This window comes from Dermacentor variabilis, unplaced genomic scaffold, assembly GCF_050947875.1.
Source record: "Dermacentor variabilis isolate Ectoservices unplaced genomic scaffold, ASM5094787v1 scaffold_16, whole genome shotgun sequence".
In the NCBI taxonomy this organism is placed as follows: domain Eukaryota; kingdom Metazoa; phylum Arthropoda; class Arachnida; order Ixodida; family Ixodidae; genus Dermacentor; species Dermacentor variabilis.
The window spans coordinates 10,617,807-10,689,895 of record NW_027460324.1 but is presented as its reverse complement, the minus strand read 5'-3'; the positions used below and the strand labels follow the sequence as shown (position 1 = coordinate 10,689,895).

Here is a 72,089-nt window from a genome sequence, read left to right as displayed (position 1 = left end):
AAAGGTATGTACAAAACAATCATGCAGCCCTACACCGTCCATTCTGCATGCTCGAGAGATGAGCGGCCTAACAGAATCCATTGCTCCCAATGCAAATATCGTCGACTGTTTGAAAAAAAAAACAGAAATAATAGCAAGCAACATGAAAGAAAACACTAGACTCATCATTGGGGTAGCGGCTATCGCAGAATGCAACTGCGTTAGCAAGCCATCCCTATAGCATTGACTGTTAAAGAATTTGCGTATCTGGAGTCTGTATGCGGGAAGTCGCCTTAGGCCTTGGTGCGCTCGTTTATTTCTGATGACCATGTTGACTTGCGCGATAGTAACTGATTATGATCAATTGGGCAAGAGTACATATACACACACTGTGTCCACTATTGTACTAGTCATTTCCGCAGAGACATTAGAAATTGACTGACTAGAGTTAGGATTGGTTGAAAATTGGAATTACCGGCCGCTTGCAGATGCCCTTGGCTTTGCCTGAAAAGAAAGAAACAACAACCAATTAAGGCTGTTCAGTCTTTACCACCATCATCACTACTGTTACTCAGATAAACAATAAATGATCTCTAATTCACAACAGTCATTACAAGTGCTCTTTTCAAAACAAATCTTTCACAGACTCAGCCATGTTGGTATATATTCATTTGTAGCCGTATAGCATAAAAAGCTTCAGATGAAAAGGACCCAGATCAATTGATGGTTTTCTTGGAACAAGCAAAGATTTCACGTGCGCATTCGGAGATTACATTTCGCACATTTAGGTAGAGCTGCCATGGCCGCATACTGCGGAGCATAGCTTTCAACTTTCACTGCTCCATTAAACAATCTTGCAGATTTTACTTTTTCCCAAAACAATGAAGCACTTTTGAAACAAGCTCAAACCATGCATGTTGTTTACTTCCGACGCAGCACAAGCAAGCCAAAGATGCTGTCCAGCTGACAGGCTAGTAGAATAGCAACAATACAAAGAAAGCATGCTTGCACCACAACTGTGTCACAACGACTGTCAGCCTCTTTCAGATATCGTTTGTTGTGTCACGAAAGAAGTATCAATGTCTAATATTCTTTTCACTCAAGCAGTCAAAATTGAAAATTAACGGTCGTGAATGCATCAACATACCCTCCCCATCTTCTTGATAGTTATAATATTGCATGGTGTTCACCGAAAAATTTGACATTTTGTTAGTGCGTGCTTTTCGAAGCAACTGGTAGCATTTTCGTGACGTAAAGAAACCTGCAACTATTCCTGGACCCCATACATGGCTGCTGCAGGCAGTACTGTTTATTCTGTCCGTTTCTTGACTTGCAATTTCATAACCAAACAAATAATGCAACATGTTTTTCCAGATTGCGTTGCTTCATGTGAATGTGCTTAATTCGGGAAATTTGTAAAATGAATCAAGCCTCTCCTAAAAAATTTTAAAGTAGAGTAATTCATTAAAGGGGTTGGGACACCAAATTTTGAGGCTATAAAAAGCATGTTGTAGGCTGCTTCCGTATGCAAGGACTCCCAGAACGACATATTGGACGCTGCAAACATTCTAAAATAATTTTAATTCAGCTCCAAAAACTCATTAAAAACTCCTTCTCGTAGTCGAGACCCATCGCTAGCGCGGCAGTTACTACGTCACAGAGGAGGAACGAAAATATTGACGTCATAGCACACTAGCACAAAAACGTGACGTATGATGAGTAGCGATGAAATGCCGATTACGGAGCATGCTGAGCCGAGCGAGCGAGCATAGCCTCCACTATGACCGAGCTACAGGCATATAGAAATCCTTTCTTAATGCAAAGAAAGAGTAAGGCGTGCAGGCACGGACACAAGAGGAGAGAAGTGGACAACACGAACGCCGCACGGCGGCCCGCGAACGGAAAACTGCGTGCGGCGCGTTGCCGAGCGGACAGGCCTACGTTTGAGCCGGTTAGGGACGATTTACGCTCAAACCGCCCATCGCCGCACGCCGCACCGCATGCATGCGGTTCGTGAAAAACGGGCGGTCGTCGCGATCGGTCACAAAATTGCATTTACGCTGAAACCGCATGATGCGGCGCAGTTCGCATGCGCCCTCTGGTTGTCCAAATAGGTAACAAGCAACTGGCAACATGCATCAGCGAGTTGGCAGCCTCGTGTGCTGGCGACCAGCAATATTTCGCATCGTGCCAAGATATTGTTATTACGTTTGCTGTGTTATTAGTTATTTTTTTATTAGTTAGCTCGAGCGGTTCGAATGCGCCTGCATCCGCACTTCGGTTTGGGGACGCGACGTCTGTTGAAAGCTGGCAAACATTCGGCAGTGCGCAGAGCAACACTGTTCGAAGTCGGCAACTATCGCCAACAGCAGACGACACTGTCATATTTTTGTCGATGCAGGTTGAAGCTTTCGCGTCATGGTGAAAACGCGACTCTTGCACTGTCATATTCTGTGCTGCATGTGTGGCATTGACGTGGTGACCCACGTTTGGAACACTGTGCAGTCGTCTTACCTGTGCCGCTTTTTTTATTATTTATTTATTGCTACCGCGTAATGTTACGACAACATACGTCACTATGTGCTCGGTTGTGTACGGCGCGATGGCGCACTTTTTGTAGCTGTGCTAGGGAAAGCTTGTGTTGTGGAGAAGCGACGCACCATCGCTCCTCGGCTGGACGAAGCACCAGCGCGGAGAAACCGAGTCGCGGAGATCCCGAGTCGAGTTCTGAGAATCCTCCGTCGCCCTCAGCGTCTCGCGGCTACCGGACAGGGACCGAGAGTTTGCCCCCTCGAACACATGCAGCTCTCGCCTGCGTCTTTTGTAGAAAATAAACGCAGTCTGTTTTCTGCCACCAACCGATGCGCACTCCTTTCACGGATGGGGCCAGACCGCGTACGTAACACTGGCGATGAGGCAGGAGTTGCGAAGCGGATCTATAAGTTTTCAAAGTTAAGGCCATGGCTACAGGACGAATGCACGGCGCTGTCGAGCCTTTCTCGGCCAAATCATGGGAATCGTGGATCTAGCGCCTCGACTTTTACTTCGTGGGGAGCGACGTCAGCGAAGAAGTGGGCACTTCTCCTCACGCTTTGTGGAGCCGTCACTTTCGAACACCGTATGCGCGCTGATATACGCCGAAGATCCCGGCAGAAGTCAACTTAAATGATTTAGTGACACTTCTTAGGCGGTACTTCGACACCAGGACATCCGAGCTTTAGAGCCGGTACGTGTTTCAAAGACCCGACCAACGGCCAGACGAGTCGATCAGAAGCTAAGCTGCGGCCCTCGGAACGTTGACAGCCGACTGCAAATTCGGAGCGCTGCCTTCGTCTACAAAATATCGACGACGTCACCTGACACCCAAACGACCGCTTCAGCGGCGAACCCAACTATGCCGCCCCAGGATGTGATGCTGCGGGACAAGTTCGTCCGCGGCGTCTGCTGGGACGAACGTCTTCCGCAGACACTGTTCGCAGAAAAAGCCTGACATTTCAATGCGCTGTGGACTTAGCCTTGTCAGCGGAAAGTGCGTCAAGGCATCAGCGAGATATCAAGGGAGTGGCAAAATCGGAGGAAATTAACGGGACGTCGCAAATCAAGCCAGGAGGCAAGCATACGTCAGCGTGAAATTGCTATCGATGCGACGGCTTGCACGACCCTGAAACATGCAAATTCAAGACAGCCGAGTGCCGTTTCTGCTCCAAGGAAGGTCACATCGAGTATGCCTGCATCTCAAAGACAAAGAAAAACACGGAACCACGCTCCGACAATTAACAGCTATGGGCACACAGTGTCAAACCACCACCTGTCAGCAAATCCTGCTGCAAGCTGCACACAGATAGTGTGCGTACACACTGCCCCAAGTTGCTCGTGGACTTGATAGTGGAGGGAAAGCCAGTCCAGTTTGAGGTGGACACAGGTACAGCATGCTCCCTGATAAGCGAAGACACGGACTACAGAAGGTGGAAGAAAAACACTCCGTGGCTTTCATGCGAGCCGCTCGATTTGTGCACATGGTCAGGTAAACACTTACACGTCCTGGGCTCCACACAAGTTCATGTGATGTGGAGATCAAAGGACTATCTGCTGTCGTTGTTGGTTATGACGGGCACTGGGTGCAGCCTCCGAGGCAGAGATTGGTTTTTGGCACTTCAAATTCAGGTGAAGGGGATCAACCACGTTGGAGAGCCAGCACTAGAAATTACAGAGGTCGTGGGGTGACATCCAGATGTCTTCAAGGAAGACATTGGAAGCTATACAGGTCCTTTAGTTCACCTGGAACTCGAAGACGGTGCGACAGCAATGTTTTGCAAGGCTCGTCCGATTTCAGTGGCGCTGCAGGCGCTTATGGAACACAAGCTTGACCATCTACAGTGTCAAGGCATCCTAAAACCAACGCAGCATACCAAATGGGCAACCCCATTGGTACTTGTTGAGAAGGCCGACGGTACATTCAATGTCTGTGGTGACTACAGGAGTACTGTTAAAACTGTTACTGTTAATGCAGCAGCAAAGAAGGCATCTTACCCGCTACCAACTATAGATGAAGTGTTTGCAAACCTGCATGGTGGGACCCTCTTCTCAATGTTGGATCTTTATCAAGCATATCAACAACTGAAAGTTGATGAAAAAACAGCAGCACTGCTCACAGTGAACACCACAAAACGACTATTGAGGGTGGAATGCCTCCCATACCTGGAATTCCAGGGGTGAGTGTTCCCCTTGACGACATCATTGTCAACAGGAATAGTGCAAATGAGCACGCACAGTGTCTGAATCAGGTTCTGTCGAGACTGAGAAAGGCTTACGCCTCAAGGAAGGAAAGTGCAGGTTCGGAATTACGTCAGTTTAGTTTCTGAGACATCGAATTGATTTGCAGTGGTGTTTGCAACACCGAGAAAAAGTTTGAGGCTATACTTGAAGCACCCAAACCATCTGACAAGACATCCCTAAGGGCTTTTCTGGGCCTTATTTTATCTGACGACTGCGTTTTGGCGAACAGAGCAATGGTCGTGGTGGAATTGTATAGGCTCCTAGAGAAAAACACGCACTGGAAGTGGAAGAGCAAGCATCAAGCCAATTTCGAGGCACTTAAGGAGATGATTCGTGCATCTACAGTGCTCGCTCACTACGACGGGACGAATCCCCTTCTTTTGTCTGTGGACGCATCGCCGTACGGCATTGATGCCGTCCTCGCTCGGGAACATGCTATTTGCCGAGAGGCGCCCATTGCATTCAGTTCATGAACACTGGGAAGTGCGGAAAAGAGCTACTTCCAGCTCAACAAAGAAAGTGCAGCAGTAATCTACAGCATCAGTCATTTTCATAAGTACATAGCTGGCCGGCATGTGACCATAACAGATCACCAGGCATTGATTGTAATCGTGAGTGAAACAAAGCAAGTACCCCGGGTCTTTTCATGAAGGATTACGCAATGGTGCAATGTACGAATACAAGTTGCTGTACAGGCCTGGCCTACTGCACCAAAATGCGGACACTCTAAGCTGACTTCCACTACCGGCACAAGATAAACCTTATCCCCATAAGAGACGTGCTCATGTTGGCTACCATTCCCAGCTTCGAGCTTTCACCGCATCAACTAGCACGAATGACTCGAGAAGACTCAGTTCTGTCCCAAGTGCTGGAGGCTGTTTCAAATGGTGAAGTTCATAAACTGCCAAAAGAACAGTTTTCATCGTGCCGGAAACTGAAGACTGAGCTTTCAGCGCAGGAAGGGTGCCTTGTTATAGGCTTCCGGATGGAAACTCCAACAAAGGCAAGAAACTACTTTCTTAAACTCGCACCTGCAAACCACCATATAATTGTGGTCATGAAGGCATGTGCATGAAGGTACTTTTGTTGGGCAGGCATTGACTTTTGTTGGGCAGGCAGGCATAACAGGCCATCCTTCGTTTCAGTAGAAGTTGAGAGCTTCCTAAAGAAGAATGGGGTGGTCCATGTAACAAGCACACCGTACCATCCTACAACAAATGGCCATGCAGAAAGGATGGCTTTTGAAACAAAACGAGCATTAGCCAAAAACAAGGACGAAACATTCGCGTGTAGGCTGGCCCACTTTTTCTAAAGCAACACACCACAATCTACACATCAACAGGTGAAATGTCAGCTGCACTTGTGTTTGGGCGTGAGCTGGATACAGCTCTCACGTGCATTCAGCCCCAAGCAAAAGCGAACAAAATCCATACCAACTGCAACAGGGACACAAAGTCGAGAGTACTTGCTGTAGGACAAGCAGTTTTCTTTTGAAACTTCGGATGGAATCTGATCTGGACAGAGGGAACGGTTTTGGAAAAGCTAGGCCACAGATTGTGGCTCATTAAAGGCCCCAACAGGTTAGTGCGATGACAATGTGACCATATCAAGCCTGGTATTTTGACACACCCCACAGAAGATTCGGCGACACAGGATAAGGGCTGTACGCTAACCGCGAGCGGTGTCCCGCTCCCATTTATGCTTGGGATAAAAGCAGATAACTCCACGTCGTCAGAGGCCACTCTCTCAGGAATGCTGGAGCCTTCGCAATCATCGGTGACCAAACCAGAGATTGGCACTGCCCCCGAGACCGTGCCAAACACAACTGCAGAGTCATGCCCGCAGCGGGAACGACACCCTCCGGATCACTACGGCGACTCCATCTGAGAAGGGAGGCAAGTGTTTTGTACAAGCGATGCACCACCACTCCTCGGCTGGATAAGGCACCAGTGCAGACGAAACAGGTAGCCACCCCGCCCTGAGTCGAGTTCCAAGAATTCTCCATCACCCTCAGCGCCTCGGCCACTAGACAGGGACCGAGAGTTTTCCCCTCGAACACATGCGGCTCTCTTCTGCATCCGTTGTAGAAAATAAACTCGGTCTGTTTTCTGCCACCAACCAATGCGAATTCCTTTCACGGATGGGGCCAGACCCTGTACGTGACAGCTTGGAAGAACACGCATACACGAACACACAGGTGTATCTAAGCCAATGAGCAAGGGATCTGTCACAGCAACAGCGTAGCATGCTGAAGCGCCGCAGCATTATCTATTAACATACTCCTATACAGATGTTCTATTATCACGGAATACAGCTGTGTTGATTGACAAGTCACTTCATCACCGAGCACGCATGTGAATCATCAACAGTGGCTTGTTGATTTAGTTGCACTTTGCTGCTGAGGTCTCTTTAGTAGCTGTCAAGTTAATAGTGAGCCTACAATTGCTTCCATGATGTAATATGGCATTGCACTTCTGAACAATGATGTTACACCGAACGAACGCACAGGGACGCACAGAGCTAGCATTTGTTAAATCTATGTTACATCATTATTTCAAAGTGCACTGCAATGTTAAGTCATGACTAAACAACTAGCCATCAGTACGTCTTGAGCAATTGATTACAATTATGACATACATAAAAGTGATATGTACATATCACAGTTACTTCTTCAGGCAGAGATGCTTGTCAGATATGTTTTCAAGAGAAGAATGTTTGCATGAAAACAAATATTAATTCATATTGCTGAAAAGACACCACATATAGGCGTGAATTCACCTAATGTTTACATTTCTTGTTGGTGCTAAAAATGTCCCTCCCAATAGAAGTAGTCTTATGTCATTCATGCCTTAAGAAATGACAGAGCTTTACAGCGCGCTCAAGGCAGCAATGCCCATGCATAAAGGCCTGGGTGGCCAATCTGCTGCCCCTTCACTATTTATCCACACTTCTATCAGCATTTAAACAATGTACAGCCTGTGGTCAAAGTGAATACAGGCATGCTTGCTCTCTCAGCAATGGCGACAATCAAGGATGATTGCCTTGAGACCGTTTGCTGCTGTCAACATCATTTATGCATGCATTCTCTTTTTATTCTTTTCCCTAGACAAAAAAGAAGCTTGCACAGTCAGTGAGCTATAGCAAAGTAATGTTACTTGATTGCGTTGGGCTTGGCCCAAACGTCATTCATGTAGTGACAACCTAGCTAGCTGATGCACAGCCACATTAAAAAGAAAGAGAAGTGCATAGGCTAACAAACAGGTGCACAGTACGTGTACTTCATCTCAAAGCAAAGCAAGATTATCAAGCGACTATATAGAGATCTAGATTAAGGGTACGCAAGCATTGAGGCCCCCTAGTACTTCGAGCCTCAACGATTGCATCCTCCTGATCTAAAACTCTCTAATAAGCATTGCAGTGAGTGCAAGGATCTTGCATGCAAAATGGTTGACATAGTAAGTCATCTTATATTTGCCTTTCTGAATCAGTAACAGCTTAAACAGGTACATGACAATGAAATGAAATGCTGGCTCATATGGTGCACAAGACACAAGTAGGGGAGAACATTTGCCACGCCTGCTGTAACACCGATTCCAACATGCAGTAGCTTGTGGGCAATGAATGCATGTTCATTGTGGCAGGGCAACTTGCACCTAACCCTAATGAAAGAACAGAATGTCTGCATTGTAGACATTAGTTAATTAGCAGCATGTGCGGGGCAGTACAAGAAAGTAAGGGAATGTTTGTTGCCATTTTTTATTTTCATAACCAACAGACACTTTCTTGGGTGGAGCTTTATTATGAATTCATATTATGTTCTGTGTAAATCTGTAATGTGGGCATGTTCTCTTATGCAATCACTTCATAAGTAGTCAAATCAATGCAGATAGCCCCATAAACACTGTGAAACGGAACGCAGAAATTTACATTTAAGAAGCCATAGTAACTCACACTCTGTGCCGAACATAAAATAGAAAATATGCGTAGTGGCAAATTGGGTGCACATTCTCATCTGCCATACAAATTCATATATTACAAGTAATCTTTTACTCGTTCTCTTATTGCTTACAGTTGCACGAACCTTACTGCAGCATCCTCTGTGGAGTAAAATAATCTTGCCAGTCACAGCTACTTGTTCACTCTATTAACATATATTAGCCCCCAGGCTCTCCTGTATCCCTTCATGCATGCTACAATACCATGGCTGTGCTCAATCACCTCTTTCCATTCCACTGAAATGAAGATGGCATATATTTGTTACCAAAATATGCTGTAAAGCATAACTGTTCATCATTCTTTAAGCCTCTGAGAAGCAAGGATGGATGTTCAGCCTTGCTGTTGTGGGATTTCATAGGTTCTAACCCACCGTCGTATTTCTAAACAAACAATGATGAAATTATATAATCAAGCCATACCATCAGTACAACTGAGGTATTGCTTCCCCAGGGAGTCTCACTGCTACCCCAATTTCGTAAATACTTAGACATGTTGACAACCTAGACATGTTGAGTTTAACTTCACAGCCTGTGTTTTAACACGACAAATAAACCAGATTAACCCAACAGCCCTTATATCATTCTCTTAATCACTTGAAATACTAACTAGCACAAGGCATTATAGTCATATTATATTCTGTTTGTATGTTTGGTGAATTGCACAAATAATTTTTGTCGCCCCTACAGCCTAGCTGATGCTGCCTTTCTTTATAACAATTAAGCAACACCCTTACTTGGTGCATTGCGGTGAGAACTATAACTAGCTTCACAGTAGCACTGCATATGTACCCTCACACCACACCGTAGACATGCTTCTATAGGTGCTATAGGCTGGCCACAATCAGCATAATTTTGAAATCTAGGTGAACAGGGTGTGAATTCATGTGTATCAAATAAATGTCTGTTCCATTGAGAGGCTGTGTATTTGTGTGCAACATAGTTAATTCACTATACTTATGGTAGAAGAACAGAATACACAGAACAACAAAATCAAGTTCTCTCTGAAAAGCTGCTTTTTGCCACTATTATATGCAGCAGAGTAAGACTTCAAAAAGCGCAAATATGGCTGAGAACCACAGAAAGCTGAGTTAGTTGGTAAGGATTCATTAGGCAAAAAAGAGGTGAGGTGTGCAGACAGGAAACAAGAGTAGAGAAGTCCACTTCTCTTGTGTCCTACTCTACTCTCGTGTCCTGCCTGCATGCCTCATCTCTTTTTTGCATCACAAATACGGCTTGGGGGCCTCTTCATGCATTGTGAGGTGGGCGAATGTTAATTTTTTTCAAACAGAAATTAAACAAAAATAGTAAGTGTTAAATATTGAATAGTGACACGACGACGTGAGTACTTGTAGTAGCAATATTTATTTCCGTATATTTAGGTACTACATCTTAACCAACTAGTGCGAAATAGATGTAACTATTGGGGACAAAGGATAAGGTTTAAATGCAAGGCTACTAATGTTATATAAAAAAATACTTGAATAGTGTATCAACAACTTTAGAGCCTCGTTGCAAAGAAGCTTTCCAAGAAGTAATGGCTGCTGTATGAAGAGCTTCCAAAAATGCAAAATAAATTGTTTCCAAAAAAACATGATAGTTGTAGAAAAAACAAACATAATGAAGGGCCAATGTTTTGCGGACACATGTAAAAGGACTTGTTGCAAGGAAAACAGCAGAGACTTTTCACATAAAAGATAAATCTGCTATATCGAGATGGGTGCTTGGCTTTAGGCAAAAAAAGCCTATGGAAAAGTTTTGTGCCAATATGGCTAAAAGATACATTCGTTACCGTGCTTGCCTTCGGAAGGCTGCATAGGCTTGTTCACATGCAAGTACTTGTCACATATTCGTTGTTAAAAAACTTCCAATTTATATATTGACACAAAAGCCTGCTCTGATCACGGAAAAAGAATAGAACTGTCATATAGTATACATAACATTTAGAACATCAGGGTACTATTTTTCACATTACACAAATACTCGTGAAAGACAAAATTGCAAGAAACAGCATAACACTGGCATAATCCGTAACTGATTATGTCAGTGAGTTTCCCATTTCATGTGGCAAAGTTGCATAGGGCAGATGGGATGTGACATCTTTGATTCGGAGATGCGTTATTGTATCTGAGTACAAGTTTTATACAATTGATCATTCTGGGAGTAAAGAAATAACAGGCATTGATTACCAGTATGTCATCATGTCACTTCTATCTGAAAAGTGACTATCATTTCAAGTGAAAGTTGCATTGAGCACCATGTTTATGTGCCCCTATATGTGTATCCCATGAACTGTTGCTTTAAGTTATGGCCAGTGTCATGTCATTCCTGTATGTAAATGTGGGTTTGCACTATACAACTATAAAATGTTTGATCAGCATCCTAGTACATTTTCCTTGAATTTGCACCACAGGCTTTCTGTCGCAACACCCTCTTCGCACCCATGATAAATGCTGCAGTCAGTAAAATAGAGCTTTAGATTATTTCCTAAACTGCTTTCATTCCAGCAAGTAGACGCCGAGCAGACGCTGCGCCGCAACTGAACATTTATGAGGGCGTTCATACTTGCTGTTTATTAAGGTGGCTGCAAGGTAAATGGAGGGAAGTGTACAGGTGAAGCGAAGCTCTGCTGTCGCATGCACGTAAACAAAGCTTCTGGTTATGGCTTCAAAACATTTTTTTCATCAATCCTCCAACAATGGAGCATGTACTGACAGGATGGAAAGCAGACACCAAGCAGACGGTGCAGTGCAATGAAGACGCCTTGAGGGGCATTGAGCCTTCCTATTAACTAAGGAGCCCTGCAGCTTCCCCAGTGCGGCAAGGAACTACTGAGATGGAGTGCAGCTCACAGAACACATTGTTAGCGTGAAAGGTTGGTGTCGTGTTCCAGGGCTTCCGTGAACGAAGAGGCAGACTGAACTTGAAACATGTTTTATTGCATGGCAGCAACTTAACGTGGCAGAATGACAGCCAAGGAATATAAGGACAAAAAGTACACCGCAGCTTGGCGGCCAATGATTACATACACATAGTGAGCGAGGTTGATGTGATCGCAATATGGCCCGCATGACAGAAAGGGAAGCGCTATCACACATGTACACGTGTACAGATATGCGAGAGTTGGGCAGTGGCAGAGAGGGTGTTTTGCTGTGTCGCCACATGTGCAAAAAATTGCATAAGGAGCATTTGCATAGCTTACATTACAGCACATGACACCTAGCACAAAATGAATAATTGCAATACGTGGAGCAGTGCTATAACTTCTAAGCTGTTCCCTAGCCTCCCCTCTTCATAAAGCGTAAAATGTTCAGAGACAGCTCTGGAAACAAACATGTACAAAGCAAGGAATCTGCTTTGATACACCTATATTGAGAGGCATAAGAGCATAAACGATCAGTGATGCTTCTGCAATGTTTATTACTGCAGAGCACATGCAATTGACAGAAAATACGAAATTTGAGTGCAGCTCTACATGTGTTGTCATTTCGTTGGCAAGGACAATCGGTCTCGTGTCGCATGTTGCAAACGGAGCGAAGTATGGCGCCACTGCCTTGCCAATCTGGAGATCGCGTGAGCCAGCGCATGGGTGACGCATGGGCATGGTTCACAGAAGCCACCGCCAACAAACCTCCCAGACATTGCGTGCTACTCCGGCACCATCTCATAGCTACCGTCACTGCATTTCGCTTTTATTTCCACACTTTTGCTATACACTCCTCTCCTTTCTGCCTCATGGTTATGCTGCACCTTCCTATCCACTTTCCTCCTCATGCCTCTTCTCACTTGCCGATTTTTTAATCTCCCACTGCATGCTGCCTTCGCTCTCATCTTTTGATGAACTCGTTCGCTCAGTTTAACCGAGCGAACGAGTGGTCCTCACAGCACGACAAAAGCTAAAGGAAATGTGCTCAAAAGTAAATGGAATGACCAGCGAAAGGAATACCCTGAATGCATGCACTATAAACCACATTAAAGGATTGACTGAATGCACGATAGACATGGTCTACAAGATACCTTTGACACGTGGGGCTGATTACATGGGCCAAACAGGCAGGTGCGTAAACCATTGACTGTGCGACCACCTATACAACTACAGTCTGATAGAAGCACCCAGAGACCTTGCCATACACTGCGCTTCATGTCGTATCTTCCACAGGATGGGGATCTTGCTCAAATGTAGTAACCAAAGAAAAAGAAGTCATGGAAGCCTACAACATCACGATGACCCCATGTGCCATATATATCAGTCAGCAAAGAGATTAGCTTAATGACTCACAATAGATGGCATGGTTAGACTAAAAAGAACATCCTTGAATATGCGAGTAGGCTATATGAAGGTCTCATTTTCCGAAAAATAAAACAGTTGTTAGTTTGCACTTGGGTGTCATGCATTGTTTTTCTCTCTTAAGTCCTGTCCCTTCGTCACTTTGTGCGACAGTGTTATGTCGAACCAACTAGCCCACTGGGAATTTTTATAATTGTATGTAATATGCTCTAAGTGCTCATTTATGCCAGTCTTGTTTGCAATGCACATGTGAAAGACAGCGCAAAAAAGATGCAATATTAGAGGTGAGCAAATAAGGATTTTTGGGACAGAATAGTATAGTGCCAGAAGCAAATTGAATTGAACACTTTTCTAAAAATGAATAGCCATTATCGTAATTAACATAAACTGATGTTTATATCCCTGTATTTTTGAAGTTAGCAAATTTCTGTAATAGTATAGTACCTTACTAAGTATTGTATTTGAAAAACACAAACTGAGCATACGAGCAAACAAGTACTTTATTCGCATGCACAGGGCTCTTCAGAGGATGCAAATGATCACTGTAGAGCCTGCAAAGTGTGGCTGCCTGAGTAACCTAGCCTGCTCCTCTACGCAAGTTCTCATGTTTTATGGCTATAGCACGCCTGTCGTGGTGAAAATTTACCATACTTTTCTGCAATTTAGTGTTTATGTGGGTGCAGGTGGCATTTTGAAATACCCGAAACGTATCAAAAAATAGTCACATTTACAAAAGGTGACCACCGAATCGAATAGGGCACTATTCGATGCATAATTACAAAGTTGCAAATATTCACACATCCTTATGCAATACAACAGCTTAATATAATGGTTTCGACACTTACATACACACTACATGCTCCAGCAGCCAACAGAATATCATATATTGACAAAAGGGTGTTTAACTGGGCTACTTGGTTATTCTTCGAGGGTTGTAGCAGCAGAATTTAAGAAACACGGGCATAGAAGGAACGACTAGACGAGTACGCAGCTGCACTGTCAACTGATTTCTTGATCGAAATTCCCACTATTTATTTCATCGCCATATCTCTTCTCTTATACATCTGAGGCTGTCTCAAAAAGGTGACTTCCTTTCTTGTCAATTCCACTGACGGTGTGCTTACACATTACGCTCCTGTTTTACTTATCTCGAATGCCTCAAGGATCTCCCGAGTTAGCCTATCGTCGTTCCTTTTCAGGACTTGTACTTCATGAAATTACGAGTTACGACAAGAAAAGTTTGCCAAAGCCTGGTGCCTACTGTCAGCGGCGTGTGTTCGTGTAGTGTCTCTGCGTTTCTCGTTGGACGGGGTGAAGCCATGGAGCAAGACCATTCTCAGGAGAAATGAGAAAAGCGTGCGAAGCATGAAACAAACGTACGAGCGTCTCAACAGAAAATATTTGCAAAAGAAGCCTCCAACGCAAAGATTTCTCGCCATCAACTTAGCGTGAACGATCATTGTCAGCAGTGAGATAGCCGAGCGTCTAACGGTGGTGTTCGAGCATTGTGTAGCACCGTCGATTAATTGCTTTCCACCAGTGCTCCCCACACGCGCAAGCTGTAGAATGTGTGCTGTGGCACAGTCACGCATAAGTTGCGTTGCCAGCGCTCGATATGGTTTCCCACAACATAGCTTCACGCTGCTTTTCGATTCTCGTGATATGTTGCAATTAAAGATTCCCAAGACAGTGTTAAGAGAGCGGTTAAAAAAAAACATACAAGAATGTAGGTAAAGCAGCTTGTGAACCCACTCCTATAATACCTCTACCTGCGTCTGTTTGTAAATGTGTGTTTTCTTGCATTTGTCGATATTTTTTAATTCCCCACATTTCTTTCTATTCGAGTTTTTCTTAGTTTTGACATTTGTGTGTGAACACGTGCCTGCTACCATGCGTGTTTGCGCTTACTCTTATTTCTGTCTTTTTATTTTATATTAGCATTTGTTTTTGCTAGTATTCTTTTAGCAAAGTCTTTACACATTTTCATTAACCAATCTCATTCAAAGCACTAACTCCTGTGCACTGCAGGGCTGGCCTCTTCCATCTTATTAAAACCTGTCTCGCTGGTCTACCTCGTCTTTTCAATCTGCCTACTCGCTGTGTTTTCTGTCCTTGCTTCTTGTGTTGTTGCTGCGATGTGATTAACCAACTTGCTCAAAACAAATTTTGGTCGCCTATGAAAACAGAAAGGTTTAGAGATACATTTTCTTAAAAGCGTCATGTGGGTTGCACAGTACTTTGCCTCTTACCTCTGTTCATGCTTATGCATCAGTGCATGTGGCAGCTCACCAAAAGTGCACATGAAAGGCTGGATATTGCAAAACAACACCTTGCTATGCTGTTGCATTTTTCATGCATTCAGTCTTAGTAAACAGACGGTTTCACTGCCCATCACATATGATGGTAAAAATATTCAACATGAATAACATAGTGCAGTGGGTATCATTTCCTGTCTGATGCTTTCGTCGTTGCAAAGACATTTTTTAGTGAATGGAGCCCGGCGAAGCAGTGCACTGAGAGCTTTTGCAACGTTCACCATTTATTACTTCACGAATGTCATTGTCTGAACCTGGCCATCGATCGCTATGCCGATGGCTTGTGAATTAAATAATTTCCTCAATAAAACACATTCAACTTCACTCAGCATTTTTTAGTACAAACAGTGTTAGCAGAGCTATTTAGGGTGAATAATTGTGCTTACATTGGTGTTGCTTGCGCGGTCAGATAAACAAACATAACAAAGGCTGCGGCATGACTGTGATTTGATGTGCAGATTGCAAATGGTGCCTTTGAAGCGTGCCCTCGACTACTGCTATTAATAGCTACCCGACTGAGTATTTTGGGCCTAACTAAGCTAATGATGTTTGATAATTGTTCTCTTATTCGCATTAGTTGCCTGGGTCAGGTAGCCAAAATAAACAATGCCACCACATTAATGTGTGTTTGCATGCAAGCTGCCAACAGTAGCTGTCCTTTTTGCATTGATTGCTGCCATTTCACTGACAGTGGCGACAGCTTGACTGTGCTGTGACGTGCAGACTGCTAATGGTGCCTTTCAAGCGTGCCCTTGACTACTGCTATGAATAGTTACCCAAATGAGTATTTTGGTCCTCACTAAGCTAATGATGTTTGATAATTGTTTTCTTGCCCATATTACTTGCCTGAGCCATATAACCAAAATAAAGAATGCGACCACATAAATGTGCTTTTGCATGCAAACTGCTAAAGTGACGGTCAATTTCCCGTTGACTGCTGCTGTTTCACCTACAATGTCTACGACATGGTTGCGCTTTGAAGTGCAGATGCTAAAGGTGCCTTTCAATTCCCGGTCAAAAAATCCGTCAGGGCTATCTTGATGGACTTGTAGAATTCTTGAAGGTCCGTCAGGAATTTCTACAGGCACTCTCCCAGTACCAATAGGATTCTTAAAGGTCAGTCAGGAATTCCTACAGGCACTCTCCCAGTACCAATAGGATTCTTAAAGGTCAGTCAGGAATTCCTACAGGCACTCTCCCAGTACCAATAGGATTCTTAAAGGTCAGTCAGGAATTCCTACAGGCACTCTCCCAATACAAATAGGATTCTTAACGGTCAGTCAAGGATTCCTACAGGCACTCTCCCAATACCAATAGCATTCTTAAAGTTCAGTCAGGAATTCTTTCGGGCACTCTCCCAATACCAATAAGATTCTTATAGGTCAGTCAAGAGTGTCTATATGCACCCTCCCAATACAAACAGGGCTCTTAAAAGTCATGTAAGACTCTTACAGGCAACCTTCCAGTGCCAATAAGAGTCTTGTCATTTATTGGAGATACTTTACATGTAGCTTTCGTAGACCAATAGGGCGCGTAAAGGTTAGATAGATTTCTACGGGCATCATGGCCGTCCGAAACGAAAGCGTCCGCCCAGCCGATTAACTGAGTTGAACGTGTAAATCCTCGTGAAAAAGCTGCAGTAACCAAAAGCGATCAGTCTTTGTTTGGTGCTTCTAATTTTATTTACTCTTTGTGTTGTCGAGATCGGCAGATGCGTGAGGCAACTCGCAACCGAGTGGCTTTCCGCAGTTCACTAGGCGAAGGATTTCTTCACCTCATGTTAATTACAGCTACAATAACATCAGTTGCGCTACCTTAAGAGTGTCGAGGAGAGCAGAAACTAATTGCCGCTATTAGCACAGTTACCGCGTGAGTATATTATGTATATATAGTATATATAAGCGACATTACAAACTTGGGCCAGTTAGAGAGAGAGAGAGAAAATATTTATTTATCATGAGTTTGGGCGACTTCCTCGCAGGGTGGGCCAGTTAGAAGCAGAATGAAGGCTGCGCTACAAACTGAATTTTTTCGGTGACTTGTCATCAACTCATAAGCTCAGCGGGTGATTAAGATCTCGTACTCTATTTTTGTGGCTGCCGAGCAATACACCATGCATCTATGCGTTGTGACTTCGCTTCTCGCTTAATTGTTTTCTCCGTGTGCGCGTCTTTCCGAACCGTCCGCTCTGACAACGTCACTGCGCAATATATACAGTGTAATAAGGCCGCGGCGGCGCGTGCCTAGCTTTGGCAGCTAAACAAACACGTTTTCAGTTAAAGATCAAAACATCCCCGCGACGGCAAGGAGCGGTATATCGGCAAGGCATCATTTAGTGAAGAAACTGTCCAGAACTGGCGTAAACGGCTGTCGACGTCTTACAGCGAATCGAGTGTATGAACGCACCATCTGAATGCAGCGCTGCGACAGCTGCGGCGCGCAGTTCACAAGCAGAATCGTGGTCGAAACGCGACCTCCCTGAGCGCGAGCGATTGTGCAGTTTTGTGATGTATACCTCATGCACCAAACATACGTCCGCTAGGAAAACGAAGAGCTTTCCCGATGTATACGCACTGCCGTATGTTGCATACGGCCCAATTCGATTACAAACGGGAAATCAAATGTCTGCATGTACTAAACTGGGCTATATACGCTATCGCCGATCATTACTATAGCGTATGCGATAGCTCTGCATGCATTCACGCTAAATGCTGCATGAACAGACTTCCATTGCACGCCTTTCATTCTGAAGCGAGTTAACAAAATTTTTATCAGCATAGCAATTAATTTAACAGCTGACAAATTTTCATTAGGATATACAGAAATTCTATACGGTTCTCATATTGTTGCTGTGGGTGCACCGAGCTATCTTCAGGCAGAGGGCTCAATGTTTCTGCAGACATTGTGTGTTTAGTCTAGCTTTGAGTCAGTGCATCAATTGATTATTGGTAGACATGGAGCACACCCATGCAATGCAACTGTCACACAATGTGTAAACTGCAAGGTTAACATATAACACACAACCAGCCGGTGAAAATATGCTCTATAGCCCCGAAGATGCATATGTGAGCCTGAAGAATATGCCATATGCCACATACACTGGCAAATGCTGTAACAGGTAGCCGACTTATTTTTTCCATGATAAAGGCTGTCATCTATGCATGCAGTCCACAATTATATCTTCTGGTAAATTTTAGCAACCTGTACAGGCTGCTAGCCTGGTGACCATGTCAATGCCACCAAAAAAGTGCACCTAAACAATTAATGCATAATGTTAAATGTGTTCTGTATTTAAGCAAAGGCTGTGACAAACTCTTTTTGCTGGTAGTTGTAGCAGTGTTGTATATCAGAAATTGTATATATAGATCATCAGTAAGGTGAACAAGATTTCAGCATTTTAGTATTGTGTAATAAAATTGGTTGAAGTCAGTGCTTACCTACATCTACATTTACCCTGTGTACTCATCAATTTCATGCTGCCTGATACCACGGCACTTTACCAACTTGCCTGCAGGATTTCAGCAATTGATGCTTCTTAAATAAATTTGACATAGATGTTACAAGTGCTGCTTCAATGTCAATCAGTGCTTAATGTAGCAACAGCTTTGCCACACAGTACTTTAGGAAGGTGATAAATGCATGAAAAACAGGTTTCATGTTTGAATTCAGCAGCAGATATAAGCAGGATTGCTATTAGGCAGGCATGCCTCAAACACTAGATGGCTTCAGCTCCGTTGCTGCAGCATGTGCAATGTATTGCACGAGCTTTCCCTTTGGCTTCATGCTTTTCATTTTAACTAATAGTGTACAAAAAGCAATATTTTATCATTGTATTGGATACAAATATTCAAGGAAAGCCACCTTCAAGTATCAAACAGGCCCAATGTATAAACAAAACTTAAAAGTTTCATGGGGTCTGTGCAGAAATAAATGCCAGATGCCAGATGCATATATAGATATTAGTGTGTAGTTCTCGTTGAGAGTTAAGTGCAATATAAAGCAGCATTCATCATTTTGAAGGAATCCAAATGTGGCAAGATCTCCCAAATAATGAATTGGTGTCTAGATCGAGACAGTGAAATTATAGGCAGCCTAAAGCAAGACATGCTCACTCAAGGACTGTTAACTATTACGCATAAGTGACCCCCTCCATGTGTTTATCCAGAAACTCTTGTCTCTATACAACTGTGGTTCTGCTAAATTAGAAACATACCATTGCACACCTCATTTGCATCAAGCCTCACTTTGCATCAGTCTTTCCCCTTGTTAACTGCAACAACTTTTGTTGTACCTGATAGTCTTTGAACAAAAATGTTTCACAAACACTTGCTTGTGGCAGCTTATTCAACTGCCCCTCTTTTTTGTTTAGATTCAGCTTTCATTTCTGTGTTCACTTCAAGCTGGTTTTGTTTCTTCAAGGAAAACATAATTTTTCTTTTTTTTTCATCTCACATCACACGTTTGATGAAGGATGCTTCACCAATTGTCATACCGATTCTTTTAGACTACTTGCTGCAAGTTTAGCACATTTATCCTCACATCCCCGTTCATCCTTGTTCTGCTAGCACAGTCTGTAGTCATTCGTGTTGAACCAGCTCATAAAACATATGGTCTCACTTGAAAATATGTTGATCTTACATGAAGCTTATCCCAATAGTCCGCTAATTCACAATGGTCTACAACAAATATCCTATACCTGTACAGTTTGTTAAACATTCTACATGAAATATCTTACAGGAAGTACACTGCACTCATAGTGGATTCTTTGCATATATGTTCATTCTCGTCATCAGCCTATTTTGGTATCCACTGCAGGAAGAAGGCCTCTCCCTGCTATATCCACATACCCGTCTTGGGCTAGACAATTCTAACTTGCACCTGCAAGTTAGAATCAGCTCAAATCAAATATTCAATCTATATTGGGTGGCATCCCCGAAAAGGTTGCAAGGCCTTGAAGGTGCGTGGTGCCACCCAAGAGACTGAACTTATAAATCCGATCACGGAAAGTAAGATCTAGTGTGTCGTTGCATTTAATCCACGGGGTGCCACAAACACCACTGACAACACTAATGTGGCTTACCCATCTAATAGAGGACACCACTATAGTGGTGCCAGGCATTTGTACCAGTACCAGTATAAACAGTACCAGGCACTTCGTTCGTTGCCCGTCCAGCCGAAGGTCGTACCGTTCCTCTCGTCTCGACAGGTCTACAACTATCCTACAGGCTTGCAGAGAGCTAAAAGAAAATATCAAGGGTTGACTTGGGCATGTTGGTAGTACATGTTCATAATAAAAACACCACAAGAGACAGAGACAAATGAAGAAAGACACAGCACTGTGTTTGTCTTTCCTCATTTGTCCGTGTCTCGCATGCTTCATTTTAAAAAAGACAATATGTTCAGAAAATTTCACTTTTTATTGGTGAATAAAAATTATGCACAGATGTACATCAACAAAGCATGGGCTAAACAATTGCCATGAGGTGACAAGATACATTGACAAAACAGTTGCTTAGAGGTGACAAAGCAATTTTCTTAAAAACGTCTAAAAAATGAGCAACATAGCCTATTTAAAATCCACATCAGTTAGACCAAGCACTATGCAAACAAACACCGCAGATAATGCAACATGTAAGCTAGCTCTCAGTGGTAGTGTCATAAATGGGGATGCAAGAGTACTTGCAAGGGTACCCCCCACCCCCGCCTATGTAATACCCTCTCCTGGAGGGCCTTTAGGGGCAACGTGAATAAACAAACTTGCATAACTGTGCAACATTATCATAACTGTGCGACCCAACAGTGAAGCCTACAAGAAAATGCACCAATGTGTAGGTATATGTCACTTATACTTTGTCAGATAATGTGCATGTAGTGATATCATTGTTAAATTTTCTCACCATGCTTGTCTCTAAGTAAGCACTTTTTTTTTACATCAAAATCACAAGTATCACTCCTGGTTCTCAAGTGCCTGTGCCTATACCTATGAATGCCTCAATGTACAAAAGTTGCTGCTGAGCATGTTGAGGGGCATTCATTTTATTAGGTACTTCACGAAAGCAAATAAACACACAAGCTTGGGTTTGGACCGTAGCGGTGCACCAATCGGCTATAGCTCTACTGAGGAAGGAGAATGCCACATGCAGATTTGCACATGAATAGAACACATTAGCACGTTCTGCCTAGGCAGCAGAGCTTACCAACCACTCTCACAAACTATTGGTGCCATGGCTGGTCAATTCAATGAACAGTTGCACCTGACTGCTACCTCTCCCCAACCACCTTCACGGAATGGCGACTTCAGGCAACCGAGCCAACCATGCAAGCACAAGCACAGCCACTTAGAGCGAGTGTGACGGCAGCCTTTCTGTACCAGCCGACTTCCCACAGCTCCACGGCCTCCTGGAGTTCTGCATCGCTTAACGAGCCCTCTGGTTTAGCCAGCCGGACAGCCATTTCACTAACAATGTGACTGACTTACTGCTGCATTACCACCATGCATTAGGGGAGCTTTCAGAGGGCCGAATTGTGGAACTGTGAATGGCACCTCCTGTGCCAAACATCTGTAAGAACCTGCGGCACAGCGTAATCGGCTACTGTACTTCGTCTTCCTCCCAGCACGCTGTCATGACCACTTTCACCCCATGACCAGTGGCCTGATTGCATATCTTCACAATGCTTACCCATGTTCACCCATGCTGATTGTTATCACATGCCAGTCCAGACCTTCAACCTCTCTTCATCCCATGAGTTGTCACACCAGCTCAGATAAGTCCGCACACCTGCTGTTCCCACAAAAGGAAACTGAGCCAACCACAAATCCTGTCCGCTTCTTTACAACTCCCACTTCTTCCTTACACACTGCCACGGGCTCTCATCCCAACCTGTTGTATCTGGTGACCTCTCACAACCATTTCCGACGCTTTACCACTCACTCTACCAGGCACACTTTCTCTACATGAGAGTCCAAGGACCACTTCGAACAACCACCACCACCGCCCCAACTTTGTTGTCATAGGAATTCTCCTAGCAAGCAGGAGCAAGTAGACCGTCTTCTGAAGAGCAGTGCTCTTGATCCCCACAGATGCCTGAACTGCAAAAGTTTCACAGATGTAGCCTTGACATGTATTCATTCAGCTTGAATGTCAATTCTACCTCAGCATGAGTAAGGCACCACGCCACCATGCTGCAGCTGCAAGTCCTACACAACTGCAGCTTTTTCTGGTATCACTGCTGCCGCCAAATTCGTGTACTCTATATTCATGTCCCCAGCAGCAAGTAAACCTGCTCTTAATAAATTAAGCAATGACAGCTATCGGAATCCCTCATGAGACATTGATACTGCAGATACACCGAGATTACCACACCAAGACACCACTCCCGACGGCTTCTCGCACCAGCCACCTCCACCTGTCCTTTGCATTGTTCCTGCAGCTAAGCTTGTGAAATAGCATGAATCAGCTGCGACTGATCGTGCAGACACCAGCTTTTGCTGTACTACGCCAGTGCCATGAGAGCACCAATGGATGACACGGTCCTCAACATCAGCCCTTGCTGGACCCTTGCCCTCAGCATACACCTGCCTGGTGCACCTCGGCCCCGATTCCAAGATCCGTCACACTGGAAAAACAGATGTATATTCAACATAACACTGTCAGTGGGCAAGACTGCACGTTTCATGTACAGCCACAGGCTTGGTCTTCCCATGGCTATGTCTTCCTGCAGGCTCGCAGCTGACAACCTTCAGATAGGCAACTACGACTGGCATGTACGTACTTCTTGAATCTATGCAACCCACCGCCCATCCCCAGCACTACTCTCAGCCTTGACCTCTAAAGAACCGTATGTACCATTCACCCCAACATGAACTCGACCAGGACAGCCCAATTGGCCCTATGAACTGCCACCATGTGTACGCACTCTCTTATTCGAGCGTTTCTTTTGCATATATTATTCAATCGCACTGCATGCTAGGGGAAGTACCTTAGCAGAAATGCGCCAATCAGCTACATTATCGCCAAGGACGAAGAAAGCTGTAAACAAATTTGTGCATGTATAAAATGCTAGCACAACTGGCCTGTGCAGCTGCACTTGCGAAATGCTCTCAGCTTCAAGGCTATTTGGCTTCAACGAACCATGACCGTGGCATCTCCCTCTCCTCAAATGCCTCCACATGCTTTTCAACTCTGTCTTGATTAGCAGCCTATGGCATTATTCTACATGTTGTAAGAGGAGGGAATGGCTGCACTCTTTGCGTGCATCATAAGTGATTCATAATCCCATACAACCAGTAATGGCCTTCATGGCATTCCCACAACCAGTTTTCTCATCTGCCATGGTCCCATTTGTTACATGTGGTGGCATAAAAGCCGGCTCTGCTTGCCATTCTAGACGGCTGACAATGAAAGGCATGGCACACTTGATGAAATTGCTACCGAGCAGCCATTAGTAAACCTTATGGAGGTGCATGCGCTCGCCCGCCTTACCTAAAAGTTTGCATAGTAATAGAGGCACACAGCTCCTACACCTTGCTGCATCTACGTCAAGAGTGCTGGAACATGAGCTGCTACATTTGCCACCCCAATTAGGTCCTCTTGTCGAAATGCTTACTTCAAGTTTCTTTTATCCGACCATTCCAAGTTCCAAGGTGATTTCAGTAACAGGCACTGACGAGGACACAGACAAGAAGCAACAAAGGCTTGATGAGGTCTGCACACCCTATTACATGGCAAGCATGATGTATGGTGCTCACAGGTTGAAACACAACACTGCAAGAGGGTGGCCGCCGGTATATGCAATGTCGCGTGGGAGCAGGGTGATGCAGTGTGGTATACCGCGAGGGTGAGAACGTTTTGTGCATAGGCTTACTGCTTCCAGCTGCCAATGAATGAGACTGCGGTTCCCCGCAGCGCCCCATTGATGCTGCATGCCTGGCGCGCTAGAGTGTGCCGCCAATGTCGTCACACTGTCTGCTCGCATGCTCTTGTTACACATGCCCTTCCAATATGGCAGATATTCTGTGCACGTAAGGCACATTTACGTTCATCTTAATAAAATGAATGTCTGCATGAAGGAATAGCAAATGTTATTCTTTCTTTTTTTTTCTAGAAGGTTACATTCTGCAATAAAGTTTGCTATTCCTTCGTGCAGACGTTCGTTCTATTCAGATGAACTTAAATGTGCCTTACGTGGACAACACATGTGCCACATAGGAAGGGCATGTATAAAAAGAGTGCGTGAGCAAATAATGTCGTGAAACCATCGGCACGCAAGCACGCTCCAGCGCACCAGGCTTGCCGCGCCCCTCCGGCGCTGCAGAGAACCGCAGTCCCATTAATAGGCAGCCAGAAGCAGTAAGCATACGCTCAAAACAATCTCTCTCGCAAAGTACCACAATGCAACACCTTGCTTCTACGAGCAGTGCTGCATGTACTGGTGGCCACGCTCTCACAGTGTCGTGTTTCAATCCGTGAGCACAGTACATATCTAGGTAATGCAATGCATGAAAAGAGCCTTTTTTTATACAGGTGCAAAAAAAGAAATACAACTTGTGGAATATCGGTTAATAAATTAGATGAACAATTACATATTGATCGATTCTCGTTTTATAAAAGGACCACTAGAAGTAAATGATACAATAAACAAGAAACAGCAATAGAAAACTAGCTATTCTGCAAAAGCTCAGGACACACCATGCAATGCCACATAGAAACGAAGTAGCAATACAGCAGTGCAAGGCACTGGGAAAAAAAACAGCATTACAACAGTTTGTACAAAGCATACCATGACAGACACACTTCACTAACAACAGCTTTCACATGTCATTACTCGCACACAATAACAGTGAAAAATACATAATAAAATAAACAGTCCAATGGTTTGCGCAAAGTGTTCTACTATAGACACTTTGCAAACAATATCAGCAGACAGGACTATTGAACAGTTTTTAAGCATGTTGATGACCAGATGCAAAATACAAATAAATAAAAATGCCACATTAGTGATCGAGAAAGGGGGAAAAATTAATTATACCCTCACACTACTTCAGCTTGCGGCCAGACCAACAAGCCCCAATTCAATGTTATCAATAAGGTAGAAAAACTCAATTTTATGGCCAGAGCACACGCACGTAACAAAGCAGCTCCCTTCTCAGCAGCAGTCTACAAGACTTGGCACAGAACCATTGCAGTTAGATTCCTACAAGAACATGGATGTGCAGATGCCAAAAGGAGGACATGCCTGCCTCTAGAGTCACCAACATCAATAGTATACTGGGCACAGTTTTCAAGCAATCCACGACTGTATGGTGAAATAGAAAAGATTCCTGAGAACTAGAAAGGGTGGCTAAACTTTGGCTATGCTAAAGAACAATTGAGCACTGCACATAGCGCTAGCCAATAGCCATGACAGCCTACCTGCTTGCCACTGCCAGGCAAAATAAACAAACTGTAATTCACCCACAATGACAGAAAACAGAACCCCTGACAAATAAGTGGTCAACATGCATGCAGCATCAGCAGAGAACATTCCTAACAAAAGCTGAAAACACTTTTGCAGCTTTTAGTCTGTGGTGCTCTCCCGATTTTTGCTATATGGGAAAAATAAAGGCAAATTTCAAATGTCGCGATGTTAAACTTTCCACCATGTCCAAAAGAAATATAGGCTTCGATTATACCACTCAGCAATCAAAGCTCAGAGTAGAGCAGACACCTAATAGTTCGCATTTTTTTTGCGCAGCTTCAGTTTACTGAATCTACGTGCCTGTAATGCCCACTGGCAAGAACAAAGAGATTGCCACAAATAAAAATTGCATATGCTGCAAAAAATATGTGTGCAGGAACAAATGTAACAGATTGTCCTCATTTATCATCAGATGGTTCCTTGTGCTTTAGTTTCACACGGAAACAGTATTACAAGCTAGCCTAGCAAAAAGTCAATACGAAGCGCGACACAAACAAAAGTATTGCTATCATTTGCATCTACAGCTTCTAGACCATTCATGACAGGAGCTTCTGTGCAAACATTCTGGCAATGTCATTCTTGTCTACGACCTCCAGGGCAAAGTTAGTTAGCATAGAGGGTAAAAACTTAGTCACAGTTGTCTTGAACAACTTCTCGTGATCACTGGGGCCTGAATACTTAAGACTTAATGCTGTCGCAGCACTTCAGCACCATTTTTGCCAATATCACACACCAATGCTTATGGTGCCACATTGATCAAACTGCATTGATCGCAAAATGGCATTTAACAGCAAGAATAATTAGAAATCTAAGCTTTCAAACCCGGTACACAGTCGACGACAACTCCATTACATGTTTAAACGCAAGCACGTTAACCTTGCCACTTGTTGACAATGTGCAAAACAAGAACACTAACCGATACATATATATTTTGTTTTTTTTCATGTGGCACACGACTGGGGCTCTCGGCCAATGCAGCTAGTTCATTGTATAAAAGTAAGCCACTGAAATCCTACAGCGAAGTAAGCGGCTCTTGAATGAAAAACAACAGATTTGCTATGACAGCCTAATGTGTGCTTTACTTCACAGACAGCAGTCACTGCTCTATTGCTATATCCTTAATCCCAAGCCACAGTTTTAGTAAGGCGAACAGGTTTTGTCACATTTTAAGACTTCCAGAAGTGCATACACTGCCATTGCGACTTTTCCGCATAGGTGCTTCGACAGAGAGAGCGCTGCAAGCCTGGATTGAAATGAGAGGCGGCTCAGAAACTATACAAGAGACTATGGTGTAAATTATGCAGAATGAAGTCCCCACTGCTCTCTCAGTTCAAACATTGCTAGTGTTGATGCACATCAAGAGAGTTCATATGATTAACTACAGCAGGCAAGAATACTTTCAGCTCGCTGCACACATTTCGTAAACTCGCCATTTCACCACAAAGGATTCCTTTAGAAGATCAGTAGTCAGTCCCTGTAGGCCTTGTACATCTACAGGTGGAATCAAAACTTCTCTACAGAGTTCCCAACATCACAGATGTAGGATGAGCTGCCTACAGTGAAGAATACAGACTGTGCCTGCAAGTCATCACTGCTGTACAGGCAGTGATTTTCTGAGGGCGGTGGGTGTTGGCAGTGCATAATGTGAGGTACATCAAAAGCACAAGCACCAATGAGCATGTGCTGACAATGAAAATATATGGAGCTTCTGTCCGCATAAATTCCCAAGACATGCACGTACTTGCCATCCTTCATGCTGACATAATATGAAGAGGTTTTTCGCGGAACTAAATAGTCTGCAGCATGTACGACTACTGTGCCAACCTGTGCTCGGAAGTACCTTCAAACTTCAGGCACTCTCTCAAATTTAGATATAAACAATTCCTGCAAAGTTTCTGACATCCCTGAAAATGGCTGGGGCACACCAAGAACACATGTCTGAAAGCATGCCTTGTACTGAATTTCCATCTTCGCTTTCGCAGATGCTATGCGAGCAGACATAGTCACTGTTCTTTCCAAGTTACGATACATCTCTCGCATAATGCACCTCTCAGCTACCTGCATTGGCACAAACTTCGCCGCAGAAATAAGACGCAATACAAAGCCATTGCCATCTTCAAAGGGAAATGTCGATGTTGCCCAAAGAGGACCAAACATGCGTGTTGACTTCGGCAAGTGTAGCAGTTGGTGGACATTAAATGTCATTGAAGATTCTCCATAAAGTCTTGAGATATGAGCAACAAATCTCAGCAACAGCTCTTCTGCCTCATTTATGCCACTTGCAGTAACAATATCTTTAAGCAATAAAAAAACAGCTTTCGAAAGCAGAGAAAAATGAGCCAGGAAACTTTGTGCAAGCACACCTGAAAGGCATGGAATACTATAAAATAAAAGCCAATGCCCCCATTCAACAGCCTTCCAAAAAGAACGCTCCGAGAGTGGTCGCGGTGTTCGTCCGAATGTTATTGGTGGCTTGATGCTACACAACCTCCTATCCAGCAATTTCAGCTCTCTGCCAATGTAATAGGCAGATCCTACAGATGAAAGCCACAACTCAGTCAGCTGTTTTGTTACACCTTCTAAAACACAATGCATATAGTCTGGGGGCAAGCCCCACACAAGGTCTAGACTTTTTAGCTTCATCAAAGGAGATGGCCCCTTAATACCAGCGACTGTAGTCCTCTGGTGTACAGCTTGAAGCATTGCCTTGAAAACACCTTCATGCGTCCTTTCTGGGGCTGGCTCTGCATGGCACAAGTACTTCAGTGTTCCTGCAAATATAAGCGCACAAATGCAAAGGTCATCTCCTGAACGCATCAGAACAAGCTATGAATTACATCATATGGCAGTATCAGCAATTCAGCTTTAGTAAGTCTTCACTCACATACACTAAGAAGTATTCCTGCAAAATAAGTGACTCAGCAATCGGCCTTTGTCCATATAGCATAACAAAACCAGATAAAATATGGTGATTGCAGCTATTAAAATTGGTAAAGTGTGCAGAGCATGCCACCTAAACATAACGTGATGTGGTACCACTACTACTGGTGGCAGCACAGAGCATTGCAGCAATGGTGCTTTCGGCAGTACAGTGGGAAAATGATCAGCGATGTAAATAAGAGGGTTAAATGAATTCTTGATGGATCTGCAGTTAATCCACCAATGTTTAAACCACAATGATTTTTATGTTTCTATAAGTGGTTTAGCACACTAGCTCAAAAAGCCAAGCATTCAGCATAAATTTATGTGCGCTTTTTAGGCAGATAGCTACCATGCCGAAGTAATTAACCACTTATTTTTCATTTACATTTAAATCATTTAAAACATTACCTTTCAGTGCATTCCCACTTTATTCGCATACATGTGGCAGCTAAATCTGCAGTAAAAAACTGTCAAAGGAAGCAACAGAGATAGACTCCAATTCAGTGGTGCAAGCTAATGTAGTGCCTTTAGGGATGAGAATATCTTCAGATGTCATGTTTGTAGCGTAGAGAAGTGCAGAGCCATGATAAAACTAAGCCAGCCCTGATGCAAAGGTTATCCCTCTTGCGAGACCGCTTGCAGATGGTAATGCGAGCACGTCGCCACAGTCAATGACATCAGACGTCATAGTAACAATGCTTTGATGGCGAGGAGGTAGCGCAGTATCTTCTGCAGCAAGCAAGTGAAGTGGAGCATCATCTGCATGAAGTGAATAGGTCGCGTCGTTTATGTGGAGAATGCGTTGCCCGCAGCAGATGGAGGCGGAGGCCATAGAAAGAAAATCCCATCCCAATATGAGCTGCTGGGCACACGAACTTAGCACTGCAAATTGTACGTAATGCAGAAGTCCATCAATGGATATACAAGCAATGCACATGACGGTAGGTCGAATGGCGGCCCCTTGAGCAGCGAGTAGCGTAGGTCCATCATAGGGGGTCGTAACTTTCCGAAGTGGCGAACACAATTCACGGTGAATAACTGAAACACTAGCACCAGTGTCTATCAAAGCTTCTACTTGTACACCTTCTACTACAACCAATATCATGTTGCACGGACGCGATAGAGGAATTTCTGTCCTGTCGTTTGATGCAGCTTTTCCTCCAAAAGCCGGACGACGCTCTGCGAATTGAGAAGCAGGTCCATGTGGGGACGTGGAGTGGCGAAGGGGTGATGGCGAGCAGCGTCTCGCAGGACGGTATGTCGGAGCCATCTTGGATGCTACAGTAGGCGATGGTGAGCGGCCGCGTGGTGGAGCATAAGGATGGCATTGACCATGGAGGCTCCCTAGACAATGGAAAGTAGCTTTGGGCGAAAAGTCATCCCGTTCGTATACGTCATATCCGCAGCGCTCGTCTTGCTGGCGCTTGTGGCAAAAATGTGCTATGTGGCCACGATAGCCGCAGTAGTAGCGGATGGGACGAGGAGGATGCCACTGCGGATAGCTGGTCTGGCTAGGTGCGCTGGTAGTCATGGAAGCCATGTGGGCCGGCGTTGGTTTTGAAGGCATCAGTGGAACGATGACTGGAGTAACTGCGACAACTTGTGCATATGTTGGCGCGGTCCAGATATTTCAGTAACTCAACTTGTTTCTAAACTTATGCTTTGATGTCATACATATAATTGCACCCATGAATTTCGCACTGTACCATGTTTTTTTTCTATTTTTTTATATTCAATTTCGTTCCCGGTCATCACAGGAGGTGACCGGAAGTGCTAAGCAAGAAACAAGAGTGTCACTCGGTGCTCGTGCTACTAAAATGTATCACTTTTTTTCTGCAATTTCTGCTCGATTTATTTTGACATTGCATAGCAATGGAAACAAGTATCAAGCACCAACATATAAAGTAAAATATAAACATAAAGTAATAAAGCAAAAGAACCAATGTCCTGCTGAGACTCAAACCTGGGTCTTTTTTAGTGGGAAGCAACCATTCAACCAAACAACATAACTTATCGCAGCACAACTACTGGCATTACCATCTTCTGGCTTATTTTTTTGGAAGTTTCTTCTGGATCACTCCACCATGGCACATTGAAAACAAAAAGTGCAATGCAGAAAGGAAGAAATAAATTCACCGACAATCAGGATACTCCCTAATGCAGAATTGGAGCACAGCTCTATACATGTTTTCATTTCGCAATATATTGGCTGGCACAGACAATCAGTCTTGTGCAGCCCACTGCAAACAGAGTGAAGTACGGCGCGACTTCCTTGCTAATTTAGAGATTGCGGGAGCCAGCGTGTGTGTGACGCGTGCTTGCGAATCACAGCAGCAGCCGCCGGCAGACCTCCTAAATGACGCGCACTAATCTGGCACCGACTCGTAGCCATCATCGCTACACTACACTTTTCTTCTCATGCCTTCGCCATACCCTCCTCCACAGCCTTCCTCCTCACATCTCGTCCCATGCTGCAGTCCGTATTCACTCTTTCATTCTTCGCTGCGGTCATTTGCTCAGTTACGCCAACGCTCGCCGCAGAACAAGCGCCTACGAGCTGCACTCTGCAATGAAGATGTGCCCTTCCTGAACAGGAAGCATCTGCAACTTGTAGGGCAGTAGCTCCTCTATGCATGCCGTCTCTGATCTCCGAGCTAAGCACGCCTACGCCAACCAAAGCCACATCGGAGAGCAACCATTGAGATTTGTTCCATAAACGAGGGCAACGACACCTAAAATTACATGCGAGTTTCGCCACACTTTTTGCAATGCATCTAGAATCGTCGGCTTACCAAGACCATTGAGCTTGTGATTGCAGCAGCATAGCTTAAACTCCCGTTCCATGCACAGGCAAAAGCACTTAACTTTTCTGCTGACCTACACACTAGTCCTAAAAAGGGCTTTCAAGTACCTTCTGAAGAAGATACAAACGGAAATTGGCTCAGGAATACTAATGTTCCTGTGGCTTCATAGCATGCTGTCATAATGCCATCACTGATAGGTTCAGCTGAATTGTATGTTCTGCAAGTAATAAATTTGCAAATCGTCTGGCTGAAGCCACAAATTAATCCATGGGTATCATAGCGCTATAGGACACAGAGAAGACGGAGGCAACAGCATGAGCGCTTGTCCTGTTGTCTCACTCTAGTCTGTGTCCTATAGCGCTATGATCCCCATTAATGTATCTAACCAACTAGCACAAAGAACCATACTTCTAAGCCACAAATAACTTGCTCATACGGAGATAAATTATGTTAAATTCCACTACCAGTTCTCTAAAGAAATCTTCTATAGAAAATGTCCTGTAAAAAACAATATATACACTGCTTTGAGAAAAACTAGTCAAAAATTGCCCAATGTGGCATAAAAACATTGCAACTATCCAGACCATTTAGTAGATGGGAACATATGCAACAAAACTTCACCCACCCAGCTTTTCCATCTATCAAGATAGATCTCCAGCTCTAGCCTCAGTGCTGGACAAATAAATACACTTTCTATGATAAATGTGTAAAGTTAAGCTTGCACTCAATTTGCCCTCCACTTGCTGGTTCATAGTACTCACTTAATATTTTTGCTTCTGTTGCCAATAAGAGTTTGACAACACCAATTCAAAGTGCTTTGTAGCTATGGGCACTAAGTACCATGCATGCACTCACCTTCTACAGCTGTGCCTCTCTCCAAACACCAACTACAGCCAAAGTAGCCGTTGAATTGCTTCATGTTCAGAACTGCAGCTATAGCTGGCGAATCAACACAGCAAGCAACTGCATGGACCGCTGATTTAATTCGTCTTCCACCATGGGACCATGTAAGAGTTCCAATATTGGCAAGCTCTTCAACAAATTTGCCAATGAAAAGATGCATTGGAGGGTGAACTTTTGAAAACCACAGAGCGCCAATTGCTATATTTTGCCACCGGACTTGAGTAGGAAGCTCGTTCAAAAGAATTTGAATTGGCCAAATTGAATATTTGCTCGATTCAAAAACTGGTGCACCATCTGTATTGAAGCACAGTGTCAAATCTGACCAACTCATATTAAACTGTTTCCTTATGCTTCTATACAAATCACCGTCAGTGATGTCACTGTATGTTCCTGGTATACAGCGTCGCGATGCCAGCAACTGCAAGTTTTGAAGCAGTGCACCACCAACATTCTTCAATATATCTAGCATCCGCTGCCTCATATCAAACATCAAGAAGAAACTCCCAGAATGCTTCAGGCTCTGAAGCGTCTTCTCCGTGCCACATGACTGACAAGTCACCGACACATTTTCTTCAGATTTTGAGAACTTCCCCAAATATTCATGACAAGTGTGACAAAAAAAATGTAGCTTTATCAGTTCTTTCTTGTCTTTCCAGAGCTTTCGGAAGCAATATGTGCTTCCAGGCACTACATTGCTTCCTAACAGGGCATTTATCAAAATTAGCAGACCTATAATTTGAGCCCACGTCAGTCCAGCACTGACAACATAAGCTAAGATGAGCAACAGTGCCTCTGCCTTTGTCGTCGACTGCGAAGGGAGCGTTTCCTTTGAGAGTTTCAAGAAGTACTGCTCAGGGGCATCATCCAAACCGAACTGTTCCGTGTCACAATCTTCGGCTGCACTGTCACCTTCGCTGTCATGTTGCACCTGTGTATGGTCGGCCTCTTCTTCGGTTTCAGAGCTGACATCCTGCATGGCAACACTGGGAGCAGGAACAGAGCATTCATCTTCGTCTCTCTCGTCTCTTTCACATGTGTTGCTGGCATAAGGCATTGGCGGTTCATCATCAAGGCAGCTAGCAGCCATGTCTGGTAACATGCTCAGGTTGCCATCCCGAGATGCATCTTCAGAAACACTGGCTGTCCGATGAACTGGAGAGTCCTTTGCACAAACAATGGTCGCTGCCTGCTTGTTTGGTGCAATAGCCTGGAAAAAAAGGCCTTCCAGTTTTAATTAAGTGGTAATTACTTTTACTGCGTACTGGCCAGATAAATTACAGTGGAAGTGATGTGTAATAAACAGAAGTATCACAACTAATAATAAACAACACAAAGAATAAGTAATATAATTGATATCCAAAACATTAAAAAGGGTCACACAATGGAAGGCTCGCTCTGGGCTGAGGCTTCCCTTGTTCAGCCATTATTAATAATTGATATTACAATATGTGTATAACATGCTGCCATATAATCAGTTGCAAAATACTCAATTCAGGTGGTTCGTAAGGCATCTTAGAAGCAGGATATTCTAAGTGCACTGTACACAGAATCGTATGAGAACACGACACTTAATATAACCTGGATTAATTTTAATTGCTGCGCTCAAGTTCATACCGACATGAGCAAAGGATGAAATTATGACAAAATAGAGAAAACATACGCCCATTGGAAGCAACACAGTGATGCTGTTTTGTTGCATCATGTGCATTAGTTTAAAATACAACTAATCCTGTTTTCCAATAATACAAATGGCTGCTGACAAATCTCAATGCCAAGGATACAGAAAGCTCCCCTAAGCTATCAAGCTAATATAATACAATTTATTATATTTTATCACAATTGTGTGCTTATTTATTTGTTAAATCAAGGAGTGCACAAGTACTTCGAAATGCAAAGATCTGACGGCAAGGGAAAGAATCCAACGAGTTGGCACAATCCTGCAAAAGGGAATTGATGCACTGGCCTCTTGGGTCGATGTGGTAGTAGCATGTGAAAGAAATGTATTATATTTGAGGGCAACAATTACCTACATTGTCACATGCTCAGTTATTGCTTATGCTCATTTGCCTACACAAGCAATCGAAATCAGAGAACTTTTGCAACTGCGTTGTCCATTCTAGATTTGTTACCTGAATATAGGGCACAGCAGCAATTCTTCTGTGGTAGTTCAACGCGTTCAAGCCCAGTCTTTTGTTTAGAGCTTGAGAAAAAGAGATGCAATTCGCTGCGGCTCAGCTACGTCGTGATTTTAAGTGACGCATTCTCTCTTTTGACCCTGGTGGTCGTCTGATGCTCTCGCAGTTGCTTTCACCGTTCTAGACTAGAGCCTTGATCGAGCTCTGTACGAAAAACTACACAGGACTGTTTTTACTTTCTGCCTGCATCGTAAAGCGGCGCCGCGGCAATCGTCATGGGAGCCCTGGATTAGGGGCCCCGCCAACAGTCCTCGGACTAGTCAATAAAGATGTTTATATTTCTCTGCACAGAACTCGACTTTGTGCTCGGCTGCAGAACGCCACAGCCACTAAACCAAAGTGGCATGTCAAAAACTGCCTACCCCCCCCCCCCCCTCCACCCAAAAAGAACTTGTTATAATCACTGAATTATCAGTATTGCACGTACCTTGCCAGCGCTGCGTGTTTTCGCTCGCTTGGCAATGCTGCTGAGGGTCTGCTTTGGTACTTGATCAGTTGAGTTCGGTTCCAAGTACCGCCTGTAGCGGCCTCGCGTCTTCTGCGACATGCTGCACGCAAACACTAGCAGAGAGCAGGCTGGGCCTGCGGCACGCTTATTACTGCTGCTGCAAATACTTGCGGGCAAACACAACTAAGAGCTAGCTTCACCTTCGGAATACCACAAAACTTAGTCGAAACCCCAAAAGGAGGCATGTACAAACCGAACCACGCGGCCGACTATCCAAGATTATGGAGCCATGCGTGAGCAATGGATATATATTGTGTTTTGTGAGATGGAAAACATTGATGGTCGCCACCTGGCCGCTGCTTTTTTTTCTTTGCTAGTAAACATAAACTTGTTTCGCCGCCTGCCGTCAGCTGCAGAAAGCAGCGTTTCAGGGAGGGCTTCCGCGCGTTGCCCACTCCTGGGACAGGCGAATGCCCTCCTTGAAACGCTGCTTTCTGCATCTGACGGCAGGCGGCGACACAAGTTTATGCTTGCGCAGGGACGGCAGCAGCTTGCATTCTCATATGTGCAGTATATTTGCACTTTTTTTCATAAAAACCAAACAAGTAAATGTGCGAAGTGTTATACTAAATGAATTCGATGCAAAAATGCGATCGTTCTGCAAAATTTGAGCAAGAACAGTGCAGGGATGAGCACAAAACCTTTTTGAGAACGCGCGCAGCGAAATATTCAGGACCCTGTACTTAGGCTGATGCGGCCACTTATTAGCGTTTCTCTCTCTTACGCTCGTCTAATATACCTGTGTTGAAACCAACAATCGGCATGTCGTATAAGCTCACGTCGAAATCATGCCGTCGTCGTCACGCGATGGTCGTCACCGTCGTCTTGCTGATGTCGTAATACGCACGCTCCTGTCAGACACAGAGCTATTCTTATTACACAAATATGTACCTGGTAACGCTTTGCGCAATCCAAAACGAGCCCGCTACATGCAAATGTTTCGCATAACATTGATTCCCACCGTGCGTGGGATGAACCAGCCCGATTCAGCACACTTGTGGATATCAGTGTAATTATGCACACTATACCGAAATTATAAGTCATCCTTTATAGTTCTTTTACATGACTTTTGATCTGCGTTCTGTAGATTATACGATGTTGGCGGAAATCACAGAAGTCAAGATACATGTGCAGGGTGCTCTAAACGCTTTCCACCACTTTTGCCGATCATCATAAGTTGCAGCACTCTAATACATACATATAACTACAGCGCTGCACTCTCGTATAACCAATTCTTCCCAACACAAGTTCCCTCATTAATGAAATATGGGGAGTCGGGACCGTCACAGCAGCATATGCATTGCTATATCTCGCTGTATAAACAGCTTCCTGAATGTCCACTTGTATAAGTCGTAGGATTGTATACCTCCGTATCACGCATAAGTATTCACATGTTTTGTACAAACACTCAAGCATGAAGCACTATGCATTATTGCTCTTGGCTTGCAAGAACTAAGCTTGGTTCATATTTTGAAATGTTAGTTGTTCGCTCTAGAATATTGAATAGCTCTTAAATATTGAACGCTTTTCAAAAAACAAACCAATTGTGAGTAGCGTTTCCTCGTCGTCGTGTCGTCTTTTCACCGTGTGTTCTTCCTTTTTAGCGCTACCATCAGTTTTAAAGAATCGCTGTAGAAGCTTGTGCATGACCATATATGGAAAAGTTACAGATTAACAACCGTCAAAACCCCGAAGCTAGACTAGCCCGTGCGCTATAACAACAACCGCGGGACTGGGAATTAAGCCAGGGTTTTTTCGGGAGGACAACGAACTAGAAGACCGCAATAGTAATTAAGGAAATTAAAAAAAATAAGAAAAAACGCAGGAACAAGAAAGAAAGGAAGGGAAGCAGGAAGAAAAGATGTGTTTGAGGATGGTAACTGGGCGCATCCAACGCAGCGTAGGTCGACAGTCAATCGTGCTTCAAGCGCCGCACGCTTCACAATTAAAATATTTCGAGTATTCACGATCGAAACACCATGTAGCTTACCAAAAGTGAAATAATGCAGAAAAGAGCAAGCAAGTTGTGACTGCAAATGTGTGCCAAGCATAAAAGTTGTCTTCACTTTTGTGTCCAGCTGCATCAGTGTACACGTGCAGCGCCCTAAAAAGTGTTTACTGCCAACTTTCAAAGGAGTAATTTCACGACGTGGCAATTGCACTTCCACAGAATAATTGCATTTTTCCTATTATTATTAGCTATTGTCGCTGTTGTCAATTGAGATAAACCTAAATGTATAAGAAAATCATGGGATATGTACAATGCCATATATACAGAGTGACCCGTTATGCAATATGATACGAATACCGAATTTAGAAAAAAAAATTCATCTCGCTTTTATTACACCCACTCACCTTGCCGTTTTAATCTATCTTGCATGTAATTCTCGGAAACTTCCCGTTCGTTGTGCAAAATTAACTTTTGACGCAGATGTAACGAAAGTCTGCATTAAAAAAGAAAGATTAAAAAAGTGCAGCCAACATTTCCTAACCTTATAACGGCATCATGGTGGCTCATTTAGTGGGGACACCTGTTTCACATTATTTAGCATGCGTTTTGAATGAAAAGGCTCTATTGTGCGTCCCGCAAACAGCTACACTAGCACGAAAGCAGTGTGGCACTTTCGTATGTTCGCGCCTTGGATCACATGACATTGGGTAATGTCGTCAATAGGACGTCACATCTCAAGCACGTGGTATAACGTGAACACGTGGATCTGACAAGTGCTACTCTCTCAGTGACAGTTCGCTTGGTTCGCCCGTGCCTCCTAGCTTGCCGCCACTGATTTGAGCTGCGTGACAATGTTTGCGTTCGTGCAATACGAATTCGATGGCAAGACGGCTGTCGTCAAGCACTGCGCCATAAGCGACTTCAAGCCCAAGAACGTCGCCGATTTCCAGCCAACCAAATCTTACAGCGTTTACTGGCCTGGAGACGACAACACAGACGGCGACTTCTATGAAGCGCGAATCCTGCATCTCACTGGTAAGTGACACGTCAAGCTCCATTCGTACCCTTTCGTAGTGATGTCATGGATCGAAGAGCGTGCGTTGTGTATAGGCAGCGGCCGTAGTGACATAACTTAAGTCGGGAAGCAGCTTATCTAGACCTTTTCACACAATGTGTGTTACGCCTCGAAAGTGGCGGTAGCATTACCTGTATGTGCATTCACTTGGAGTCTTTAATTTTCAATATACGCTATCGCACAATGATTGCACCATGAGCATTTCATGTAGGCGTGCTTCAAAACGGCTGTAGAGTCTCCAAAAGGCGGCGTCTTTGCTTGGATTGTAACGGCGTTGTCGTGCTTGCAGGAACATTATGCAAGTAGGCCTTGTAGGATATTTGTGTCTGCGTGTGTTTGGGTTGCTTCCCACAACGTTATATTATCTGCAGAATCGATGGAGGAGATGCAGGCCTACATGGAGAAGCGCGCCAGGAAGGTTTTGGTGGACTTGCCAAAAGGGCGAAAAAGGAGCAAAGAAAAGGTAATAATGCCTTGTTGATAATTGCATTTGCTGCATGCAAGGCAGAAGGCTAGAGCACTTAATATTATGTGCTGAACTGCCTTACGTCGTCAAAAAGTAATGACAGTGATGTCCAACCTGCACGGAAGTCAATGTGATTGCATCACACATACTACAGCGAAAAGAATGGTAAAAAATTTTTAGGAACACCTGCAAGCATTCCGCGTGCTAATTAATGATAGTGGAATAAGTCAGTAAGTGATGCACCACCATTCACTTAAACCAAGCACTTTCCACCTTCATAACACACTGTAGATGTACTGCAAGTCAATTTCAAAAGCTTCACATCGCCTCTAAGACAACAGTGTGCTGATAAGGCAAAAGCAGACAGTTCGGCAAGTTTGCATGGTGACAAAAGAAACAGCTAGAAGAGACAAATGCGATGAAAGCGAGAGGGTGGAGTGCCCACTCTGAACTTATAACTGATTCAAAATCTTGTGACATCTGCAGGAGAAAGAACAGAATGCAAACACAATTTTATTCTTAATAATGTTTTAGTTACTTTGGCAGCTGAGATCAGAAATTTTTTCATGGTAGGTCACAGTACAAAGCCTTCACAGAATAATTTTACTATGTAAACTGCAAGCCTTTTTGTAATTGAAGCCTTATATATAGCATTTGGCATGCATAACATACTCCATATTACCAAATAGTTGTCTAAATAGTAAAAAAGGTTTCATGTTCTAGTCCATGCAAGTTCTCCCACATAAGCTGCTGCATGCACAGGTATATCAAAAGCAAAAGCAGTGATTAAAATAATGATATTTAAGATGCGCCACATGCATCTTAAAACAGTTGTGGTTGAATCTGTGCTGCAAGTTTCAATAACATGTAAAGTGCTTTATCTATATGTGTATACATCATCATCATTAACCTACTTTAAGTCCACTGCAGGATGAAGGCCTCTCTCTCCGGTCTCTAATTGGCCCCTGTGCTGTGCTAACCGATCCCAACTTGCACCTGCGAATTTCTTAATTTCATTACCCCACCTAGTCTTCTGCCGTCCTCGACTGCATTTCCCTTTTCTTGGCACCCATTTTGTAACCCTAATGGTCCACCGGTTATCTAACCTATACATTACATGCCCCAGCCAGCTCCTTTTTAGAGCGCAGCTCTTTGGCGTCCATTCCTGGGTTTCGCGTCGTCGTCGGCCTCGTAACCAGCTCCGCCCCCCTTTCATCCCCCCAGCGCTAGCAGCGACCGACTGATACCGCTGGATGCCGCTGACGCCGCTAGAGAGTCAAGATAACGTGACTGCATAGAACACCGTCGCCGCCATGCAGAAAGAGGAAGAAAGGGTCCCGCCCCTGTATCGGCGTCAGCGGCATCAGTCAGTCGCTGCTATCTCTTCCCTCCTCCCTTTATCGTGTTGTCCGCTTGCTGCGCGCGCTTCTGCCCCCATCGTTTGCCGCTGGGTGTACACGCCGCCCCCCTCCCCCCTCTTCCTGCGAGTCTCCGGTTGTCAAAGCGCCGGCTCGAACTTAATTCCTTTCTTCGCTCCTCCTCCAATGCAACCCCTGTGCGGTGGCAATCAGAGAGCCAGATCGGTGGCGGCGGATCTGTATATGTGCACCGCCCGAGCCGAAATTGCCGCTGCCGTTCGCCCTGTGAGGTGGCAATCAGAGAGCCAGATCGGTGGCGGCGGATCTGTATATGTGCACCGCCCTAGCCGAAATTGCCGCTGCCGTTCGCCACTGCGAAATTATCTGCCAGTTCTTTCTGAGCCATGAGCGAGACGACCGATGAAAGTCCTCCGTCTGCTGCTGCTGCTGCTGCTGCTAAACGAGCTGCCAGAGCAGAGGCCCAGCGCCGTCGCCGTCAGAATCCAGAGGTGCGTGCCGCCGAAGCAGAAGCTTACCGTCGCCGCCGTCGAGATGATCCAGGAGTACGGGAAATATAAAAAAAATTCTGTGATAGCGCATACATGTGTTGCTCGATTTCTTTGCCTCAATCTATCGAAAAGGTGAAACAGCTTATTTGCTGCGCTCAAATTTCGCATTAGGAAGTAACGTAATCGTCGCTAATTTTATTTCTCTTAATGTCAATTAAACTATTGGCTGTGCCCGTTTGCTCTCTGATCCACACTGCTGTTTTCCTGTCTCTTAACGCTACACCTATAATTCTTTGTTCCATCGCTCTTAGTGCGGTCCTTAACTTCTTTTCGAGCTTCTTTGTCAGTCTCCAAGTTTCTGCCCTATATGTTAGCACCAGTAGAATGCACTGATTGTACATCTTTCTTTTTAGTGATAATGGTAAGCTTCCAGTAAGAATTTGAGTATGTCGGCTGTATACACTCTACCGCAAATTTATTGTTCTATGAATTTCTTTCTCATGATTGGGGTCCCCTGTGAGTCCTAGGTAAACATATTCCTTCGCGGACTCTACAGGCTGACTGGCGATACTGAAATCTTGTTCCCTTGCCAGGCTATTGATGATTATCTTTGTTTTCTGAATATTAATTTTCAACCCCACTCTTGCAAACTCTCTGTTAAGGTGCTCAATCATTTGTTGTAACACGTCCCCAGTGTTGCTGAACAGGACAATGTCATCTGCGAACCGAAGGTTGCCGAGATGTTCGCCGTTGATCCTTACTCCTAAGTGGTCCCAATTTACTAGCTTGAACACTTCTTCCAAGCATGCAATGAATATCATTGGAGAGATTGTGTCGCCTTTTCTGACCCCTTTCTTTATAGGTATCTTCCTACTCTTCTTGTGGAGAATTAGGGTAGCTGTGGAATCTTTGTAGATATTTTCCAAGATATTTATGTAAGCCTGCTCTAATCCTTGATTAAGTAATGCCTCTATGACTTCTGGTATCTCTACCGAATCAAGTGCCTCTTCGTATTCTATGAAAGCCATGTAGAGAGGCTGACTAATCTGCAGATTTCTCGATTACCTGATTGATTACATGGATGTGATCCATTGTACAGGATCCCTTCCTGAAGCCAGCGTATTGCCTTGGTTGACTGAAGTCCAATATTGCCCATATTCTATTGGAGATTGTTTTGGTAAATATTTTATATAATAAGTAAGCTAATGGGCCTGTAATTTTCCAATTCTTTAACGTCTCCTTTTTGTGGATTAGTAGAATGTTGGCATTCTTCCAGTTCTCTGGGACCATTGGAAGTTGTGAGACATTTCGTATAAAGGGCCACAAACTTTTCAAGCATGTCTCCTCCATTTTGATTAAATGAACTGTTATTCAATCTTCTACTGCCACTTTTCCCCCGTTTCATGTCTTGAAAGGCCCTTCTAACTTCCTTGCAAGTTATAGAAGGAGCCTCGTAACCTGTTCATTACTACTTTCAATGGAGATATCCTGGCTGCTCTGGGTATTGTATAGGGCAGTATAGAATTCTTCTGCTGCATTTACTATATCTTCTATATTGCTGATGATATTACCCTGCTTATCTTTAATTGCATACAACTTTGTTTGTCCTATGCCAAGTTTCCTTCTCACTGATTTCAGGCTGCGTCCACTTCTTACGGCTTCTTCAGCCTTTGTTACGTTATAATTTCGAATATGCTTTATTTTCTCCTTGTTGATCAGTCTTGACAATTCCACAAATTCTATCTGATCTCTTGAGTTGAACTGTTTCATTCTTTGTCATTCTTTTATTAGGTCCTTCACTGCTTGGGAGAGCTCACCTACTGATTGCTTTGGTGCGTTGCCTCCCACTTCAATTGCTGCTTCTGAAGCAAGCCTAGTTACGGTCTCATTCGTTACCTCTATGTCATCTACATCTCGCTGTTCTAAGGCTGTGCTGTAAAAATAGGTGTAGCTGGGCTGGCGACGTAATGCGTAGGGCAGATACCCGGTGGACCATCAGAGTTGCAGAATGGGTGCCAAAGGAAGGGAAGCACATTTGAGAACGGCAGAAAGTTAGCTGGGGGATGACATGAGGTAAGTTGCAAGTTGAATTTGGAATCGGCTAATGTAAAACTATCATGCTCCACTCTTAAAAGCGAAGTTTAGGCATCCTCAAAGTTCTTTATTCACACAATACTGCGAACCTTGCTTTTGGTCCTGGCTGAGAGGGATGAAAATATAATCAAAATCAGTACAAAGAACGGCAAACATCATTAGAACAAACATAAAACCAAGTTTGTACAATATATCATATACATTATGTAAAATATATTATGAAGTGCCTTTTCGAAGTCATCACCCAATAGCATGCTCACTCTGTTTATTCCAAATCTGCCGGTAGCCCTCAATGATTGGCAGAAATTATTTTGTGTCGTGCCCATTTTGGCAGTCGTTGTGAGCAATCGGGTTCATGGACTACAACTTTGCTATCTGCCACACACGGTTTAAACAAAATTCTTGTATAGTAATGGAAACACCTATTGTATGTGAATTGGTTAGTTATTATTGGTGTTATGAGTGTACCATTGAAATCTCAAGTCGTCATCATAATAATATGAGCACCTTTAACTAGCATGCAGCAGAAATATGGAATGCAAATTCTAGCTTTCTTTTGTTTGTGAGTGTAACAACATCTGCACCACATCTACAGAAATATCATTTCAGCTTTGTTTTTATTGCTTTTCACATTGAGTTGGTTATTGTATATAGCTTTGTTTGTGTTTTACTTTTATTCTGCAGTATGTAGGTAAATAAAGTCGTACTGCATTACACTTAACTGTTACATTCTGTGCAGAAAGTGGTGTGCGTTCATTTTGCCAGGGCATCTATTGTGCCTTATTGAACTGCAGGTGGAGCAGTCCCAAAAGAAGTTAAGGACTCAAGTACGCGAGAGGTCGGAGCTGCAGCTGGCGGACGAAGTCCTGCAGGACGATGAGTCTGACTTTGTCCCGTGGAGTGCATATGCAGCTTTACAGCTGCAGCTGCAAGCTGTGCAAAATGAGCTGGACAGCTTGCGCGCCCAGTTCACTGAAAATGCTCAAGTAGTCTCCTCGGCGCAGCAGGTTCCTGAGGATCAAGGCAGTGCCTTGCCAAGAGGCACTTGCATATGTGCCGAGGAGCACTACAAGGAGCTGAATGAAGAAGTGCGGCAGCTTCGTGCCAGTAACATGGAGCTGCAAAAGACACTCTGTTACAAGCTTTTTCAAAGTGGTGAGTGTTTTCATTTCTTGAATTTTGGATCATTACTGTACTGTTGGGAAATTCGCACGCCAAGTATGAAGTTGATCCCATAAAAATGTTTAGGGCCCCATGTGACATACAGTGTAAACAAATGCAGGATATTTCATATTTCTGGTTTAGTTGAGGCTATTGGTTCCTGTCTGTGTTGCCTGGTTCACTTCAGTTATATTTTCCCTGTATTATTGTTTTTCGTGCTTTACTGGTTGCAGCTGTCTGGTGGCATATCGTCCTGAGGAAGGTCAATCTGCCATGTGCTCAGGATTGAGTGTATTAGAAAAGGCCTATCGACTAGGCCACTTGACTTGGTAAAGCCTGGTGTTGGGTGCGAAGTAGAATGGGCAGCTCAGGATGGCAGACATGGCTTAGAAATGAATATTTACATATGGAGTTTGGTAGCAGTACATGACATTGCACCAGCTTTACTGCTTTCAAGACTGGACCATGCTTAAAGTGTAAAATAATGCATTTTAGGTGGAAATTATTCATGACAGACTCTACCATTGGTAGTTTTGCACTCATTTGATTTTTCTATGAAATATTCTTTCCATTGTGACATTCATGAAAAATACTTTTAAAAAGAAGCAGGCTTGAGCAATTTGGAGGACTTTCATTGTGCATAGAGTGACCTGGGGGGAGATATTCTGTAAGTGTCCACCTATTGGACACGTTCATTTCTTCTGCTGCTGAAGTTCTGATTGGCGAGGGGTCGCCTGTCTCCTTCTGATGCATAGCCCAGCCCAGCCAATCGGAACTTCAACAGCAGACAAAACGGACATGTCCACTAAGTGGACACTTAGAGAATACCCCCCCCCCAGCAGTATCGTCAAACCTCAATGTGGACCTAGTGCTCACTCCTAAGGGAAAGTTGGAACGCAGAAATTGTAATTGATATTCGGGACAGTCCTGCAAATTCTAGGAACCTTTGTGAGCCTAGCATTGTTACTGCCATCTGATCATGCTAATGCAGCAAGAAGCACTGAAGCAATGTTTGGAATTTTGGTTAAGTGGAAACACGTAGGAAATGCTTGAGATCCTTTTGCTATGTGATCAACAAAAGTCGGACAAGTGCTCTTATCCATTCTTGAAGCATCGTCTCCAGCCTGAGACATCTGTTGTTTGAATGCTGTTAATGACTAGTGGAAGTTTATGTATGTGGCTTCAAAATGCATAGGAACAGAAAAATCATTTTTCTCGGTAACCACTGCTTCAAGTTTGATTAGGTTTACTGCATTTAATAAGAAACGTTTATCTAGGGACTGCAGCAAGGGTATTTTTATTAGGCCATCAATTTTTCATATGAATTGTTAAAAATTGCAGAAATTCAGAAAATGAGAATATCAAGCTTACAACTTTGTAACTCGACAACAAAAAAACCATTTCACAATTCTGTAAATTTCACCTTATGACATATAAATGGGACAAGGTTGATGTATTATGTGCCTTTAATTTATGGGTTGGACTTTTGCAGAACCCCTGTAAACATTTAACCAATTCATATAGGCTGTAAAATCTTAATAAATTTGTCTGATTTAGATTGCTCTAATGGATGAAGTTTACAGAACTGTGATGTCTGCTTTTGGTGCTGAGTTATGGATTTGTAACGTTCGTGCTTCTGTTGTTGGAAATATTTTTCACATTATATTCCTAAATCAAAATTTCTTAATCATTAGAATTTAACTCTCTTAAGTGCAGCGAATTTTATTACAATTGGTAGAGCAGATGTTTTATGAAAACGTATTTGCATTTTGCATTATTTCAATAAAGAACTTGGTGTTGGTCACAAGTTAAAGTTTCTTCTTATGACTTAATCTTTCTGTGAACCTCTTGTTTAGAGTGCTAGATAGATGAACAATACAGAGCACAATGGTAAAGCGATATGCCTTCTACAAAGAAGCTAAATGCAGCAAATTTGTAGTATAGCTGTGAAATTTGGTGCATCTGCTATGCGCATGTTGCACCAGCCATGCTCTGTACACAGAAGTCGAGCTTGTTGGCATTTGCAGAGATCATTGCCTTTTCAAGGCTAATTTGTTTCATTGTTTGTTCCCCAAGTGAAAATCTGAATGAAAGGAAAAGTACAAATTGTTTTCTTCAGTTTTCTTGGTGTCTCATAAAGGGAATTGCAAGTGGTTGTGAAAATATATCAACTAGAGCTGGTGCCTTTGCAGAGAAAAAGCATGCAGATGAACTGCAATAAATAAGTGCCTCAGTTAAGAATGTACTTTTCAAAGCATTGCACTTACACCAAAAAGGCAATGTAGGGGCAAATTTGTTTGAATTATGAAGTATTCATATTTTCTGGCCAGAAAACCCGCCGTGGTTGCTCAGTGGCTATGGTGTTGGGCTGCTGAGCACGAGGTCGCGGGATCGAATCCCGGCCTAGTTCTAGTTTATTCTTCATTAGAAGCACTATTTTGTTTTCCGCAGTAAAGTGTATTGAAAAAAGAACAAAGAATGACTCAAGAAAGCATTTTTTTTCTGTATTTGATGTAGCATAAGGGCCATTATGTATCATCATATTGGACTATAACATTCCAACTGGAGTGCTTGTATAGCATGCAATGATTACATTTTCAAAGCATCATTCAGCCTTATTTTATATCCTGTGCATATGTACTGTTAAAGAGACCGTGAAAAATTTTGTATAGAACTTGGGAAATGAGCTTGAAGTTAATATAGTCTATTTCATAAATACCTCGCATTCAAAGAGTGCTTCAATGCATTCAGTAGAAGTGGACTTATTGGCATTCAAATTCACCGTTAATCCCCTTCGTATTCCTTGTGCTCCTTCAATGCCATGCACTGCAAAGGCTATGCCAAGTGCACTTGTGCTCAGCGAGCTGCAGTGAGCTCAGCTAGTGGGCTCATTGCAGTACCCTGGGGCAGCCGCAGTATCTACGCTATGTAGCAGACGCAGCAACATGTAACTGTAATGCATATATGCAGCATTTGCTGCATGTACAACACTGGCTGGAATGTGCACTTGTGCTCATGTTCTCCAATCTGGCTGTGCAATGTGGTGTGGACAGGCTTTGTCCTGAAACAGCTTGACTGAATAATAGTACCACATCGAACTTGTGCATTCTTAATTTAGCACTATCAATAGCTCAGTAGGAAGCGATGTCTGCCAAGGCATCTAGTGAGGAGCGGCCAGGCGTGAGCACGCGCTGGCAAACGTACGTGGGGTCTGACCCTAAGTTTAATATGGTTCAAGGCTAGTTCAATATTCAAAACAAATTGAGAGTAATGGGTTTCTTCATCAAAACTAATAGCTGGGTAGTTGGTGTGGTTTCATTTTAACAAAAACCTGTATGTGAAAGGTGCGGACGAGCAAAGAAACAAGAGTTGCAAAACAGTCCCGTGTTTGTTGTTTCTTTGCTTGTCCATGTCTTTTTCACGCTGGTTTTTTGTGAAGATGAAAGTAATGAGACTCAGCGGCTACGACACTGATAAGCGGTGTGGCCAAAGTTTAATTCTTATGCCGCCCAAGAGCAGAGGATACCGTAAAAACCGGACAATAGGTCGGACCAGAATGTAGGTCGATTCCCGAACTAACAAATTCTAAAAATGAAAAAAATCTTTTTCAATGGCAAAAGTACCGAAAGACACCCTTACCTTGAAACAAATGCAACTCATGCACAATAGTGACAGTATTTATTTAAATGCTACTCGCATGTGCACCCGGTCAATTTTTAAGAGTATCGCGCGACCATTGACCCGTGTGCTTGTCAGCACCTTATTAACGGCGCTGAGCGGCGAAACAAACGAGACATGCGCATGTGTACACGTGCGCTTACTTTCGCTATTTTACCGCTCTGTGCCGTGATGACAAGGTGCTGACAAACATGCGGGTCGATGGTCGCGCGATACTGTTAAAAATTGGCTGGGTGTACAGTACACAGAAGGGCACAAAGTGCGCAAGCGCTACTACGAACCAGAGCAACGCCTTTGATCAGAGTCGTCCAAACTAGAGTCGGATGACGAGTGCTTCTCGCTGCCCAGTCCAGAGATGCGTGCAATCTCTACCGCTTTCAAACGGATGCATTCGGCAGTCACAGGCAGCGATCTTAAACGCAGCTCCCGGACGAACTCCGTAACCTTGTCTTCCAGTTCTGTGGTCGGCCCACGAAATGACGTTTTCTGTTGGTTTGCTGCTTCTGCCTCCGCCAGTACCGAATGCTCTTTTCGGATACTCCAAATTCGTTCTGTGCCGCGAGGTCGCCGTGGGCTTCCACTCACCTTGTCGACTTTTTCTTGAAGGCGACGATGAATTGCCGTCGGCTTCCGCTCATATTGAAACAAAATGTGAAAAAGCAGCCTTTAACCAGTATAACTTTGTAACAATGTAAACGCAAGTTGGCGGTGCCACAATGTCGCCACGCCGTGCTGCTGCTCATGGCCATGGCGAAGGTGGCTCTTTACTTCATCCGTCCATTGTTGCAAGATTTTCGTAGTTTTTCTGCCAATGTCCGGTATAAAAGACGAGGGTTGACTTTTCGCAATGGTTTTTCGAAAAAAGTTCGACTTATATTCCGGTTTTTACGGTAGTTGACTTATTTCCGAAGTACGTAATTCTTATGGAAATTCGAAAGCATATTTTTGCTAACTTCAATTTCTATTAAACTGTGTTAATAAATATATACAGCAACATTAGAAACAGGTGCACTGATCTAAGCATCCTTCTTGCTATTGGCCAACAGCAGCCTCATATGGGAATGTGCTATATGACGAGATATGGCACCCGAAAAGAGTGAGAAGGCTTCTGTTGAAAAGAGAGTGTTTCAGAAAAAGGTGAATTCATGGTCTGCTTATGAGCTCCACTGTGCATGAATGGAAAATTTGACTGACGTTTATAGCAGTGTATCCTTTCTGCGTACCCGCCGTGGTTGCTCAGTGGCTATGGTGTTGGGCTGCTGAGCACGAGGTCGCGGGATCGAATCCCGGGCACGGCGGCCGCATTTCGATGGGGGCAATATGCGAAAACACCCGTGTGCTTAGATTTAGGTGCACGTTAAAGAACCCCAGGTGGTCGAAATTTCCGGAGTCCTCCACTACGGCGTGCCTCATAATCGGAAAGTGGTTTTGGCACGTAAAACCCCAAATATTATTATTATCCTTTCTGCAGACTGTTTTTTCACCAAGCCCAAGGGGTGGTTCAGGAGTTCTTTAAAACAAAAAGATGGTTTTTATCCCCAAAGAAATTTGTTGCGTTACAGAGAAATTGCTGGTGTGCAGGATTCATATTAAGGCTGTACTTGCAACTTACTGAAGCACCTCTTATTGAAACTGATGATATGGATCCAGCATAATGTGAAGCCTTGCGCTCACATACACAGCATTCCAAGGTAAAGCGTCAGTAAATTTAATAACACTATGCTAGCTATACAAATTGTTCTTGCACAGGCACTTCAGCACTTTTGCCGAGCCTATATTTGCAAGGGTCTGGAGATGCACAAGTAATGAAAATTCGTTGATTATATTTTTTGTCACATTCGTTGTGTACATTTACATTGGAAATTTGAAGACGGTCATATTTGAGGACAACTACATTTTGTTTGGTTCTTATGAAGTACTTCTGTTTCGTTATGTTCATAATAAAATTTGGCTCTCTCTGTGTGAATTTCGCATTTAAAAGAGAGGGAGGAGTCGAAACAAGGCAAACCCATCATGTGACATAGCATATTGCGTATATCATGCCAGTGTAAAAGCCAGGCAAAGCTGATAACAGCTGTGCTCCTGCTCCCAGAATGCAAAAGAGGTTTTTGCATCAAGCTACATCACATGCAGTCTTTTCCCTATCTATTAAGATTATCTCTGCCCCTGAAGGTTAGATTAGCATACTGAGTATGAAATTGATATCCGGGAACACCAGTGCTTTAGTAGAATCAAAGTGAAGTTGCCTTCACATACAATTGCCTTGAAATTTCTAACACAGTTGCAAAATAAAAAAAGTTTCCAAACTTTCGTTAACTATGTGTTGGTTTGCTGAAATTGTGTCTGCTGTGAACCACACAAACCACTTCTGCAAACATTTGTGTAGGTTGCATAAGGTATTTATTAATCTGCACTTTATCTTCGCAAGCACTGTAATGTTGAATGCAATAAAGACACTTGCTTTGTGATCACTTTAGTAATGATGTCGCATTGCAGGAATGTATTTGTAATAACAGTGTTTGTTCCTATATGGTCTTTCAGCAGTTTGTGTTTTGATATTCTAGGGTCCACAACCCGTGTTGTGCCAGCACCAAGGGTGCACTGTCAGACGGGTAAGTCATTGTCTAATAATACAGGCGATTTGCATTATGCAGTACTCATCCTGTTATGTTGTGTTCACTGAAGCCATGCATGCCCAGCACACTGATGGTACCTAAGCTACTGTAGAAGGTTTTTTTCCCACGGCCGTCTAATTTCTTGACGTAGCTCACAAGTATTCCCTTTCTGTAGGACGTGCAAGACTCCCACTTCAGAGGCCCACCGTCCCAGAGGAGTTGGCCCAGAGAGGTAAGTAACGTCCATGTTTTAGCTTGGAGCTTACATTGTATTATGCAATGCTAAAGTGGTAAGTCAACATGGCAGACCAAACAGGCAGCTGTTTACTACTTTTTTTCTAACTTTTGTTTGTCACAGTCTCAACTGGTGCACATTTATTCTTTTTTGTGCATCCGTTACTGTTCTGCTCTTGTGTAAGGTTACTTGATTTTCCTGACTGCGAGCACAAAGGGAGGCAGTTGAGTTGGCAGTTGAGTTGAGTGGGAGGCAGTTGAGGAAGGAAGAATGAGGGGCACATGCTATTTGCAGCAAGTTTGCACTGTAGTGTGCTATATGTTAGTTTTCAGTGGTTACTTTTCCTTCCCTGGAGGGACACATATAGTACTTGCAATTCGGGGCACTTGAAAGAACTTTGGATGCCTACCTGCCAACTCTGCCTAATTTTCTATAAAGGACAGCTGCCATGCACAACTTCAATTTGTATAGCCTTGTACAAGTGATTCTCAGGTTGTGTGTTTTTCTTCCATTGGTGGCAAGTTTTTCGACTTTCATTTTGTTCTTTTTTTAAGGAGATGAATATTGTAACAAAGGCTTCCCCTTTATTTTAACTTTGCTTTTCAGTTCTAAATTTCATATGTTATCTCTATACTTTCTTCGTAGGGCTTTTACTAAGATGCAGAAGGGTTGAAATTTGGGCCAGTTGGTACATAGTTGAAGGAAAAAAACAGTAACAAAACATGAAGGACAAGAAGAGAGGTTCACACCACAACGGCTGGACTATCAACTGAGCTTTATTAGAAATGGCGTAGTCCCAGTAAGGCCAGCAGGGCATGCACAACAACAGGGTCACTAATCACAGAGCATGAAAAGTCAAGTTATCGCATCTATCGTGACCAACCTAAAAAGGCTAATTCTTTTTCAATTAAGCGCACCGACGTTGTACTAATGACGGCTGCATTAGTACAACCTCGGTGCGCTTACTTGAAAAAGAATGTGCCTTTTTGGGTCGGTTACGATAAATCCGCAAAGTTGACTTTTCATGCTCTGCGATTAGTGATCCTGTTGTTGTGCATGCCCTGCTGGCCTTACTGGGACTACGCCATTTCTAATAAAGCTCAGTTGATAGTCCAGCCATTGTGATATGAACCTCTCTTCTTGTCCTTTGTGTTTTGTTACTTTTTTTTCCCTTCAACTAAGATCGAGCTGCATGGCTTAGCTGTACTGTACAAAATATAAATATCAGGAATATATTTCACATAAACAGCAGTGATGAAGCTATGGCTGAAAATTCAACATTCTCTTGTGTGAAAAGAAAACTACAGTGCAGTACATATTCTTTTTACATTTGTACCTGTAATGGTGCTAGGTGTTTCTGAAATAAGTTTGGCAGCATATGCCACGTCATGTTACAGCTGAGCACAACAGCAGCACCATTGCCAAACCTGAAGGAAACTGTTGGCAGTGTGAAACACTGATGCACTTGTGCATTGATGTTTTGCATGCTTGATGATGTTTGTAAGAGGTGCTTGCTTATTTAAAGCGCAGCAGTTTCACTTTCAATGCACTCTTTCACTTTTGCAAGTCACACCATAATTGATCATGGCAAAAACATCTAATAACCTTGTAATTAGAAACATCTGTGAGGTACACCAAGAAAGTGCTTGAAATTTCCCATATTCAGTGCCTAACTTTCCCAGATAAGAAAGTAAATATAGTAGAGGTAGCTTAGCGTGAATAGGCAAGTAAAAGCCACCAAGAAATTCGGTGATATGTTTAATGTCAGGTGAGTGGAGAAACTAAGGAAAATAGGCAACCATCAGCTAAATGGCAGGTGTGTGTAGTTGTTGAATATAAGTGCAGTAATTATGCGAATATTTTTATTCCTCAGAATCTGCAACTGTCGTCCAAAAAGATGCTGCTGCTGCTGATTCTCCAGAATGTGGAACTGCTCAGAACTATGATGCTGCAGCATCAAATTTTGACAGATTAGAGGAGTTGGGTAAGGAATATGTATACGTTAAATGATTTGTTTCTACTTGATCTGTCTTCTGGTGTATGGGTACCTTTTTGTTTGATGAAATTGGGTGTTTGGGGCATTGTCATCATATTTGTTAGGGCAAATCTTACAAACAGTGTGAACTTGAAGGGAGTTGCAAGGTTTTTATCAAGATTTATTGGTGGCTTAGGTTCATACAGGGAAGCAAAGGATAAGGGGTACTAAGATAAATATTCACATTCATTTATTTCTCCTAGAAAGCTGGAATTCAAATTCTTTATGCGTTTTGTAGGTTTTACTCATTTAAGTTGATTACTGCTCAGATATGGGCTTATTGGTATGTCATAATGAAGGTTTTTTTGGTGTAGCGCAATTAGTACATGGATGTAGAGGAAGAACAAGACTGACTGTTTGTGGGTTCTTTTTGTTGTCTGTGCACTAGTTGCACTACACCAAAAAAGCACTCATGCAACTGCTAGCTTTTTGAAAAAAGGTTCTAAGCAGCTTTCATGTACGTTACATGCTTCCAGTAGCATGTTCATGTAAGGCAATTGTGTATGAGGTGCTAGCGATATTACAATCCGTGCTGCCATGCATTGGTCTTTTATTTGACTTAGCTTTATTATGTTTGCTTATCTAACCAGTGTTGCAGAGATGCTTGTGCATAAAGCAGTTGGCATATGGCTCTTGAATGAATAACTTAGCTTTTAACCGGTATGAAATAAAGAAGCCACTGCTTTTCAAACATGGTTCATGGGGACTTGTTTTTTCTAGGATGTAATTGAGGTAATTTTCATGTACGTTGCTTGTATTTTACAGAGCTCTCACACTCGGTAGTGGTGAATCTGCTGCATGCTTCTGTCACAGGTGCTTGCGAGTAGGTGTTTTCACTGCCAGCCTTCTAAAAAAAATATAAGTAAATAGCACTGGAAGCAGCTGATTTGATAGAGATCATAGTGACTGAGTTATTCATTCATTCTTCTGAAGATGCCGCCACCACAGCAATCTCTCCACTATTTCAATCTGTTTGAATGAGTGAGACCGGATCAGAGTATGGATTAAACTTTTGTTGTACATGCAGGCTGTGGAGTGAAAGGAGATGAAAATTTGTGGCATGTTTACAGCATGGTGGAATGTTGTAAAGCCTTAAAGGAGTACTGACACAAAAATTTTCTGTCCTGTTTTTTCTGGTGCAATAAGTAGCTAATGACCCAGTAATCACGGCACGAAACATCATTGGTCTGGTGCAATAAGTAGCTAATGACCCAGCAATCTCGGCACGAAACATCATTGGCTTCAGAGTGCGACAGGCAATTGTTTGGAGTCTTGTCTGTAGCGACCAGTCCAATTTTTGGTTTCAGAGAGCTGCAAGATAGGCCAAACAAGGAATGTAAAAACAGCTGGACACGTGATCGCACAAAACTGTGTCATGCTCGCGGGCGTGCGAGATTCATGATGCTAGTTGGTCTGCTACGCCTGCACATGCTTTGCGAAGTCCTCGCCATCGTTGTTGTTCTCATTTTCATTGTCGTCCAGCGATGACTACTTCCTGGTTGCGGGAGTCGTCGCCGTATCAGACGTGGTCGACCACTTTTGATTGGCTTCACTACAAAGCAGCGACTCGGAAAGTGTGGCTAGCAACAGCTATCATTATGCATACGCACTGCTACAATAAGTACGAAGCATTCGTCGAGGGCGCTTTGGGAATGAAGCATATTCCGGAGCACGAGACAAGACAGGATAAAAGTTGGCACAGCATCAGGCTTGGGAACATAGTCTTGGCGGAAGATCATCGAACAGCTTTGGTTTTGTTTATACCAGGCATGTTCGAAATGAAACGAGCAAATCTGGCTGCTCTTCAGTGGGGTACATTCTAAGCGTCCAGTGGCATGCACAAACTTGGACCACTTCTGCGACTTATCACACCAATGGTACAGCAAATGAGCAAGCCAGGCGAGCTGGTGACCGCTGGCAAACGGCATATAGGCCTAGCTCGCTGGCTGTAGGATCCGAGGCCGATGGCCCTTGCGACCCCTTTGTAGCTTGTAATAAAGCAGCTATATTCGTCAACAGAATCAATGCCTACACATTTATGCCGCTCATAAGTGTTCCCATTGGTAGCGATGAGAAAACACGTTAGCCAGGCGAGCCGCTTTACAGAGACGATTGCTGTGAGGGTCGCGCTGACTGCTTGCGAGTCAAAATCACGCCAGTGATTTACTCTATTGTGCATCATTTTATAAGGTGCACACTTCTGAAGTCACATTACTGCACGAGTTACTTTGTGTCGGAAAGAAATTTTAGCTGATTTTTGTGCCGCTGTTAGCGGGAAGAGATGTCAATGTCGCGACCAGGGATAAGAAAAGACACTGGGATGTTCAGAGCGGCGAGAAACTTGCTTGCTGGAGCCGTCGCGATGGCATCGCAAACTCGTAACGTAACATTTTCTCGGTTGTTTACGATCCTTCCTAGATGTCGATGTCGCGAGGTGCTGCGTTTTGCAGTTGGCTTCACACACATACTGTAAAATTGGTTTTAAATATGTTCTAAGCTGTATTCGCCGGTGATATTTTGCAGGCGATGTGTGTGTGCCCACATAAATGAATCTTGCACATTAACCAGACTTCGAAATTTTGTGTCGGTATTCCTTTAATGTCTGAAGCTGCTTAGGTCACTCAAAATGTGTGATAAATTTGTGGTTATTTTGCAGAGTCTGTGGAAACCTTGGCACCAGCACCATCGGAAAATATAGGTAAGAAATAGTGTGCTACTGATAATGTTGTGAAGCAAAAACATTGTTCAAGTTTATATCTTGTGTAGAACCTAGCTTAGTGCAGAGGATTTAGCAGCTTTGTCTTCCTCGTTCGAATAGGAAACACATGTTAGTCATCATCGTCATGATCAGCTTATTCAGGTTGTTCACCTGGACCAGCCTTCGTACTGGTGCCCAGTTCGCACTTGTCTCACCTCAGCCAAACCCATCTTATGCTTGAATATTTGCGAATATCATTGCTCCAATGATTGGGAGAATAAGAAATGAGGCAGTAACACTGATCTGGACACCCTGCCACCAATAAGGGAATGGCCAAATTGCATTATATGTCACCTTAAAAGCACATTTCAATACAAACCATTCTGTGCTTCTGCAAGGTACATTCCTGGAAGTTTCTGTCTTGCCTTGTTTGGGGCCTCTTTCACAAAAATTGTCTAGTGGTGGTTACCCACTAGGGTTACCCAGTGCAACAGCCTGATGGTATATCCATTATGTTACAGGCACATGCATGGCATTAGAGAATAATTACGGGGTTTTAAGTGCTAAAACCACTTTCTGATTATGAGGCTCAACGTAGTGGAGGACTCCGGAAATTTCGACCTCCTGGGGTTCTTTAACAAGCACTTAAATCTAAGTACACGGGTGTTTTCGCATTTTGCCCCCATCGGAAAGCGGCCGCCGTGGCCGAGATTCGATCCCGCGGCCTTGTGCTCAGCAGCCAGACACCATAGCCACTGAGCAACCACGACGGGTCATTAGAGAATAGCCGCCTACCACAATTCCTCACATGTGCAAGCTACTTCTTTAAAATGCTTGGCATACATCGCATTGCATAGCAAGTTTGCTCCATCATGCAAGCATGCACCACTTTTCTTGGTCCTTCCCTTGCCGAAGCTGACACATGCCGTGACATTGCATCACTTTTGTGATTGCCGCAGTTCATCCACCTGTGAGGTTATTCTTGGTCGTACCAGAATAAGTTGAATGTTTCATCTCTAGAGAGCAAGAAATCAGTTGCCTTGCCATCCTTTGCTGTTGCCACAAACACACACCCTATACAGACATTTGCACCATTTTCATGGAACCCGAAATGATGCTCTGCGGCCCTAAAGTTGTTATGGAGGTTGGTTGATACTTGAAACCTGCCACGGTGGCGTTGTGGCTTTGGTGTTGTGCTGCAAAGTCCGAGGTTGTGGGATCAAATCCCAGCAGTGGAGGCTGCATCTTGATGAGGGCAAAAAGCAAAAACACCCATGGACCAAGCATTGGGTGCATGTTGAAGAACCCTAGGTAGTCAAAACAAACCCAGTCTCCCACTATGGCGTGCCTCATAATCTGATCATGGTTTCGGCATGTAAAAGCACTACAACCTAATTTTCTTTTATACTTGAGGAAGGTGGCATGGCATTGCATGGCAAATAAAACGCAGAGAACATATGGTGGGGCTGCATGGGCACTACACTTGCTACTGATTTATTGCAGTCTTGCTGGCATGTTTTTTCTAGTCTTGTAGGGGCTGTGATGAATTGGTTGTGTGTGGCGCCTATGCTCTCCAATGTGTTCTTTGTTCTATTTGCACTACATTAGTGTCCCTATATGCTAGATGGCTAGTTACCTAGCTGTGTAATGCTTTGCCTGACATTGATTCACACAATGTGTGGGATCTGCATAATTGGCCGCCTCAGAGGTCTATAAAGATTAGGACACAAAGGACAGAAAGTTTATGTACTTGAGCATCCTTGGTTTTATTAAAGGCAAGCTTTACGAATTTATTTATCCTTTAGGCCCTGAAGTGATGTGAAATTTTCATTTCCTTATTTCTTGAATAATTTTTAGCTTCAGTTCGTTTAATGTTTATTAAAAAATTGTACACTTGGTAAGGTAAATACTCTGCTGACTGTGACTGCTTCCATTTTCTTACCACCCTTTGTATTACTACAACAGGGTACTAGTTATTTGTTCTATGCAATATATTATTTAGTCCTAGGAATTCTATTATACCAATGTCTTTGTTCTGGCTTACACTGTTTGTAATTTGTGCGTTGGAAACCTCATTTTGTTGTGCAGGCAATCTTCATTGTGAGGAAGTTGCAGATATTGAGTACGGCAACTCGGAGTTCGTAATAGGCTCCAGAAGAGATGACGGAAAGGTAATCACACCAAATTTATTGGCTGCAGATATTGCCTGAATGTTGTCACTAAGTGATAAATTGACAAAGTGATAAATTATTCTGTGACAGCTCGCAGGTATGCATTTGAAAGTCCTACCTGTATCTGCCTCGGTAAGACAGTTGTTGGGCGATTTTCAACTACTGCACTGCCTAGCTCAGTGGTTGCAAGCCATGCAGTAAACTGTGTGCTGGTCAGCCAGACCAGTACATGCATTAGCAGTTTGCAACTGCTACGTCCAATTTTCGTAATTTTCAATTTTTGTGAGATAACTTAACGAAACTCTATGGCCAAAAAGCCACACTCCATTCTGTGTGCACAAGTGATTTTTTGTGCATTCAAGGAAATCTGGCACGACACTGTAGTTATGGAGTTGACAGCTAGCCCTCTGATAAAGCAAAAATAAATAAAAAAGTGATATATATACCTGTTAGTGCTTCTAATTTGTGAGTGATTATTTCTTTGTGTAATGCAGGTTTATGCAGGCAGCGGCTTCTGGTTGGACCAGAAAGCCTGGGACTGCTTGTTTAGTGCCTCGACAGATTCTATGTTCTGCAGAAGCGCTGCTACCGTGTTGTGGACGGCAGAGCAATTAAAGACCAGGAGTGTCACGGGGACACTTTCCAACAAAGCCCGTTCACTTGGCTACACCGAGGCAAAGCCACCGCTCACGCCAGAAAAAATCTCGTCTCTAAAGGGTATATATCTTTTTCCTGTGGCCTTTAGAAAGTTTACACGTTGATGTTGGGCATGTTTTATATTTTTATTATAATGTGGTTTATTTTACATAAAACTGCCACATCAATTTTGATTAATCGCCTTGTGTTATGTTCTACAATTGAATGATGGAAACAAAAAGTATTTTAGCTCTGTTATTTATGCATGTGATGGCGAATTCAGTATTTTTGCAGCAAAAAGAAAGTTGAAGGCTTGTTTAATTGAGTTATTGTTACCACGGTCTTTCAGCAGATAGTACTTGTCTGGCAACTTTTTGCCATATTTTGCAATTACAGTGAAACCTCGTTAAACCGTAGTTGGCCGGAGCTTATGAAAAGTACTTACTAAACAGCAGTATTGCTTAACCGAAATAGCATGAGATCGCCCACTTACCTGTAAAAAACTGAACTCTGAGAGAGTGCGATAAAAGGGGGAAAGAACAAGCAGTATTTATTCACTTCGCCCAACAAAAGTGTTATTTTCGTTTGATGCTGTGGCGGCCTAGCAGCGACAACAGCAGCCTGTCGTTGGCTCAGTCATAATTGGCTCATTTGCGCAAGATGCGTGAGGCAGCCAATCGCAGTCGAGAATTCTGATCAGCATCGGGCTTGATCGTGATCAAAAGTGTTCACTGGTATACTGAAGCTGCGAGCCAGCTTTTTAGCCAGCCCCCTTTTCTTGCCAAGCACTCGCATGGCAAACTTCTCATTGACATTGCATGTTCTCCGTGCATGGAGGCGGTAGCGCTGCAGAAGTCGCGGGGCGCATTTTTCATTGCAGGGTGCTGTTCTCATCGCGGCAATTGCATTCATGAGGGTGACGTAACGCGTAGCTTCTGCCATTGTCGGGCCTGAATCGTCCGTGCTGTCGCTTTCCATGTCGTCCTCGTCACTGTCGCTGGTTGACACTTTGGCAACAACAGAGGCAACGATGGCGAAAAGTCGAACCTTGTAGCTGACATCTCTTCGCGGTCGCAGCAGCGCTGCCGAGCAACTTCGCATTCTAAATGCCACACACCATAGCCAACAGTGGATCCTTGTCGTGTGCCAGTGCCGACTTCTTCGTATCACGTTCGATAGCACGAACGATGCCTATTTTTTCTTCTATGCTGAGCCCTCGGCGTCTTTTTTATCCGAGCTTCGGCATCACGCAAGTCCTTTGCACGATGCCACAACGCTCTCTAGCATGGCGCCTAGCATGGCTCTAGCATGGCTTCACGCGCAAACGCACAGGATGCTTGGAGGCCGTTCTGATTTCTGAGGCTTGTTGCTCTGCTGGGCTGCTCGATGGAGACGACGCACTGCTGTGATTGTGCGATGAAAAGTGGAAACACTACGTGTTAACCGATATGCACGCAATAAGCTGGTACGGTTTATGCGGATACAAAACATTATTTTCAATGGGCACTGAGCCGGCGATTTCACTGTACTACTTTTAAAACGAAACTACTGTTTAAGTGGGTACGGTTTGACGAGGTTGTACTGCGCTAGATTTCCGACTACAATTTTGCACAAGAACGCAAGCTGCCATCACCGGTGAATTACTGAAATTAGGGCAGAAACTTGCTGCACTCGCATAGTTAGCCATATCTTTATTTCTCATCACTGTAGGTATATTAAGATGCTCATTATGGTCAGGTGTTAACAGTGCTCATGCATTGCAAGTCATATGGAGCAAAACATGGTACCATCGGCGTCAAATAAAATGTGAACAGTGGAGAGCATAACTGAAGGTTTAGTGTGCACCGTCCGGTCATCACAATTGGCAGGCGTGCTCATTCGGTTTGAATATACTGCATGATGATGCTCCCCCTTTTCGTTTCTGTTCTGGCTCTTTTATTTGAATGTGACAGAAGAAAAATAGAAGAAAACAGAAGCTAAAATATCAAAGTACAGGGTGAGTATTATTGCCCAGTGCGGTGAAACCGTATATGCCATTGGTGTCAAATGAAATGCAGTGGTACAGTTTGCACTGTCGTCAGTACTCCGCCATAACCTTTCGCTTTCAAATAAAAGAGAACCGGAACAGAAACTAAAATATTGCAGTATATAGGGAACATCATTGCGTAGGACAGTCAAACCGGAAGTATGTGCACGTCAATGGTGTCGACTGTTCGGGTGCAGACTACTTTCAGTTAGGAGCTCCATTCGCATTTCATTTCATGTCGATAGTACCTCACTAGCAGTAGTGTAACAGCTTTGATGCATTGATGCTTCATATTAAATATGAAGTAATCAAGCACACCACTATTACACATGACCGTGCATAACAATTATAGTGCACATATTTTCTAAGGAAATTAATTCATGCGTTCACAAGCAGTAGTGGCTTGCTTCGTAAATTAAATTTGTCTTTGCCTACATACTGTGCTTCAGTGACTTCTTGAATGTACCCATGGAGTAGTAAAAAACTGTGCTTAGTTCTGTGTTTCCTTTATGAGGTTAATAGTTCACTTTTTATGCAGCGATGCTTGCCATCTACATGGGTGATGTTACAAAGGAGGTGGCGGACAAGCGGATGAAGATGGTCCGTAAACATCTGTCGCAGAAGCTTGGCGATGTGCAGCGGCGTTGAATTGTGTGTCACAAGTGTCTTGAATAAATGTATTTGTCAGCGCCTTCAGGTTCCCAGATGTCACGGCAATGCGTACTCTCATGCCATGGAGGAAGAGTACAATTTAATGAAGAGAAAGGAGGAGAGGTCGGCCTGGAGAGCCTGCCTCTAGCCTGCTACTCTTCCCTGGGGAAAGGGGAAACGGTAAATACAGGGAAGGGTAGGTGGCATGTGATTATGTTATGGTACAATGAGCTAATATATACACATCCAATCCGCGGATGCGCACTGTAGACGCAATACACGCAAGAGAATCTTGTCCACAGAATAAGTTGTCATGCAAACCCATTTTGCACTGTCTGCATGTCTTGCAGGTTCTACAGGCAATCGTCTAAATCAGTCTCATGTAGAAAGTTCAAGAGACTTCATGGCACGTTGGGCACAGTCCACTCTTCACCACGTGCCCAGAATCTTTTCTTCCTAAACGGGGCGATAGCCCAAGCAGTCAACACTAGACTTAAGTGTTCTTCGTTCGCCCGCTTAGTGAGGGCACGCACAAAGTACTTGAGCTATTGTCTCGGGAGTGTGACAGACGCTACAGTGCTGAACATGAAGGCTGTGATGTGAAATTTTGCCTTTGACCCTCCTGTTGCTTGTTGCCCAGAAAGAGTAATAGAGCACCAACAAGATGACATGGGATGGGACACACTCAAGCACAAGTGTGTGTTACACATTGTGTCCTTGTTTTGTTCTTGCCCTTTTACTCTTCTGTTTGTGCTGTTTTGTTGCAACTGTTACATTCGTTCTGCAAATAAAATGGACTGTGCTAAAGCTGCACCAACCAGAGATGTGGTCAATGCAAGTGTGGGAAGGATTTATTTATTTTTATTTATTTATTACCAAAGGATACTGTTGCAACTCTTCTAACTGGTCACAACTGATTGTGATATAGAATCGTCACTTACAGCGCATACATAGACGAGGGACCTCGTCTATGTATGCGCTGTGACGATTGATACCATGGAATACGAACTAGCCCTTAACCAAACCTTGCTGTGATATAGAAGTTCCTAAACAGGAATAAAGTGTCTCGGAAAGGCTGGCTATTTTTGAGCAAGCAAGTGGCAATTAACAGACCGGCCTGTTAACAAGTTTTTTTCCAGGCTGCCTGACTATATGTATGTTTTTGTGATCCCCTCCGTTGTCTGCCGCACCTTTGTTAAAGTCGGCTACTGTATATATAGTACAGCCCTATTTGTAATGTGACAGTGGTTATGCTATATAGCTTCTGAAATCTATAGTCTGGCTTCTGTGTTACCTGTAAAGTGCATGCCTTTGTTCATTTATCCAGTGATAATATATTCTGGTCAGTTATCTTTTGTTTTCTGCATCCTCAGGGATTTAATCTTGCTATGACAACAAAGTACTTATATAATAATCATAGTGGTAAGATATTTGCAGCAAGAGCAGTCCTCTGTGCTGCCACCCTGCTACAATACGGCATTTTAGCGGAACATTTCACCGAGCCTGTGCCAAAGAAAGTAGAAGAATGAAAGCTTCATTCCATTCATGCCGTCTTCGGTTAATACAGGAAGCATCTTTAACAGCAGTTAATGCGGCAGTTTTTCAGGTCACTTTGTTGTTATTGAATGATTGCGACTTTATGATGAAGCATTTAGCACAATTTTATCATTTTAATTATCTCTAATACTGTAAGCCTGTATTCTTGCCCACATCTAATAGGTTTTCTTCCCTACAGTTCTGTAAAAGTACCCTTTCTGAAAAATATGAATGGTGTATATTTTTAATTAAGACAGTATTCTGCATTTCATGTTTTTTCTCTTCCCATCTGCTTCAAAAGGGGAGGCAGCTGTTCCAGAATTTTCTTCAAGACAGTTGCTCTTTTGCACCACTGATTTCATCAATGTAACGACAAAACCGAACTGCTCATGTCGAGTGCAAATAAAGCTTCAATTTCCTCAATTTTGTTTGTCCTATTAAAAATGGAGTGTGAAATGCGCACACGCCTGCCTACTGACTGGCATACAAGCTGGTTGAGACGCACAAAAATGTTAGTCCTCCAGCCTGCGTAGGAATAGCTGTGCCAATATGTCTTAAAATTGATGCAATCATGCATTTCTGCCATTAACCGACAAACTAATAGGGACCGATAGACTGGTAGACTGGTAGAGACCAATAGACTGGTAGGCCGTCAGACTGGTAGCCCATCAGACTGGTAGACCATCAGACTGGTAGACCATCAGACTGGTAGACCATCAGACTGGTAGACCATCAGATTGGTAGACCATCAGACTGGTAGACCTTCAAGGTCCGAAATTACGTATAGCCATCAGACATGTAAGCCTGTAGCCTGATGGAATTTTTGACTGGGAAGCATGCCCTGACGACTGTTATCTCATCACAGAGCCCGTCATGCTCGTAGGTGGCTGCCGAATAGAGTATTTTGGGCCTTCTGACATTGGCATTAGTCATCTCAATGGGCTGGAAATAACAGTAGGGGCAGCACAACTGCACGCAAAGCACAATGTGCTTTGGCGTGCACATTGGTGTGGCTGTCACTTTCACGTTGACTACTGCTTTTTCGTGTGAAGCTGGATAGTGACTGCCCGAATGAGCATTTTGGGCCCCGCATAGTTATTCAGGGTTAACAACTGTATTTGCATTCAGATTTTCCAGCATTTCAGCACGTTTCCATGCCAATACTTATATTGAGCACGATCTGTGCAGGACGTTGTATTTCAGAATTGGGCTTCCATTAAAAGGAATATGTCACCAAATGAACTGCTTATTTATTTGAGAGGTCACGGCAGAATACTTGGCTGCTGTGAACCCACCGGCAATATTTTGGTAGCCCTAATAAGGGCTGTTCTTTCATTAAAAAGAAGCCGTTATGCTTCATCGAGTGGCTCAATGCCGGACAGCTCGCAGTCGGAGTCGCTTTCTTCACTGTCATTTTCACCCAGTTGGATGATGATGGGTTGCATGTGGTCACTTCCAGACATATCAAGCCTGAACTTTGCCTCCAGGTCCATCACATGGTGAAGCTTTTTCCTCCAGTCTTCCGCCGTTACGTGCTTGATTTTTTCCCTCAAGACGTCTCTAACCGTGGACAGCTTGATGCCTCTGTTGTCCTCAGCTATGCCATTTTTTACCTTTGCCCACACGACCTCGATAGGATTAAATTCTCAGTGGTACGGTGGGAGCCCGAGTACGATGCAACCGGTCCTTTCAGCTGCATTGTCTACGATGTAGCTCAGAAAGCGTGGCTTTACAGATGCTACCAACTCAAGCAGCTGCTTTTTAACCACCCTTTCGCTGTAGGTGATGTTTTTGCTTTTGAGTCACTCCTGTATTTTTTTCTTCTTCCAAGCTGTTGACGGCAATTTCTCTTCTCGCCGGGAATGGTAAGGTGCATTGCCCAAAATAATGACGCTACCAGCAGGCAACTTCTGCAGAACGTCATTAAACCATCCCTCGAAGTGATTGCCGTCCATTTCTTCGTCGTAGTCGCTTGTTTTTTGGCCTCAGAATATAACTAAGCAGCCATCGACGAAGCCATCCTCGCTGCCAATGTGCGTCACAATCAGGCGCTGGCCTTTTCCAGAAGGTTGTTTCAGACCCGTTGACAGGCCATTTGCTCGAGCGTATAGGTGTCCGCGCTTCTGCACCACGATGTCTGTCCACACGATCGACCCAGTGTGTACCGCCGTCACCCATGTCTCGTCCAGGAAAAAGATCTTTCGGCCTTCTGCCCGTAGCGCTCCACGTCACGAAGGTAGCGATTCTGCCATTCAGCGATGTCATCCTGATCGTTCACCAGCGAATTGTGGTTCCTCTTCTCGTGCTTGAATCAGATCTCAACAAGCAGGCAACGCACAGTACACCGCTTCAGTGATGGGAGATCCATTGTTGCATGTGTCTAGGTATGTGTGGCTGGCAGAAGGTCTGGACCCCACTTCACGCAGAGTCAGAGACGAGGAGAGCTTTCTCGGTGAAGAATTCTTTATATAATGTTTACATGTTGTCGTCGTTATCAGGAGAGAGACCAACAGAGTAGATGCAAGCTGCTTAAATAACACCCCTCAGTCCACAGATTCGCCAGACAGTCCCTAAGGACAAAACAAGGTCGAGAGAGAGAGGGTCTGGGCAGCCTCCGTGGTCCTAACGCCGCTCTCGGTGGCCGGCACTTCCTCAAACCGCGCTGCGGCGTCGGGCCGATCTGGCGGTCGGTCAGAATGGTGCGCCGGGGAAGTTTTATGGCCCGCATAGGACAAAGGGAACCAACTGTAAGGCACAGGGTCGACACACAGGCCTCCTTTGGAAACCGTCCCAAACACAGTGGGAGTCGTTCGTGGTGCGGGCACTGCTGGACAAAGGAGGGGGGGTTGCATTGCTGCCGGCACGGGGAGGGGCCGAATAGCAGTCCGGGATCCGGTGGCCGCTTCCATCGTGGACGCCGTGCAGCCACGGGGAAACCCGAGCCGTGCACGTTGTCGTGTGCCCGAAGCAGGGACCATATGGGGATGAATGCTGCCTCCACAGTCGACACACCATAGCACTGGCCTTCCATCAGACAAATTCCAGGGCACAAACATAACACCATATACGCTTCGAGAACTCGTTAGTGATCTTCTCGACCGTCGATATCTCGTTGCGGCGAAATAAATCGTGCACACGACCTCGGTGTGCACAATGTGTCATACTTCGTGCTGTGTCCTTTTTTCTCCGCATTTCGTGGGCACTTCCGCGAGGGCGTCGATAGTTTGCCACCCGAAATATGCAAAGCTTTGACCTCCCTCCTCACCTTGAACACTGTGCTTTTGCTGACACCGAGCATCTTGAGTTTGTAATGGTTGCGATAAATGCATTGTTTTATATAAGTACTTGTTCAATAGCAACTGATTCATTTGAAGCTTGCAACAGGAGTAGTAAATGTGCCGTGTACCTGCAAACAAGCACAAAAGCCAGAGCTGCTCTTTCTACTTTTGTCACTTGCATGAAGCTAAAGAGCAGACGACGGGCAGCGTTGTGGAAGGCAAGGGGTAATTTTTCGGTCGCGATCCGGCATGTGCTGTAGCACATGAGGGCTCTACTAAACCAGTTATTAAAATACGCGCTTTAGAAGCACGATTTTTTGAGTGGGATTATTTTAGTCACGGAGGCAATCGGACATCGCGCTTTGGTCATCTGGGCGAGGCCTTCCCTTTTTTCTAAAGTTATATCCGACTATAGTTGTTCCTTCTGTGCCCGCATTCTTTAAGTTTTTCTGCTACAATCCTCGAACCAGTTGTGTTGTCATCTTCATGCTTTGTTAAAACATGCATATAGCTTTTTATCAAAAAATGCAAATTGTCAAGAATCAAAATGAAGTATCTAGTTTTCACACATTATATGCTTATCATGCTGTGCCACTGGTGTTGGCACTAACAGTGTGTACTCAGACACAAGAAACAACCAGCTGAATTTCTTGCACATGCAAGGCGCTCAAATCTCTCAGTATAAAAATGTATACTTTGCTTAATCTAGAAATACGCCTCAGGATTTCTGCTGTTTACACCAATGTCCCTATGACAAAAATGAAGAGTGCCCGAAATTTGCGTTCATGAGAACGGTGTACACGCGCGTCCACATTTCACGATAGCGCGCATGTACTCATGTAACTTTTAAGCTGTTCCTTATATTGCCCTCAGCGACTATAAACACCTTCATAGCACAGAAATAACTTCTGAAAAACCCACAAGATACGTGAACGAGGCAGAAAGGGCCGGAACCAAAACTCGCCCGCAACGCTTATGCACTGTTCACTTCAGAACATATGCATATTGCATGAAACGAACACTTATACGCCTAGCACCACTGCGACACATTGCACGTGCATATCACAGTACACTTACGCTTCGTAAAAGTAAGAACCCTAGCGCTCGAACAGTCTGTACGTGTTCGCGGTCACCAATGCGCATCGCAGCCGGCAAAACAGCTCACACGAAGCAAGACACAAACAGTACATTACGAATGCCTGCAATGAGACGACAATGAAGCTCATCGCTACACATCGTGCCATCACTCCTGAAACACAAAGCAGTACTGCACAAACCTGCAATCTTGGTATCGATGAAGCGCGCACACACAACACCTACGAACACCATATGCTGAGGAGGGCGATCGCAATCTTTTCATTTTGCCGCGTACCGAACTAGTGTCAAGCTTAGAATGCAGGTGTGTGCGATGGCCTTCACGTTTGTAATGCACATGCAAAAAAACGGCCTAAAACACACGAAATCGGCGGCTTCATTCCTTCCGATCCTCGCGTAAACACAACGCACATCCGTCTGTTTCCTTTGGCGATCGCACGTACTGAAGACTGTCAGGAAGAGTACAGCTGCTTGTTACGTTAGACAAATAGCTTTGCAGGTGCTGAATAGCTCTTGCAATCATCACAATAACCACACAAAAGACAAACGGCCGCTGAAGCCTAGGGGTCTAGGGCTTGCGCCCCGCTTCGCTTCGAACCAGCGCCATGTTTGTGCGGGCGCCGCACGGATATGGCACGGAGGCAAAAGTTCACGACCGCCTCTCGTGACGTCACGTCGGCCATTACTGGCGGGCCGCTGGCTTGCGGTGCGGCGTGCGGCCATGGGCGGTTTGAGCGTAAATCGGCCCTTAGGATATGCGGCGTTCGTGTTTCCGCTTCTCTCTTCGCATAGTCGCATAGTTCGGCTCCTCGGAGCGGTCTCTCGTTCGCTTGGCCTTTCTCAATGTGAGGGCCTGTGCACGTTACCGGCACGGAAACTCGCCGCACGCCGTTTGCCGTTCGCGGGCCCCCGTGCGACGGCGGTTTTGCTCGCGAATGGCGAGATTTCCTTGCCGTAGAGAGGATCGGCCCGGGACCCATTTGTGCGGCAGCCGTACGGCGAAGCGGCCAATCAGCGACCAAGGAGTGGTCACTCTGGCACCGAGGGCAGCTTCACCGCCTCTGATCGTTCGGCGCCGCCGATATCGTCGCTAGGCCTTTTCCGGTTCACTTCAAAGCTAAAGCGTACGGCGCTCCGGAATGAATCACCGACTCTCACAAGCCGCAATATTTTCTTACCGTTGTTGTCGCTCTTCGCAATAATTATAATAATCGCGACATGCACTTCGAATCGCCAGTTGTTGACATCTGCTGGCAGAGCACGCGTATGCGCGAGCAGACGACGCAGCATAGTTTTACGTCACTATTTTTTGTGGCCCACGTGACCAAGCCATGTTGCGTTTCCTCCTCTGTGACGTCATAGCATCCCCCGGAGCCCAGAAACCGAAACCGAAATTGCTCGGTATAATAATGCTATTATTAAATTATTTATCGGATACATATGAATCCCGCTGTGTGTATCGTGCTTCCTGAAGCATGACACAACGTTTGAATCAACAAACTCATGAACGAAAATTGTGATGTCTCCACCCCTTTAACATGCCCAAACATTAGCACTTCCCGTACATTTTGAGAGCCAGTGAGGACAGAGCTGTTTGCTCAAATTTCTACGACTTTCCTGGCAACAGGATGGCCAAATTCCCTGCTGTTAATAAACACAAAGAAAGAAAACTGGCCAATTTGTGCAATATTGCTTTCCAAATTTTTTCCCCTTTATGCCGTAGTGGGAATACTCTGTGGTAATTTGTTCGAATTACTGCTATTAACCCGCCGTCAGGGACAAAATATGTTTAAAGCCGCAGCGACAACACTTTATCTTTGGGATCTATCCAAAACGCAGATTCGGTAAAATACAGGGAAAATGCTTCAACAGGACGATGAGCAAAACGAGAACAAGGTGAAAGCTGGAGCCAACGTTTCGACAAGTGGACTTGTCTCCTTCAAGGCGACGTATGCTTTCCTCGCCACGGTATATGCAGGTGGGGTTCTTCTAAAGGGGAGACGGTGTAAGGCGAGAAGGTGCGGCAACGAGGCAAGGTGTGTTAGCGTTTCGAATTGAGAGTAAAGGAATGCTGTGCACAAGGCCAAAGCCAGGGCTACCGCCCCCTCCCCCCTGTCGGTTACCGCATGCGCGTTAGCCCGCATGCCAACGGCGTCTGACACGCCGGCTGAAAAAAAATAAAGAGGAAAAGAAAGGGGAAAAACAAGAAAAAAGGGGGATACGCCAAGAAATCAAACTAAGTGTTGTTGCCTATAGCTTGAAATTTAGCATAACGAATAGATGCTAAAGCTGCCTTTGAAACGTTTATGCCTATTGGTTGCAATGTCATGAACTTATGGATAAAGTATGATTTTCTGTATTTTATTTCTCGTTCAGAACGAAAGTTTGACTGTAAGATGTATAGTTTAAATTCATAAAAGTTCTGACCTGGTTGGTTGAAATGCTCGGCGACGGCTTTGGGAAGCTATTTAGCTGTGTCCGCGCGATTTCCGTTTAATCTGACGTTCATTGACTGTCCTGTTTCACCGATGTATTGTTTTTTACAGAAGGAACAATCAAGATCAACAGAACCAAAGTAATGTTGTTTGCCGTCGCTTGGAGATACCCAGATTTTTTTTATTCCATCAGAATAAATATATCATCGTCGTTAATTATACAACTTTTCAAAAATTATAATTAGATTAAAGGTTTTCATGAGAAAATTGTAGCGCAACATGAAAAGCTCCCCATACAGCTTTCTGTTGTTCGAGACGTTGCGTAGAAGTGTTTTTCCGAGCGAGAAAGAAGCTCGCGAATACACGTAAAGTGCCGCGAATGGCCAGTCGCACAACAATTTTGTGTGTATTTCCAGGCTTCGTGCACTTTCGGATAAACATTTATGCAGCACGTGTTAATTATAATATTTGAGAAGTTGATTTATTAACGAAGACCAAGTATTTAATGTGAGTACTAAGTAAAATATGAATATCTCCAAACGAAAGCAGACAACATTACCCTGGTTTTGCCAGCTACGTGGCATTTGCATATTTTGTACATTAGGCTTAAGTTACGTGATACATCCAGTATACCACCCCAGCTAGCAGCATTCAATAACTACATTCAATATGGCATGTTTCCTCGCACACCTGTTTCACTCACCTGAAAAGCGAAATCTACCTGCTTACTATGCATATAGCAACAAGCATGACAGATTTCACGAAACACATGAGGAAAAGCAAGCATATGCGCCTGATCACTGCGCTTTGCTCTTAAAAAAACACAAGGACTAAGGCTGCAGCAATTAGACCACTCATGAAAACCTCGCATTATGTAACGGAAGCGATAGCTGAGTGCACGATAATTGCCATCTGGAATGCGCAAACTACACAGAAACTCAGAGCCTGTTTTAAAACGTGGCGTCAAGCCCGCGCGCATCTTTTAAGATAGCCGTCGTCTGCTAGCTACTTGCATATATCCAAAGCAGTATCTGCTCACAGTTCTGAGCGTCCGCAGACAGTCTTTGACTTCTGGTAAAACGGATGCGATTCTGGCAGCTCACGGACTGATGAATGGAGCTTCCGAAGCTGGTTGAGAAAATCAAATGTGGGATAGCAGTCCCAAGCAGTTCGGGACTGTCAGGGACTCATAATCGAAGAGGCCCACGAATGCTTTGTCTTCTTATCCTATATAATGGCTTCGGACTGATTAGCTCAATCTGCATGGCGAAGAAGTCTCTTGTCAGTGCTATGAAGCCAAGGCTCTTGCCCAAAGATTAGCTCTAGAGACAACCATCGTTCAACAACTGTTGATCTGTTCATAGAAGTGAAAATTCCGTGACAAACTTTTCAATCAAGGGTGCAACATGATGATGAACTGGTTTCATAAAACTTCATAAGTATACCTTACCTTTGACTCAATTTTGCATGTGAGTAAATATTATGAAATTGTCGCTATGAACAGTTGTCCCCGACTGCTGTACACTTGTGATGAAGAATTAGCCGTATTTGAAGGTTTGTATAATTAGACAGGAGGGCCACACTTGCTGGATGGCTCATCATTTAATTTGGAAAAGAACTCAGCAGTGAGCAGCAATTGTATCACTAATAACCTTGAACATCTTTTATAATTATTAATTTGTAAGCAGCTGTTGTCGAACAGTCTAATCGCTAAAATTTTGAGCACACTGTACACAATTATAGCACGTACTACACGAAATGAAAGCTTTAATAGAACTTACCCAACACAATATTAGTGTGGCGGCAGGTCAAATGGCTCCTCAGCAATGCTTGCGTACTTCCTGGGAGAAGAAATAAACACGTTAGGCTAACATTGACAGCCCCAAACCACACAAGCTTAAGTTGGAAACAAGTACCCCAGAACATAGGAAGTTCCAATTAGATAACGTCAGCCTCCTTAACCATGTCACAGACATTTAATGACAGAACATACTTTCATGGAACCTCAACTCTATGAAATACATGCTAATACAAACATGCTAGCAAACAGAATCAAATTGCATGTATGGAAATTCTGAGTAAAACTGTATTTCCTAGCAACCACAGGTCACTCTGTGAAGTGCAACAAGTGATTGTCTAACCTACACTCAGAAGGTGGAAAATTCGGGATCCTTTCTGGTGAATAGCTAACCATATCTCCACCGGTACCCAGCAATACAAAGGTGAATAGCAAGTATTATAATCATTAAAGAAACAGTTCAGTGCTACCAAGCAACTACAATAAATAAATTATTTCAAATTCATCTACATGTCAGGCTAATCAAGTTAATTTTCTTTAGATCACATGAGAGAGTGGTTAGAAAAAGTATTGGAATCAGTCAACAATGTTGAAGCAATCTTATGACGGCCTGCAGATAGAAGTTGTGGAAATAAGACAAGGGGCAGGGGGAGCAAAGACAAACAAGTGTGATAAAACGGAATGGGGCCTGTGATGTGCAAAACAGCAGATGTAACAGTTGGAGACCCTGAGGTGGTATGTTTCGAGAAATTGTTTCAAGAAGCATGTCTCCATAATTCATGTAATCTTTAGATATGGATGGCATAAAAGGTATACTTGTTGACAGTTTGATAGTGAGTCATGAGTACGATGCACGCCGGAGTACAAGAAGCATCTTTAAAGAATGCTGTAGAAACTTCCAGAAAGCAAGTCGAAAGCAAGTTTCTATAACCTCTCACAACACCGAGCTTTGCCTACAAGTGTGGTAACATTTCCTTGCAACGTGCAGCACTGTTTTCACATACATAGTTTGAATCACTGTGTCACAAGCTTTAGAAACAAAAGCGCACAAGTACTAAACAAGCACATATGATGCCCTATCCCACTGCACAGTAACTTGCATCTCCACCAATACATGTAGATGAATTATGTCATCCGTTTGATAGCTTCTGATCATGTTCGAAAGCATGAATCTCATAACTGCAAATTCTGCAAGAATGTGATACCTACCGATTACTTCGGGACAGCACGAAAAGACCGGAGAAGGCTAGGCAACACTAGCGCAGGCTGACTTTCGTTTAAATGTGCACACACACACACACAGACGCGCACACACACACACACACACACACACACACACACACACACACACACACACACACACACACACACACACACACACACACACACACACACACACACACACACACACACAAATATTAGGTTTGTTTGTCCTGCCTAGTTGCATC

At 43.9% G+C, this 72,089-nt stretch overlaps 1 protein-coding gene across 1 annotated transcript; it reads left to right on the top strand.

Annotated features, from left to right (window-relative positions):
• The first annotated feature begins 52,043 nt into the window (after positions 1-52,043).
• LOC142568112 (BEN domain-containing protein 5-like) lies at positions 52,044-60,539 on the top strand. Its single transcript, XM_075678190.1, has 6 exons — positions 52,044-52,050; positions 52,156-52,266; positions 54,974-55,015; positions 57,104-57,186; positions 57,681-57,903; positions 60,387-60,539. Exons 1-6 carry the CDS (start codon positions 52,044-52,046, stop codon positions 60,494-60,496), a joined length of 576 nt encoding a protein of 191 aa, XP_075534305.1. The 3' UTR covers positions 60,497-60,539.
• The last annotated feature ends 11,550 nt before the right edge of the window (positions 60,540-72,089 follow it).

What these genes read in the sequence shown, in the direction of transcription:
- LOC142568112 (XM_075678190.1), top strand. An exon ending in AGCACCATCGGAAAATATAG is followed by an intron (nt 55,016 to 57,103) that starts GTAAGAAATAGT and finishes TTTGTTGTGCAG; the next exon opens with GCAATCTTCATTGTGAGGAA. An exon ending in AAAAATCTCGTCTCTAAAGG is followed by an intron (nt 57,904 to 60,386) that starts GTATATATCTTT and finishes CTTTTTATGCAG; the next exon opens with CGATGCTTGCCATCTACATG.